The sequence below is a fragment of the Tenrec ecaudatus genome, unplaced genomic scaffold (assembly GCF_050624435.1).
Source record: "Tenrec ecaudatus isolate mTenEca1 unplaced genomic scaffold, mTenEca1.hap1 Scaffold_548, whole genome shotgun sequence".
NCBI lineage: Eukaryota > Metazoa > Chordata > Mammalia > Afrosoricida > Tenrecidae > Tenrec > Tenrec ecaudatus.
In genome coordinates, this window is record NW_027459459.1 from 384,655 (window position 1) to 456,743 (window position 72,089).

Genomic DNA, 72,089 nt, shown 5'->3' on the forward strand with positions numbered 1-72,089 from the left:
GCGCCCCAGGCCTGGGGCTCCCAAAACCTAAGGACTGGGCGCCCCGGCCAGGGGCTCCCAAAGCCTAAGGGCTGGGGCGCCCCAGGCCTGGGGCTCCCTAAACCTAAGGGCGGGGGCGCCCCAGGACTGGGGCACCCTAAGCCGAAGGGCTGGGTGCTCCTAGGACTGGGGCTCCCAAAGCATAAGGGCTGGGGTGCCACAGGCCTGGAGCTCCCAAAGCCTAAGGGCTGGGTCGACCCAGACCTGGCGCCCAAAGCCTAAGGGATGGGGCGCCCCAGGCCTGGGGCTCCCAAAGCCTAAGGGTTGGGGCGCCCCAGGCCTTGGGCTTCCTAAGACAAAGGGCTGTGGCGCCCCAGGCCAGAGGTTCCCTAAGCCTAAGGGAAGAGGCGCCCCAGGCCTAGGGCTCCCAAAACCTAAGGGCTGGGACGCCCCAGGCCTGGGGCTTCGAAGCCTAAGGGCTGGGGCGCCCCACCCCAGGTGATCCCTAAGCCTAAGGGCTGGGGCGTACCAGGCCTGGGACTCCCAAAGCCTAAGGTCTGGGGCGCCTAGGTCTGGGACTTCCAAAGCCTAAGGGCTGTGGCCCCCCGAGCCTGGGGCTCTCTAAGCCTAAGGGCAGGGACGCCCCAGGCCTGGGGCTCCCTAAGCCGAAGAGCTGGGTCCTCCCAGGCCTGGGGCTCCATAAGCCTAAGGGCTGGGGCGCCCCAGGCCTGTGGCTCCAAAAGCCTAAGAGTTGGGCGCCCCAAGCCTGGGGCTCCCAAAGCCTAAGGGCTGGGCGCCCCAGGCCAGGGGCTCCCATATCCTATGGGTTGGGGCATCCCAGCCTGGGGCTCCAAAAGCCTAAGGGCTGGGGCGCCCAAGGCCAGGGGCTCCCTAAGACTAAGGGCTGGGACGTACCAGGACTGGGGCTCCATAAGCCTAAGGGCTGGGGCGACCCAGGCCTGGGGCTCCCTAAGCCTAAGGGCTGGGGCACCCGAGGCCTGGGGCTCCCTAAGCCAAGGGCAGGGGCGCCCCAGGCCTGGGGCTCCCAAAGCCTAAGTGCTGGGGCGCCCCAGGTCAGGGGCTCCCTAAGCCAAAGGGCTGGGGCGTACCAGGCCTGTGGCTTCCAAAGCCTAAGGGCTGGGGTGCCCCAGGCCTGGGACTCCCTAAGCCTAAGGGCAGGGACGCCCCAGGCCTGGGGCTCCCTAAGCCGAAGAGCTGGGTCCCCCCAGGTCTGGGGCTCCCTAAGCCTAAGGACTGGGGCGCCCCAGGCTGTGGCTCCCAGAGCCTACGAGCTGGGGCGCCCCAGGCCTGTGGCTCCCAGAGCCTACGAGCTGGGGCGCCCCAGGCCTGTGGCTCCCAGAGCCTACGAGCTGGGGCGCCCCAGGCCTGTGGCTCCAAAAGCCTAAGAGTTGGGGCGTCCCAAGCCTGGGGATCCCAAAGCCTAAGGGCTGGGCGCCCCAGGCCTGGGGCTCCCAAATCCTATGGGCTGGGGCGTCCCAGCCTGGGGCTCCCAAATCCTACGGGCTGGGGCACCCCAGGCCTGGGGCTCCCAAAGCCTAAGGGCTGGGGCACCCCAGACCTGGGGCTTCCAAAGCATAAGGGCTGGTGTGCCCCAGGCCTGGGGCTCCCAAAGCCTAAGGGCGGGGACAGCCCAGGCCTGGGGCTCCCAAATCCTAAGGGCTGGGATGCCCCTGGCCTGGGCCTCCCAAAGCCTAAGGGCTGGGGCACCCCAGGCCAGGGGCTCCCTAAGCCTAAGGGCTGGGCCCTACCAGGCCTGGGGCTCCCAAAGCCTAAGGACTGGGGCGCCCCAGGCCTGGGACTCCCAAAGCCTAATGGCTGGGGTGCCCCAGGACTGGGGCTCCCAAAGCCTAAGGGCTGCGGCGCCCCAGGCCTGGGGCTCACAAAGCCTAAGGGCAGTTGCCCCCCAGGTCTGGGGCTCCCAAAGCCTAAATCCTGGGACACCCCAGACCAGGGGCTCCCTAAGCCTAAGGGCTGGGGCATACCGGGCCTGGGGCTCCCAAAGCCTAAGGGCTGGGGCGCCCCAGGCCAGGGACTCCCAAAGCCTAAGGGCTGGGGCGCCCCAGGCCTCGGGCTTCCTAAGCCTAAGGCCTGGGGCGCTCCACGGCTCGGGCTCCCTAAGCCTAAGGGCTGGGGCATACCAGGCCTGGGGCTCCCAAATCCTAAGGGCGGGTGTGCCCCAGGCCTGGGGCTCACAACGCCTAAGGGCTGGGGCGCCCCAGGCCTGGGGCTCCCAAAACCTAAGGGCAGGGGCGCCCCTGGCCTGGGGCTCCCAAAGTCTAAAGGCTGGGGCGCCACGGGCCAGGGGCTCCCTAAGCCTAAGGGCTGGGCCGTACCAGGCCTGGGGCTCCAAAAACCTAAGGGTTGGGGAGCCCCATGCCTGAGTCTCCCAAAGCCTAAGGCCTGGGGCGCCCCAGGCCAGGGGCTCCCTAAGCCTAAGGGCTGGGGCGTACCAGGCCTGGGGCTCTCAAAGCCTGAGGGCTGGGGCACCCCAGGCCTGGGACTCCCAAAGCCTAAGGGCTGGGTCACCCCAGGCCTGGGGCTCCCAAAGCCTAAGGGCGGGGGCGCCCCAGGCCTGGGGCTCCTAAAGCCTAAGGGCGGGAGCGCCCCAGGCCTGGGGCTCCCAAAGCCTAAGGGCAGGGGCGCCCCAGGCCTGGGCTCCCAAAACCTAAGGGCTGGGGTGCCCCAGGCCTGGGCCTCCCAAAGCCTAAGGGCTGGGGCACCCCAGGCCTGGGGCTCCCAAAGCCTAAGGGCTGGGGCGCCCCAGGCCTGGGGCTTCCTACGCCTAAGGGCTGGGGCATACCAGGCCTGGGGCTCCCAAAGCCTAAGTGCTGGGGCGCCCCAGGCCTGGGACTCCCAAAGCCTAAGGGCTGGGGTGCCCCAGGCCTGGGCCTCCCAAAGCCTAAGGGCTGGGGCACCCCAGGCCTGGGGCTCCCAAAGCCTAAGGGCGGGGGCGCCCCAGGCCTGGGTCTCCCAAAGCCTAAGGGCGGGGGCACCCCAGGCCTGGGGCTCCCAAAGCCTAAGAGCTGGGGCGCCCCAGGCCTGGGACTCCCAAAGCCTAAGGGCTGGGGCGCCCTAGGCCTGGCTCGCCCTAAGCCTAACGGCTGGGGCGCCCCAGGCCTGGAGCTCCCTAAGCCGAATGGCTGGGTGCCCCCAGGCCTGGGGCTCCCTAATCCTAAGGGCTGGGACGCCCCAGGCCTGGGGCTCCCTAAGCCGAAGAGCTGGGCTCCCCAGGCCTGGGGCTCCCAAAGCCTAAGGGCTGGGGCGCCCCAGGCCTTGGGCTCCCAAAGCCTAAGGGCTGGGTCGCCCCAGGCCTGGGGCTCCCTAAGCCGAAGGGCTGGGTGCCCCCAGGCCTGGGGCTCTCTAAGCCTAAGGGCTTGGGCGTCCCAGGATGGGGCTCCCTAAGCCTAAGGGCTGGGGCGCCCCAGGCCTGGCGCTCCCTAAGACTATGGGCTGGAGTGCCCCAGGCCTGGATCTCCCTAGGCCTTAGGGCTGGGCGCCCAACCACAGGATCGCTATGAGTCGGTATTGACTGGAATGCAGTGAGAATGGTGTCAGAGATGGGTCAAAGGAATATGGCATGGCAACCCTAAGTGTCTGCTACAGAACCATAAAGTGCCTGGGATAGATGAGTTTATTGTGCTTGGCCTTTTAAAACCATCAAACGCGCAACAGTTAGAAAGACAAACATACCAAGTGTCATTGGAGATCCGGGGAAAGCAGAGAAACACTGCTAATGATGCAGGTTTGCTGCACAGCATTCTGGCAGAGCTTAGTGAAAGTCCATTGAATGGACCCTAGGACCTAGTGAGCCCCTCCTGGGTGTACAACCAAAGAAGCTCAGTCACTGAGTTGACTTTCATTCCTCGTGACCATATCAAACAAAGCTGAAATGAACCATGATGTTTTCAAGGCTTCTATTGGGAAGAAGACAGCCGTGCCTTTATCCCACAGTGTGTGGAAGACGGCTTCAAACTACTGACCTTTGGGTTAGCAGCCAAGCACTTAATATCTCCCCCATCAAAGCTCTCTCCTGGATGTAGAAAAACAAACAAAACCCCAGTTGATTCTTCCTCATTAGCAACCCTACAAGGCACAGTAGAATTGCTGCTTTAGGTTTACAAAACTAAATTCTTACGAGAGTAGACAGCCTCTCTTTGCTCCATGGAATAGCTGGTGGGTTGGAACTGCTCACCTTGGGGTTAGCAGCCCAACGCATAATTCCTGGGTATATAGGCCAAGCTTTTTATCCAATTCACAGGGCCCTTGGGGCATTTTTACAAGAATGGTCACCACACTGATACCTGCAGTAGAGAAGAGTTGGAGCCGAATTGGATGCCAATCAACAGACAACTGAAGAAGGAAACAAAAGAAAGATGATGATTGCTCATGACCAAGTGGCACACAGCAGCACATGCAATTGATATGCAGCATGGCAATAACTCTTAATGACATTGCAAGGAGTTGAAAAGGTCAGAAACTGAATGAGATTTATATTGCAGTACCATTCATGGAAGCTGAAAGCCCGTTCACCAAGCAGCATGGTCTAGTGCACATGGCTGTATGCCTATAAGGACACACACACACCAAGCACCCAGCAGGGGGTATTAGTCTGAAGAGGGGAATGGAAGTGATGTGAATGTGGAAAAGGAGGGACAAAACACAAGCAGGGCCTGACATTGATCAGGGTTCACGGTGTGCTATAAAGTAGGCATGATTAATCACTTCCCTGTACCAGAAGGCTGAGCTAGATTTTTAAAGCAAATCGAGTGCCTGGAACACAATGGTTGTTAGCTGCTGTTGAGTCAGCCTCCAGTCCAACTCACTGTGACAACCAGCTCCCAGTGACTCCATGGGCAATATTCTCCCTGGTCCTGCACCATCTCTTTGGTTGTGCATCAGATTGTGATTCACAGGGGTTTTCGTTAACTGGTTTTCAGAAGTAGAATGCCAGGCTCTTCTTCATCGCTCATCTTAGTCTGGACACATCACAGAAACAGGTTCAGTCTCATAGCCGCACCCAACCAAGCTTCCCCATTTCAGTATCATAGCAACACAGAATCAGTTCAGTACCTCAGCAATAACCAAGCATCCCCCTGACAAATAAGTGTTGGATGCACATGAGTTTCATTGTCTTGGACTCAAACCCAGATCTCCCACATGGAAAAGGAGAATTCTACAACTGAACCACCAATTTACCCTCAGAATATAATATGTATCCAGTAAATGGTTATTAAGAATGTGGCTGCCAGGAAAATCCAGCAATTTCCTGCCAATGCTTAACACTAATATCTTCCCCCACACACTAGAAGGCTGCAGAGGAATGACTTTCTCCATGCCAGCCCTGGTATCTAGACAAGGGACCCAAACACTGAGCCACTGAGCCCCAGCAGGCTGGGGAGCAATGTCAAATTGGATGAGGTCAATCCTGGTTGAGTTAGTTTCCCTAAGCTCGCAGGGCAGTTTAGCATGTCCACAGCTGTGTTCTGAATAGCCATGCGATTACCACCGAGAGAAATTCTACATGTTTTCACACCCCATGCTAGTCGTTGCAGCCATCATTGAGTACAGTTCATGCTCATCACTATCTAGAACTCACGGTGACGCTGTGGGTGAGCCATTGGGCAGGTAACCTCAAGGTTGGCAGTTCAAAGGCACCAGTTGTTCTCTGAGAGGAAGGTGAGACGATCTGCTCCTGTCAAGATTTAGCCTGAGGAATTTTATATAGGGTCACAGTGAGTCAGGATCAACTCAATGGTGTGGGTTTGGTTTATTAGACCCACCATCAGATCATATTTAATGTATTTATTAACATGTATATTTGCCACAAATCCAATGTCTTTTATTTTTATCACTGCATTTCAATACAATTTGTGCCTTTGTGATTCTGTATTTCATTGGAGGTATTGGGAATATTATTCTGGGGAGTGGGCAGGTGTTCCATAGCCTTTCCTAAATGCCAAAAGAATCCATGGGGTTGCAATGGTTAAGACCCTCTAATAGAGTTTATCAAAGAGCCCTGGAGGCACAATGGTTAAGTGCTCAGCTGCTATCCAAAAGGTTGAAGGTTTGAACCCACCAGTGGCTCTGTTCTTGGAAGAAAAACCAGGCAACTCATTCTTGTAAAGATTACAGCATAGAGAAGCCTAGAGCAGTGGTTCTCAAACTTCCTAATGCCACAACCCTTTCATACAGTTCCTCATGTTGTGGTGACCTCCACAACCATAAAAATATTCTCATTGCTGCTTCATAACTGTAACTTTGTTACAGTCACCCTGTGCAAGGGTCCCACAGGTTGAGAACCATTGGTCTAGAGAGCTCTGCACTGATGCATTGAGTCACTATGAGTTGGACTGGACTAGAAGGTTCCTAACAAAAACACCAACAATCCTTTTTTACCATGACCTTGTTAACTCAAAAAGATTAATAAGCAAATTCACAAATGAGGACATCCAGTTGCCCCTCCAAACTGGAGAAGCATAAGTTAAATGGTGACCCTGACCCCACGGTGTCCTCCAGCTGGTGCCATGATGCCTTTATTCCTTCTGCCTCTCAGTTCTGTGGAGAAGGGGAAAGGGAGGGAAAGAAAAAGAAAGAAATGAAAAGATAATTTTCCCAGCTTCTTCACATCACTGAATTGAACTTTACTTTTAGTAAAATTATTATGAAATGGAAATGGTGCTTTCACTATTTTGCTTTTAGGTGATATTCAGAGACATGGTGCTGGTCATTATTTGAGCCGGGGAGGTTAGTGTGCAGATTTTCTGAATATGGTTGAGCCAGCATGCCCCCTTCCAGGCCTAGCATTTCCCTGGGCTATGAGAAGTTATAGACAGTCTACCCTCTTCTTCCTCTGACTTCGCTGCAAACCATGGACACACTGGTTCTGACTTGACCTGGCTCCAGTACAGAAAAAAATATCCTCCTTGCATAATTGTAGTGCTTGCATTGGAAGGCACCCAGAGACAAATCTCTCATCTGGTGGCATAATGGGTTATGTGTTGGGCTATTAACTGCAAGGTCAGCAGTTGGAATTCACCAGTCGCTCCTTTGGAGAAAGATGAGTCTTTCTTCTCCCATAAAGAGTTATAGCCTTAGATGAGTATAAAAACTCAAAATGCATTGGCAGAGATTCCACAGAGAATAAGCCTCCATTAAATCCCCTGGGACCATTCACCAAGGATGGGATTAAACCCTGCTCACCGTCAGTACATCAGAAAGTGTATTGTTGCAGATATGATTAGGTTAAAAATTAACATCTTATCATTTGTCTTTACTCTTAACACATTTTTCATTTGTTCTTTTTTAATTTTCTGCTTTCCTTTTTATTGAAAAAAGTAACTAATATCACTAAACAAGTAGAGAATTTGTTAAATGAAAATCTAATCGGTTATGTAAACTTTCACTGAAAACATAACACACTTTTATTTTTACAAAGAGTTATAGCCTTGGAAACCCAGGAAGCCGGAGTATTTTCTCTCGATTGGATTGTTATGCACCCAATGGCAATGAGTGTTGTTGGATTTTGTTTCTTTATTGTTTTCTGTAGCTATGGTGGGGTATAGGGTTTATGTGTTGGGCTGCTGAACGCAATGTCTGAAATGGCAAATTTGAAATCCCCAGCCACTCCAAGGGAGAAAGATGAGGCTTTCTACTCCCCTAAAGAGTTCCAGTCTCAGAGCAGCCAGTCCACAAAAAGAACAACATGGCTGGCCCCACTATGAGACATGATGCCCCTCAGTGACCAAGGGTGATACAGGGGACAGCACTGGAGACACAGTGTGCGAATTGCACCTAACCTGATTCCACCACACCGAGGCAAAATGTGGTGGAGTGCAGTGGAACAGCAAGGGAATGGAGTGGCAAGGTCCCCAGGGAATGCTGAAAGTGGACTTTGGGGCCAGGTTGTGGTGCCTCAACAGACTGGATTGGAAAACACTCCTAAGGTCCAACAAATCATCCTTGAACTAACTACAAGCTCTTCTTTCTTGATGTGTTTTGTTTTGTTCTTTGTCAGTGGTTTGTTTTTGTTGTTTTGTTGTCTGGTTCTATACTGTTGCTTTGTTTTCCTCTGTCTTGTTTTTGTGCATGGTAGTGGCTCCACAGGTCTCTCTAAATAAGACAGGCTGGATGAACTATCTGGAAGAAAAACAACAGGACCGACAGTTCCGGGGGCACTTGGGATAGGGGGAGGTGCGGGGGGGTAAGGAAGTGGTGTTAACAAACACAGGGACAAGGGAACAACATGGGACTCAAAATGGTAGTGAGGGGAAGTGGCAGGCCTGGTATGGAATGATCAAGGGTAAGGTTACGTAAAGAAGAGGTATAGCTGTAACCCAGGTGGGGACGGAGCATAGTAGTGGGAGAGGAGGAAAGTCAAGGGAGATGGAGGAAAGAGCTAGGAGTCAAAGTGCATTTATAGAAGTCTAGACAAAGACATGTACATGCAAATATAAATATCATACAGTTTCCTTTGTAGTGGTAGACCCCCAATCATAAAATTATATTCTTTGCTACTTCGTAACTCTCATTTTGTTACAAGTTATGGATAGTGCCACCCTGTAAAGGGTTCGTCTAAGTCCCAAAGGGGTCACGACCCACATGGTGAGAACCGCTGCTCTAAATTTAGAGGAGTTTCTCATAAGGTCTATTTCACCATACTGTTAGAAGCTCAAGTGCATTTGTTGTTGTTGTTAGGTGCCGTCGAGTGGGTATGTCTCATAGCAACTCTACGCACAATATAATGAAACGCCGCCCTGTCCTGTGACATCCTCACAGTGGTTCTATGCTTGCGCTCATTGTTGCAATCACTGTGCTAATGCATCTTGTTGGGGACCGCCTCCCTTTTCCTGCCCTTTCATACCAAGATTTGGGACTTCCTCTAGAGCAGTGGTTCTCAACTTTCCTTATGCCGTGATATTTTCATATCGATTCTCATTTAGTGGTGACCCCCCCAACCATAAAAATGATTTCATTGCAGCTTCATAACTGTAATTTTGTTACTGTTATGAGTCACGACACCCCTGTGAAATTTTCATTCCATACCCACAAAGGGGTCGCGACACACAGGTGAAGATCCCCTGCTCTAAACTAAGAGGAGATTCTCTTAAGATAGAATTCAGCATACTGGTAGATGCACAAGTTCTGTTGTTATTGGTGTTAGGTACCATCGAGTGGGTTTTGGCTCATAGTAACTCTATGCACAATATAATGAAATGCTTTCCCATCCTATGCCATCCTCACAGTGGTTCTTTTGCCTGTGCTCATTGTTGCAGCCACTGTGCTAATCCAACTTTTGGGTAGCTGCCTCTTTTCTGTGGCCTTTCAACTGTACCAAGACTTGTGTCTTCCTCTAGGGCAGTGGTTGTCAAATTTCCTAATGCCATGACCCTTTCACACAGTTCCTCATGTAGTGGTGACCCCCATCATAACATTATTGTTACTTCGTAACTGTAATTTTCCTACAGTTATGAATCATTTCACACCTGTGAAAGGGTCATTCGATCGCCAAAAGTGGTCGCAAACCACAGGATAAAAACCGCTGGTCTAAACTAAGAGGAGTTTCTCTTAATATCTACTTCACCCTATTGTCAGAAGCACAAATCCTATAGTTATTGTTAGATTCTGTTGTGTAGCTTTCGACGCCTAGCAACTCTAAGCACAATATGATGGAAAGGTTTCCTCTCCTGCGCCATCCTCCCAGTGGTTCTTTTGCTTGTGCGGATTGTTGCAGCCACTGTTGTATTCCACCGTGCTGTGGGCTGCCTCTTTTTGCTGCCCTTCTACTGAACCTAGATGTATGTCTCCCTCTAGGGCAGTGGTTCCCAACCTTCCTAATGCCATGACTCTTTCACACCATTTCTCATGTACTAGTGACCCCCCCCAATCATAAAATTATTTTCCTTGTTACACCATAACTATAAATTTGCTATTGTTATGAATCAGGTCACCCATGTGAAATGCTCATTGTTCCCTCCTAAGACGTTGTGACCCACAGTTAGAGAACTATTACTCTACACTAAGAGTTTCTTTTAAAGTCTTCTTCAGCATATTGTTAGAGGCACAAATCCTGTTGTTTGGTGCCTTCGAATGGGTTTAGGCTCATGCCAACTCTATGCACCATGTAATGAAATGCTTTCCCGTCCTGTGCCTTCCATACAGTGGTTCCTTTGCTCACACTCATTTTTGCAGCCACTGTGCTAATCCATCTTGTTGGGCACTGCCTCTCTTTTCCTGCCCTTCTGTACCGAGATATGTGTCTTCCTCTAGAGCAGTGGTTCTCAACTTTCCAAATGCCACAACCACTTTACACCATTCCTCATGTAGTGGTGACATCCAACCATAAAATATTTGCATTGCTACATCATCATTGTAATTTTGCTTCTGTTATGGATCAGGCCACCCATGTGAAAGGTTCGTTAGTCTCCTCAAAGGCGTCTCGACACACAGTTGGAGAACCAATGGTCTAAACGAATAGGAGTTTCTCGTAAGGTCTACTTCAGAATATTCTTAGAAGCCCAAGTTCTTTTTATTATTGTTTGGTGCCTTTGAGTGTGTGTTGGCTCATAGCAACTGTATGCACAATATAATGAAACTCGGCCCCATCTCGTGCCATCTCACTGTGGTCCTTTGCTTGCGCTCACTGCTGCATCTATTCCATCTTGTAGGGGCTGCCTGACTTTTGCAGCCCTTCTGCTGTACCAACATTTGTGTCTTCCTCTAGGACAATGTTTCTCATACATCCTAATTCTGCGGCCCTTTCGTACAGTTCCCAATGTAGTGGTGGACCCCAAACATAAAATTATAAAATTATATTCATTGATATTTCATAACTGTACTTTTGCTACTGTTATGAATCAGGCCATCACTGTGAAGGGGTGTTTCGAAACACCCCCCACCTGAAAGTGTTCACGACCCAATGTTGAGAACCCTGCTGTAAACTAAAAAGAGTTGCTCTTAAGATTTACTTCAGCATATTGTTAAACACACAAGCCCTGTTGTTATTGTTGTTAAGTTCCGCGGAGGGGGTTTTGGCTCATCGCATCTCTATGCACAATATCATGAAATGCTTCCCAGACCTGTGCCATCCTGACAGTGGTTGTTTGCTAGTGCTCATTGTTGGAGCCATATTGGGGGGGGGCTGGCTATTTTTTGTTGCCCTTCTGCTCTACCAAGATTTATGTCTTCCTTTAGGGCAGTGGTTCTCAACCTTCCTAATGCCACAACATTTTCATACCGTTCCTCATATAGTGCTGACTGCCAAATCATAAAATTATTTTCATTGCAACTTTGTAACTCTAATTTTTCTACTGTTATGACTGGGTGACCACTATGAAAGGTTCATTCATCCCCCAACAGGGCTCGTGACCCAAAAGTTGAGAACCGCTGCACTAAACTAATAGAAGTTTCTCTTAAGGTCTATTTCAGCACATTATAAGAAACACAAGTCCTGTTGTTTTGTTGTCAGGTGCAGTCGAGTGGGTTCTGACTCATAGCAACTCTATGCTCCATATAATGTAACGCTGCCCCATCTTATGCCATCCTCACAGTGTTCCCTTAGCTTGAGCTCATTGCTGCAGCCACTATGCTATTCCATCTATTTGGGGGCTGACTCTATATTGTGGCCCTTCAACTGTATCAAGACTTGTGTCTTCCTGTAGGACTGTGGTTTTCAGCAATCCTAATGCCACGACCCTTTCATACAGTGCCTCGTGTAGTAATGACCCCCCAACCAAAAAAATTATACTGTTGCTACTTCATAACTGTAATTTTGCTACTGTTACGTATCGGCCCACGCCTATGGGAGGGTCATTTGAACACCCCCAAAGGATTTACCACTCACAAGTTGAGAACGGCTGCTCTAAACTAAGAGCAGTTTCTCTCAAGGTTTAGTTGAGCATACTGTTAGATGTATGATTCCTCCTGTTATTGATGTTCGGGCTGTGGAGAGGTTTTCGGCTCATAGCAACCCTGTGCACAATATAATACAGGCCTGCCCAGACTTGCATCATCCTCACAGTGGTTCTTTGCTTGCGCTCATTGTTGCAGCCACCGTGCAAATCCGTCTTGTAGGGACTTCCTCTCTTCTGCTGCCCTTCTACTGTATTTGCGTCTTCCTCTAGGACAGTGTTTCTCACCTTTCCTATTTCTATGACCTTTCCATACACTTCCCAATGTGTAGTGGTGGTCCCCAAAGCATTAAGGTTTTTTTCTACTGTTTTTCCATAACTGTAATTTTGCAAGTCTTATGAATCTAGTCACCCTGTGAAAGGGTTGTTAACCAACCAAAGTGGTCACAAATCACAGGTTGAGAACCGCTGTTCTAAATTAAGAGCAGTTTCTCCTGTGGTCTAGCTCAGTATATTATTACACGCACGAGTGCTGTTCTTATTGTTGTTAGGGGCTGTCGAGTGGGTTTGGCTCATAGTTGGCTCATAACAACTCTATGCACAGTATCATGAAACACTGTTCCATCCTCTAATACCCTCACACTTTTCTTTTGCTTTCGCTCATTGTTGCAGTCTCTGTGCTAATCCATCTTTTGGGGGACTGCCTCTCATTTGCTGACCTTCTACTCTACCCAGATTTGTGTCTTCCTCTAGGGCAGTGGTTCTCAAACTTCCTAATGCACGACTCTCTCACACCATTCCTCATGTATTGGTGACCCCCCCAATCATAAAATTACTTTCCTTGTTACTTTATAACTAAAATTATGCTACTGTTATGAATCAGGCCACCATGTGATATAGTCATTCTCTCCCCCACCCCCCAAAAGGCATCACGACCCACAGTTTGAGAACTGCTATTCTACACTAAGAGGAGTTTCTTTTTAAGGTATGTTTCAGCATATTGTTAGAAGCACAAATCCTGTTCTTGTTTTTGGCTGCCTTCGAGTGGGTTTTGGCTCATACGAACTCTATGCACAATGGAATGAAACGTTGTCCTGCCCTGTGGATCCTCACAGTGGTTCTTCTGTTTGCGCTCATTGTTGCGGCCACTGTGGTAATCCATCTTGTTAGGGACTACCTCTCTTTTCCTGCCCTTCCGTACCAAGATTTGTGTCTTCCTCAAGAATAGTGGTTCTCAACTTTCTGAATGCCACTACTATTTCATACCAGTCATCATTTAGTGGTGACACCCCAACCATAAAATATTTTCATTGCTACATCATAACTGTAATTTCGCTTCTGTTATGGATCAGGCCACCCATGTGAAAGGTTCATTAGTCTTCTAAAGGCACTGTGACACAGTTTGAGAACCACTGGTCTAAACTAAGGGGAGTTTCTCTTAAGGTCTACTTCAGCATATTCATAGAAGCACAGTCCTGTTGTTTTTGTTTGGTGCCTTTGAGTGTGTGCTGGCTCATAGCAACTCTATACACAAGATAATGAAACGTGACCCCGTCTCGTGCCAACCTCACAGTGGTTATTTTGCTTGTTGTCATTGTTGCAGCCATGGGCTAATCCAACTTTTGGGGGGCTCCCTCTCTTTTGCTGCCCCTCTACTGCCCTTTCATTCATTTTCTCAGGTAGTGATGAACCCCCAATCATAAAATTATTTTCATTGCTACTTCGTAACTTTAATTTTGCTACAGTTATGAATCAGGCCTCCACTGTGAAAGGGTCATTTGACCCCCCCAAAGGGCTAGCGACCCACAGGTTGAGAACCACTGCTCTATACTAAGAGGAGTTTCTCTTAGGATCTACAGCACCATATTGTGAAAAGCATGAGTCCTACAGTGATTGTTGTTAGGTGTTGCCCAGTGGGTTTCAACTCTCAGCAACTCTACTCACAAGATAATGAAACGCTGCCCCGTCCTGTGCCATCCTCACAGTGGTTTCTTGTCTGCACTCATTGTTGCAGCCACTGCGCTAATCTATCATCTGGGGGTCTGCCTCTCATTTTCTGCCTTTCTGCTCTGCCAAGATTTCTGTCTTGCTCGAGGACAGTGGCTCTCAACCTTCCTATAATGCCACAGGCCTTTTATACCACTCCTCATGTAGTGGGTACAATCCCAGTCATAAATTTATCTTCATTGCTACTTCATAACTGTAATGAAGCTACTGCTATGAATTGGGCGACCCCTGTGCAAGGGTAGTTCATCACCCTAATGGAATCGTGACCCACAGGTTGAGAATTTCTGCTCCAAACTATGAAGAATGTCTCTTAAGATATATTTCAGCACATTGTTAGAAGCAAAAGTCCTGTGGTTATTGTATTTAGGTGCCTTCAAGTGGGTTTTGGCTCATAGCAACTCTATGCAAAATATAACGAAACGCTCCCCCATCCTGTGCATTCCTCACAGTGGTTCTTTGCTTGCGCTGGTTGTTTCAGCCACTGAGCTATTCCAACTTGGAGGGGCTGCCTCTCCTTTGCTGCCCTTCTACTCTACCAACATTTGTGTCTTCCTCTCGGACAGTGGTTCTCAATCTTCCTAATTCCACGACCCTTTCATGCAGTTCCCAATATAGTGGTGGACCCCCAGTCATACAAAATTTTCGCTGATATTTCATTACTGTAATTTTGCTAATCTTATGAATCAGGCAACCCTTGTGAAAGGGTCATTCAACCCACTCACTCCCCAAAAGGGTTCGTGATTCATAGGTTGAGAACCCTGCTCTAAACTAAGAGGATTTCTCTTAAGATCTACATCAGCATATTGTTAGAAGCTCAAGTCCTTTTTGTGTTGCTGTTAGTTGCCATCGAGTGGGTTTTGACTCTCAGCAACTCTATGCACAAGATAATGAAACGCTGCCCCGTCCTGTGCCGTCCTCACAGTGGTTTGTTGATGGCACTCATTGTTGCAGCCACTGAGCTATTCCATCTTGTAGGGTCTGCCTCTCACTTGCTGCCCTTCTGCAGTACCACGTTTTGTGTATTCCTCTTGGGCAGTGTTTCTGAACCTTCTTAATGGCATGGCTCCTTTATACAATTCTTAATGTTTTGGTGATCCTCCAACAGTAATTTTTTTAATTGTTACTCCATTACTGTGATTTTTCTACTGTTATGAATTGGGCAACACCTGTGAGAGGCTCGTCTGAAACCCCATAGGGGTCGCGACCCACAAGTTAAGAACCACTACTCTAAATTTAGAGGAGTTTCTCTTAAGATCTTGTTCAGCATATTGTTAGAAGTACACGTCCTGTAGTTATTGTCGTTAAGTTCCGTCGAGTGGGTTTTGACTCTTAGCAACTCTATGCACAATATAATGAAACGCTGCCCTGTCCTGTGCCACCCTCACCGTGCTTGTGTGCTTGGCCTCAGTGTTGCAGCCACTGTGCTAATCCAACTTGTTGGAGACTGCCGCTCTCTTCCTTCCCATCTGTACCAAATTTGTGTCTTGCCCTAGAGAAGTGGTTCTTAACCTTCCTAATGCCACTACCCTTTCATATCGATTCTCATTTAGTGGGGACCAGCAACCATAAAATTATTTTCATTGGTACTTTGTCACTGTAATTGTACTACAGTTATGAATTGGGCCACCCCTGTGAAAGGGTCATTCTACCCTCCCAAGGGGCGCGACCCACAGGTTGAGAACTGCTGCTCTAAAGTTAAAGGACTTTCTCTTAAGTCCTACTTCACCATATTGTTAGAAGCACAAGTCCTGTAGTTATTTTTGTTGAGTGCTGTTGAGTGGGTTTCTGGTCACAAGAACTCTATGCACAATATAATGAAATGCTGCCCAGTCCAATGCCATGCTCAGAGTTGTTCATTTGCTTGTGCTCATTGTTGCAGCCACTGGGTTAATCAATCTTGTAGGGGCTGCCTCTCCTTTGCTGCCCTTCTACTCTACCAAGAATTCTGTCTTCCTCTAGGGAAGTGGTTCTCAACCTTCCTAATGCCACGACTCTTTCATACCATTCCTCATGTAGTGGTGACTGCCAAATCATGAAATTATTTTCATTGCTACATCATAACTCTAATTTTTCCACTTTAATGAACGGCCCACTGCCATGAAAGGGTCATTCGTTCCCCAAAAGGGGTCACAACCCTCAGTTTGAGGACCGCTGCGCTAAACTAATAGGAGATTCTCTTAAGGTCTACTTAGGTACATTGTTAGAAAAACAAGTCCTATTTTTTTCTTGTGGATTTTGACACATAGCAACTCTATGTCAATATAATGAAACACTGTCCCGTCTTGTGCCATCCTTGCAGTGTTTCTTTGGCTTGTGTTTATTGTTGCAGCCACTGTGCTATCCCATCTATATTGGGGCTGACTCTATTTTGTTGCCCTTCAACTGTATCAAGAATTGAGTCTTCCTCTTGGACAGTGGTTTTCAACATTCTTACTCACGACCCTTTCATCCAGTTCCTCATGTAGTCATGACCAACCAACCATAAAATTATTTTTGTTGCTACATCATAGCTGTAATTTTGCTACTGCTATAATTAAGGCCACCCCATGAAAGGGCTGTTTGACCCCCAAAGTAGACACGACCCACAGGTCGAGAGCCGCTGCTCTAAACGAAGGGGAGATTCTCTTAAGGTCTTCTTCAGCATATTGTTAGAAGCACAAGTCCTGTTGTTATTGTTGTTGGGTGCAGTCGAGTGGGTTTGGCTCATAGCCACTCTCTGCACATTATAATGAAACTCTGGGGGTCTTAAAGGCTTGAAGGCAAACAGGCTGAAATCTAGCTCAGAAGCAACAAAGCCCACAGAGAAGAAGCACACAAGCCTAAGTGAACACGAGGTGTTGAAGGGATCAGGTAGCAGACACCAAAGAACAAAAACCATTATTGTGTGATCACCTTCCCCACATAAACGCTGAAGATGAATGTGTGCATAAGTAAGTGTGGTGAAGAAGGCTGATGGTGCCCGGCTATCAAGCGATATAGCGTCCCGGGTCTTAAAGGCTTGAAAGTAAACAAGCAGGCCCAGAAGCAACAAAGCCCACATGGAAGCATCACACCAACATGTGTGATCATGAAGTGCTGAGGGGACCAGTTTTCAAGCAACAAAGGCGGGAGTGGGGATTATATCATCGTGAATGAGGGGAGTGCATGACGGGGGACCAATGCCCACCTGTAGACAACTGGACATCCCTTGTGGAGGGGTAGTGGGAAGGAGATGAGTCACTCAGGGTTCAGTGTAGCAATAATGAAACCCACAACCTTCCTCTAGTTATTAAACACTTCCTCCCCCCACCTCTCATGATCCCAATTCTACCTTGCAAACCTGGTTAGACCAGAAGATACACAGCGGTACAGATGGGAACTGGAAACACAGGGAATCCAGGACAGATGAACCCCCCAGGACCAGCAGTGAGAGTGGCGATACTGGGAGGGAAGTGGGTGTAGAAATGGGAAACCGATCACAAAGATCTACATATAACTTCCTCCCTGGGAGATGGGCAACAGAAAATTGGGTGAAGGGAGACGCCGCGCAGTGTAAGATAAGAGGAAATAATAATTTATAAATTATTAAGGGTTCATGAAGGAAGAGGAGCAGGGTGAGAGGGGGAGAGGGGAAAGGGGAAATGAGCTGATTCCAGGAACCCAAGAGGAAAGCAAATTTTGAGAATGATGAAGGCAACGAATGTATAAGTGTGCTTTACACAATTGGTGTATGTATGGATTGTGATGAGTTGTATGAGCCCCAATAAAATGATTTTAAAAAAGAAAAAGAAAGAAATGTCTATAAATGAATGAAGGCAACATATGTACAAAATGCCTGATGCAATCAATATGGATTGCAACAAAAGTTGTAAGAGTCTCCAATAAACGATTTTTAATAAAAATGTATATATAATAAATATTTTCCTAACTTATATAAATGATTAATAAGAATAAAATTAAGCAGCCTGGGGTTTTTTATAGGAAAAAATAATGATAAAAGAACAAATGAGAGATTCAGCAGGAAGCAATGGATAGGAAAATATTATAAGGAAAGTTTTCTCTTATATGGAATGTACATTCTCTTACATGACAACAATCAGAATATGCCGTAAGAACCTCAGACCAAATACTAGAATAAAATAGAGGAAAAAAATTCCCAACCCTTCAATAAAATGCTATATGCTTTCGATGATTTTCACAAAAGGTCAAATTCTTTAACAAAATATTTTGTTCATTGAAATTTTTAATTATGCATAAATTTATGTCTACTTGCATTACATCTCATAAAAAGGCATAAGAATTGTTTTTTCACTATCTAAAACTAAATAGAAGATAGTGAAGGTGAAAAAATAGCTTTCGTGAATGTTGCTTTGAAATACAAATGGCATTGTCCTTAGAAATTATAATGATTTAATTTTTAAAAATCATTTTATTAGGGGCACATACAACTCTTATCAAAATCCATACATACATCAGTTGTGTAAAGCACATCCGTACATTCATTGCCCTCATCATTCTCAAAACATTTGCTCTCCACTTAAGGCCCTGGCATCATGTCCTCATTTTTCTCCGCCCTCCCTGTTCCCCCCTCACTCATGAACCCTTGATTATTTGTCAGATCTTACATATTTTGTCTCCCTTCACCCACTTTTCCGTTGTCCATCCCCCAGGGAGGAAGTTATACGTAGATCCTTGTAACTGAGGTCTCAGAGCAGCTGGGTGTGATGCAGGGGAAGCTCTGGAAGCAGCTGCAGACACTGCGGGAGTTGGCAGCCCAACAGTGAGGGTCACTGCATCCGTGGGTACCAGAAACCTGGCTGGGGTTGCTTATTCCCCTAGATGCTACCCCTGCCTTGAAGAGAACCGTGACAGAGGCCATGTTGACATTGTCAGGAAAAGATGAGTCCTTCACTGTTTCCTCTTCCCACAAACTTTTGAGGAGAGCCTGCAGGGCAGGGGCTCAGCTCCCTGGCTCCAGTCAAATGCCCTTCCCCACAGCCACACCCTCGCCAGCCCCAACTCCCCATGCCCTGGGTTTGCTTCTTGAATCCAGAGGAGCAGCCTGGGCAAAGACCATGAAGAACCTTGTCCTTCAGGCAGCCCCTTTGATTGGGTCCCTTGACCTCCAGAGTGTGGACACATGTACACTAACTGTTGGGGGACTCAGGCTGTCACCACAGGGGCCAGGATCTGAAGAGGATGCTGGCACTGCAGGGCTTCCTGAGGGAAGCCGAGGACTTGCAGAGCTGGCTGAGCAGCCAGCAGCAGGTGGCCAGAGGAGAGAGGACTATGAGCACACCCTAGTGAGGAAGGGGCTAGGGGCAAGGAAGGTGCCCTGGAGCCGAATGAAGACGGGTAGTGGAGGGGGGCTGCATGCACAAGGGGCTGATGGGGAACATCAGTCTGGACTGAGGACAGCTGTGGCTTCCTATTCCCCTCTCTGCGTAGAGGGGCAAGTTCTGTGGCTGTTCAGTCCTGCCCTGCCCAGTCACTCACTGAGGTGTCTCACAGCCCACCAGCCAGGGCCCCCTGTGACCCCTCTCCTCTCTTCTCAGCTCCTCTTAACCAAGTTTGCAATGTTTCTGCACCAAGTGAAGATGGGTGGCCACCAGGGGGCAGCCTGCCCCACTAGCGGAGAGCCTGCTGGAGTGGCGGCCCAGCACTGCCCCCAGGGCCCAGCAGTGGTGACAGGACCTACAGTGAGTACCAGCAACCTGGAGCAGGGGTGAGTTTGGGAGGAGGTGCTGGGCATGGGATGAAGAGGCTTCCAGGGAGACCCTTGCTGTGCTGCGGCTCTGCCAAACCACTGTCTCTGGAGAGGACCCGAGTTCAGGGAACCCAGGGCAGCCCCTGCTGTCTGCGGCCTGTGGAGTAGGCAAAGCTGGGTCGGTTCATCAGGGAGCCTGGTCACAAAGCCCACTTAGCAGGGTCACTTTCCCAAGCCACGGGCTCACTGCACCTGCAGGGGCGTTCTGGGAAGAGTTGAGCTGGGCTGAGGATGCCCTGCACAGCCCCAGGCTGACCCAGGTCACAGTACAAGCTACTGCGTTTCCAGCCCAGATGGAGCTTAGGCGAGATCCCAATTTGCCCATGATCCTAGCCCAGAGGCTGGCCCAGAGTTCAGGGGCCCGGCATTTGCTGCATGCAAGAACCATGGAGGGGTGCAGCTTCTACCTTTGAAGGGTGTGCAGTCTCCTCCAAACACACAGCATGCCTGGGTGGCACACAACGTGGCTACCTGCCGTGTGCTGGGCTTTAGAATGACCCCACCTGCTGACTCATGGGGATCCTCCAGAGGGTTTGCAAGTCAGTAAATCTTTCCAGGAGCAGGGAACCTCTTATTTATCCTGAGGAGCAGTTAGTGGGACTGAACCAGGCAACAGCCCAACACTTCCCAAGCAGGCCTCCTAGAGCATCGTTAGAGCAAGGGGTAAACTGCTAGTGATAATGGGCTCCTGGGAGGAGAGTTTGCAGAAAGGCCTAAAGCGCCGAGCAAGATCTCAGGACGGTGGCCCGTTGGGAGCTTAGGACAAATTCTAAACCCAGCCAGGAAGCTGATGGGTTGACCAGACAGAAGCTGAGGGGGAGGAATGAGCATGCTGGGATAACTGCTGACCCCCGCCTGGGGGCAGGGCTGCCTGGTTGGAGCTGTGGGAGCTGACTCAGGCCAGACCCCACCTGCTCTGAGACGCTGAGGCCACCCTCAAAGTTCACAGCCAACTGTCTCACGTGCTCGTCCGTATCCAGGTGGGTGCCTGGGGGAGGGGGTGGCTTCTGCAAGTGCTGCCACCCCAGGCCCAGAGTCCCACACTCAATGCTCAGGCCCTTGGCCACCATGCTATCTCAGGAGAAAGCCACAAGCCTCCCAGATGCTGTGTCCCACTGGGTGGAGGCCCCCCTGAGGAGACATGGATCGCACCAATGAATCACACAATCTGCCTCTGACAACTTGAGGCCTCCTCACCCCCCACTATCATCACCCCAGTGCCGCTTCCCACTCTGGACTAGAGTGAATAGGTATTAGCAAGAGATAAAACTCACGACACATGGAACCCAGGAACAGGAATGGGAATAGAGATACCAAAAGGGTAGGGGGAAGGGAGGTAGAGGATGGGAGGAACGGGAACCGATAGCAATGAATGACATATAACCACACACCCCTCGCAGGGAGAGGAGCAACAGAAACCTGAGGATAAAAGAGACAATGGTCGATGTGAGATATGAAAATAATAACAATCTATAATCTACCAAGGAACCATGATTGGGGGAGGAGGAAAAAAAGAGGAGCTGATCCCAAGGGCTCAATAGAAAGTAAATGTCTAGAAAAGAATGATGGCAATATACGTATGACTATGTCAGATACAATTGGTGTATGGATTGTAACAAGAGTTGTAAGAGCCCCCAATAAAATAAATAAATTTAAATTTAAAAAAAAACACCAAAAACCTCCATCTGCACAGTGAGGCAGTGAAGGGACAAGAGTCCTGAGTCCCTCGGCTCTCACACAAGGCCACCAAAGGCTACCTCTAAGTGGGGGTCTGGAAAAGTTGTGGATGGGTGGGCAAAGCTATCAAGCGGCCCATGAGGGACTTCATTGGCCCTGGAGAACTGGGTGGGAAGGAGGGGTGGCGGGCAGAGCTGAGGCCGAGTAGACACTTGGTAAGGCTGTGGGATTGAGCGGCAGAGACATGGAGGTTTGGACATGAGTGTTGGTGGACTCAGGCCGGCTGTGACGCTGCCTCGGTACCAGGTCCCCTCACCCCGTGCTCTCCCGTGCTCTCCCAGGCTCCAGGTGCAAGACTATGCCTCCTGGGCAGCCAGTGTGCAGTGAGATTTGCAGGTGGTGGAGGAGCCCCAAGACCCCGGCAGTGGAGCCCAAAGCTTCAGTGTCCACCAAGAGCTGCGGGCCAAGCTGGAGGCCCAGAAGGAGCTGCACCAGTGCGCCACCCAGCGGGGACAGCAGGTGCTCCAGGCTACAGGGCCGTCCGCCGTGGAGGTCGGCTCCCCTTTCTGGCCCTCCCCCAGCCCACTGGACCACCGCACCCTGGCCCCACAGGGCCAAGCACCTTTCTTTTCTATTTTTTTAATCATTTTATTGGGGGCTCGTGCAATTCTTATCACAATTCATACATACATGCATTGTGTCAAGAACATATGTACAGGCTCTTCCTCTAACTGTAGCGGCCTGAGGTGACCTGCTAAAATGGTTCGCTACTCATTTGATCCAGAAAACCCTACAAAATCCTGAAAATACAGAGGGTCGAATCTCCGGGTCCACTTCAAAAACACCCGTGAAACTGCCCGGGCCATCAAAGGCATGCACATCTGGAAAGCCACCAAATACTTGAAAGACGTCACTCTGCATAAGCAGTGTGTGCCTTTCCGACGGGACAATGATGGTGTTGGTAGATGTGCCCAGGCCAAACAGTGGGGTGGGACCCAGAGTTGGTAGCCCAAAAAGAGTGCTGAATTTTTGGTTCACATGCTTAAAAATGCAGAAAGTCATGCTGAACTTAAGGGTTTAGATGTGGATTCTCAGGTCATCGAGCACATCCAGGTGAACAAAGCCCCCAAGATGCACCACCGGACTTACAGAGCTCTTGGCTAGATTAATCCACACAGGAGCTCCCCCTGCCACATTGAAATGATCCTGACTGAGAAGGAACAAATCGTTCCCAAGCCAGAAGAGGAGGTTGCACTGAAGAAAAAGATTTCCCAGAAGAAACTGAAGAAGCAAAAACTCATGGCTTGGGAATAAATTAAGCTTAAATAATAAAAGGTTTTTTTTTTTTTAAAGAACATATGTACATTTGTTGCCACCATCATTCTCAAAACATTTGCCTTCTACTTGAGCCCTTAATATCTGCTGTTCATTTTCCCCCTCCCTCCCCATTCCCCCCTACCTCACGAAACCTTCATCATTCATAAATTAATATTATTTTATCATATGTTGCACTGTCCAAAGTCTCCCCCTTCCTTCTTCTCTGCTGTCCCTCCCCCAGGGAGGAGGCTATTTGTAGATTCTTGTAATCAATTTCCCCTTTCCACCCCACATTCTCTCCACCCTCCAGGCATCGCCACTCTCACCACTGGTCCTGAAGGAGTCATCTGTCCTGCGTTCCCTGTGTTTCCAGTTCCTATCTGTACCTATGTACACCCTCTTATCTAGCCAGATTTGTAAGGTAGAATTGGGATCATGAGAGTGGGGGGAGGAAGCATTTTAGAACTAGAGGAAAGTTATATGTTTCATCGTTGCTACTCTGCACCCTGACTGGCTCATCTCCTCCCTACAACCCTTCAGTAAAGGGTGTCCGGTTGGCTACCAATGGGCTTTGAGTCTCCACTCTGCACTCACCCACATTTTCAATGATATGATTTTTTGTTCTTTGATTCTTGATACCTCATGATCCCTTCGACAGCTCGTGGTCACACAGGCTGGTGTGTTTCTTCCATGTGGGCTTTGTTGCTTCTGAACTAGGTGGCCACTTGTTTATCTTTGAGCCTTAAAGATCCCAGATGCTATATCTTTTGACAGCCAGGCACCATCAGCTTTCTTCACCACATTTGCTTATGCACACGTTTGTCTTCACAGATCGTATCAGGAAGGTGGGCACCCACTGATACGATGTTTAGTTCTTTGATGTCTGATAACTGGTCCCTTCTACACCTCGTGGTCAGCTAGGCTGGTGGTCTTCTTCCATGTGGGCTTTGATACTTCTCAGCTAGATGGCCGCTTATTTATCTTCAAGCCTTTAACACCCCAGACGCTATATCTTTTGATAGCCGGGCACCGTCAACTTCCTTCACCACATTTGCTTATGCACACATTTTTCTTCAGCAATCGTGTCGGGAAGGTGTGAATCCTGGAATGCCAATTTAATAGAACAACGTGCTCTTGCATTGAGTAAGTGCTTGAGTGGAGGCCCAATGTCCATCTGCTGCCTTAGTACTAAACCTATAAATATATGCACATAGATCTGTTTTCCTACACTCATATAAATATATTTACATATGTACATTACAGTCTTTGGACCTCTATAAATACCCTTTGTCACCTAGTTCTCTCCTCTATTTCCTTTTACTTTCCTCTTGTCCCACTATCATGCTCAGCCTTCATTTGGGTTTCAGTAATTTCTCTCGGTTACCTTGCCCTTGCTGAATCCCTACCAGACCACTCACACCCTCCTTGCTACTGATTTTGGATAACTTATTGCTCCCCTGTCCCTGGGTTGGTCAGCACTACCCCTTTGCCCCCTTCTCTCCCACTCCCCTATTCCCCCGGAACTATTGGTCCCCTTGTTTTCTCCTCCAAACTATTCATGCAGTCTATCGTATCTAGATAGGTCTGTAGAGATAATAATATGCACCAAAAATCAAGTCATTGCAAGATAGGCAATGAGTGAGAACACAGCAATGACAACAAAAAGGAAACCAATTACCCATAGAAGAATAAATTAATTTTGGAAGGCAAATGCTTTGAAAATGATGAGGGCAAAGAATGTACAGATGTTCTTTATACAACTGATGTAAGTATGGATTGTGATAAGAGTTGTATGAGTCCCTAATAAAATGCTTTTTTAAGAATAAAATAAAAGAAAAAAATTTTAAAGAAAGAAAAACCTATTCATAGATGAAGGTCTGATTTTTAATCTCTAGGTGTGTCCTTCAGTCAGGTCCAATGGGGTACCATGCTTTGGCCCCAGAGTCTGTCCTTTGTACTACCTCAGGGGCTCCCTGATCTGCTCCCACGGTTGCTCTGCCACACACTTTTAGAGGTTTGCCTCAGTGTCATAGGATCAGTCTGGGCCAGTTCTAACCCTGAGTCTCCAGTGTTGTCCCACTTAGGGCCCTGGGCCATCAATGGACGGTGTGTCTCATAGTGGGATCAGCCACATTGTCCACTCTGTCCATTGGCTGTTCAGAGCCGGGATATCGTCCTCCAGGCTTGATGGGCCAGGATGTGCTCCACTCTCTCTTCCTCCCCCTTCTTTGCTCCCATTTGCTCTGATCAAGCATGCCCCTCTCTCCTAGATGCAGCTTCAGTGCTGTCCTCTGAAGTAAATTCTTCTTGGGGCAGGGGCAGTTGTCCACATAGCTGGTATGGGAGTCCAGCCCTCAGGCCCCTCCACTGGCTCCCCACTCCGTGCGGGCACACTGCATTCATCTGGCACTGGCTTTATATCTGGTTCCTCTTTCCCTGTGGAAACACAAACAATACCCTCCCCTTGGGTGGAACAGTCAGGCACCTTTTCTCTGGAGCTTCCCTCAGCACCACCTTCGGTTGTGTCCATGCCCATGCCCAGGTCCAGGAAAGGCTATGCGCCATGCAGGATGCTTGGGAGCAGGTCTTTCAGGCCTGGGAACGGAAGCAAGGGAGACGGCAGGCCATGCACCGCAAGCAGCTCTTCCTCAGACATTGTGGCATCTGGACAAGATCCTGCAGGCCCAGGAGACAGCTCCCCTCACCACACACAGACACACTGACCCCAGGAACTCCAGTCCTCCTGTAGTACCACCCCAATCCCCCTTGCTTCCTGGATCACTGGCTGCTATTCTGATACGGAGCTAGATAGTGTGTCTTCCCAAGTGGCCAAGGGGACACCTGAGCCTCAGGTCACTCAGGGCCATCTCCTCCCCACACCTGGCCCCGGCCAGCCAATCCCTACACGGTTTGGTTGGAAATTGATGGGGCTCCTCCCCACCTCGTCAGAAGTTGGCATGTTCCTAATGGCCCCCAGGTTGGAGTGCTCTTCTTCCTCAGGTTCCTTCCCCTCCTGCTCAGCACCCACCTCCCCACCCCAGCCGCAGGCCCCTTGATGCACCCCCAGAGAGCCCAGGCTGTAAACCAAGGTTCTGGCAGATGTTGCTGTCTAGGGTTCCCTTTGAACCACCATCTGTGCCCCCGATCCCCCCCCCCACACCTCTGTGTCACCTCCATGGCTGCCCCAGGTCTCCCAGGAAGCCAGTGCCCTGGAGGGCTCTGTGGAAGAGGTGGAGCGGTTGATCCAGAAGCATGGCACCTTCCAGAGGTGCTGAGCACACAGGACAGGGAGGTGATGGCCGGGACAGTCATGGGCGTGACCCTGAAAAGGCCGGGGTATCCAGACTGTTGGGGGTACACGGGTGAGGTGTGTATGCACACCGAACCTGTGCTGGTGGGTGAGGGATTACCAAGGAGCCAGGGGCTCCAATCCAGGGCTGGTGACCAAGCCGAGGTTCCCATGCACCCAGAAGTGCATGGGGATGGGTTAGGCCACACTCTGGGGACCACAGAGGGCATTTGGATCTGCCCATATCACATGGCCCCTGCTTCCTTCTGCCCAGGAGCCTGGCCAACCCTCAACTGCAGAGCTGTTAGTGAGAGTTAGAGACTTATAGTGAGGGCTATGGGCTGTGAGCCAGCCCCAGCAGGGGTACACTCGGTACTCAGGGCTGGTTCCACCTCCCACCTCCCACCTCCCACTACGCAGGAGGCTGCGCTGAGAGAGCAGACCAGGGTGCTGCCAGGCCCCTGGGTTCAGGGCCTGCTGGACACGATACGAGAGCGGCCGGCTTGAGTGGAAGCCCTGGGAGAAGGTCAGCGACACAAGCTTCACACCTCTCTGATTACTGCTGGCTTTCTCATGGCTGCTAGCCATGTCAGAGGGCACCCCACCTGAACCCCATTTTACCTTTACAAGTGACCTTCAGCCCCACTAGGGGCCAAGGGGCGGCCTGCGGTGGAACGGGATGTGGAGAGTTTAATGGCTTTTCCAGGGGCAAAGCTAGGACTGGAGCCCAGGGCCCTTGATTCTCAGACCCGTGTGGACACCTGTCATCCTGATGGGCAGAGTAGACAGGGCCCCAGGGGTGGGTGAGGGGCACCCTCCACATGAGAACCCACCCATGGCCCCTGCCCAGCCACTTCCTAGATCTGAATACTAATGGGCCTGGGCCCTGTCATCTTGGGTGAAAGAAAAATTATTGTGCTGTCCCTGAGCCTGGTCAGCATTTCACTCCTTGGCACAGCCCGAGGGGTAGACGGGGTCACCGCTTGGGGCCAAGGCAGTATGAACATCAGGGCACTCATGTCCCCACCATCACACAGGACGGCGACTGGATCCAGGGGTGGGGCCAGCAGCTGGAATAGCCTGTCCCTCTTGGGGACCACAAAGAGAAGCTGATGCGGTTTCAGAAACACCTGGCTTATGAGACAGAGACCCCATGGAAGGGAGGCAGGAAGGGAATTGACAGGAAGACCTGGGACCCCTGCTAGGTACTGGTTTTCCATCCAGCAGCCTTGTCCCCAACACCCGCAGTGTCACTGTGCAGACACTAATCAGACTCTGTCACCTGCCCGAGGCCAAGGCCAAGACCAGCCAGGAAGAAAGGATCGAAGAGAACCCTGGGCAGAAGGGCAGAGGCCAAGCCTGTAATGTGCCCATCCTCCACAGGGTGCCCTTGCTAGAGTCCTGGACCTTGGGAAGGATCTGGAGAGCATGGAGAGGCTGCTGCACAGACACGAGGCCTTGGAGCAGGAGATGGGCCTCCTCCAAGTTCAGGGGCAGGTATGCCACTGGGTCTAGCATCGGGGCCAGGCCAGGGGACCTCTTCTGTGGGACCCTGCAGAGGAAGAGCTGAGCCAGTATACTCCCATGCCAGGGGCCTCTTGAGCACAACCTGATCCCCTTCCTCAGCCTCCAGACATCCCCCATATCCCGGAGCAGAAGGCAGCCCTCCTCTGCCAGAGAAGCCTGGGGTCAGCCCGCAGCCTCGGCCACAGGTGCCAACAGTTTATGGACAGCTGGCAACAGCTCCAGAGCAGAGCCCAGAAGTGGTATGGACACCCTTTGGGTCCATTTCTTCACTCCTGGCCCCCTTCAGCAATCAAGTCCCATGCATCTCCTTGACTCCTTGTTTTAGGGTACAAAAGAGACCATCAGGACAAACAATGTAAAGAAAACATCGATCAAGTCTTAAAAGAGACCACGACCACACAATGACACAGACACATCATACGTGAAACAAATCCAGGGAGACTCATATGTGTGTAAGAAAGAGGTCTACTGGCGATATCTAAAACAGATGGAAATAGAGTTACCATATGACCCAGCAACCCCCCCCCCCCCACCTTACTGGGCAAGAAACAAACCAAGGTCAGACATCTGTGCTCCAAAGTTCATTGGCACAGTTCACAATTGCAAGGAATTGGAAACAACCCAAATTTCCATCACCTGACAATTGGATTAAAAAGCTGGGGTACCTCTACCAGCGGGGATCAACGATGTAATGTCACACCGGAAGTTCTCGGCGCCCCAGCATGGGTCTCTGGGCTTCCTGCCTCGGAAGCGCCGCAGCTGGCACGGCGGGAAGGTGAAGAGCTTCCCCAAGGATGACGCCTCCAAGCCGGTCCACCTGACGGCCTTCCTGGGCTACAAGGCCAGCATGACCCACATTGTGCGCGAGGTCGACAGGCCAGGCTCCAAGGTGAACAAGAAGGAAGTGGTGGAGGCCGTGACCATCATGGAGACCCCTCCCATGGTGGTGGTGGGCATCGTGGGCTATGTGGAGACACCTCGCGGCCTCCGGACCTTCAAGACGGTCTTTGCGGAACACATCAGTGACGACGAGTGCAAGCGGCGGTTCTACAAGAACTGGCACTAGTCGAAGAAGAAGGCTTTCACCAAGTACTGCAAGAAGTGGCAGGATGACAAGGGTAAGAAGCAGCTCGAGAAAGACTTTAGCAGCATGAAGAAGTCCTGCCCGGTCATGCGCGCCATCACCCACACCCAGACGCGCCTGCTCCCTCTGCGCCAGGAGAAGGCGCACCTGACGGAGATGCAGGTGAACGGGGGCTCCGTGGCTGAGAAGCTGGACTGGGCCCAAGAGAAGCTGGTGCCAGTGAACCAGGTGTTCGGCCAGGATGAAATGATCGACATCACGGGGGTGACCAAGGGCAAAGGCTACAAAGGGGTCACCAGTCGTTGGTACACCAAGAAGCTGCCCCGAAAGATCCACCGAGGGTTGCGCAAGGTGGCTTGTATCGGGGCCTGGCATCCCGCCCGTGTGGCCTTCTCGATGGCCCGCGCTGGGCAGAAAGGCTACCACCACTGCACAGAGATCAACAAGAAGATCTATAAGATTGGCCAGGGCTACCTCGTCAAGGACGGCAAGCTTATCAAGAACAACGCCTCCACCGACTACGATCTCTCTGACAAGAGCATCAACCCCCTGGGCGACTTTGTCCACTATGGGGAAGTGATCAATGATTTTGTCATGCTGAAGGGCGGCATGGTGGGCACCAAGAAGCGAGTGCTGACTCTGCACAAGTCCCTGCTGTTGCAGACCAAGCGCCGTGCCCTGGAGAAGATCGACCTCAAGTTCATCGACACCACCTCCAAGTTGGGCCATGGCCGTTTCCAGACCGTGGAAGAGAAAAAAGCTTTCATGGGACCACTCAAGAAAGACCGGATTGCCAAGGAGGAAGGCGCATAACAGATGGTACAGCTGGTGGGATCAGAATAATGACTTCTTTTTCAGTGGGGGAAAAAAACTGTGGTACATACATACAATGGAGTACTACGCATCGCTAAAAAGTAGTGATGAAAGTTTGAAGCACATCACTGCATGGGAAGAACTGGAGGAAAGCATGCTAAGCGAAGTAAACCAAGCACAAAAGGACAAGTACACATTGAGTCCACGGAGGTAAGCTTTAAAAAAAATGCAAAAGGGACATAGGGGAAAAGCTACTGTATGAACATTCCTGGGGTGAGGACCAGGTAATATGGCAGGGACCAGACCAAATTCAGGGATACACATGGTAGACAGATAAAAAAGAGGCGGGGAAAGGAAAAGTAATAATAATAATAAATAAATGGGTAGCGGGGTCACAGGGCACTAACCCGCCCAAGGGTGCCACCGTGAACCCGTATATCTCCGATCTGCCTGCCTCTGTGCCTTTGCCTGTGCTCACCCTTTCTCTACTTGGCTCGGTCCTACACCTGTTCTTTTGTGTCTGGCTTATGTCATTACCAGCAGCCCTGCTGGCGTAGTGGTTACGAATTGGACTGTGATCTGCAAGACCGGCAGTGCAAGTCCACCAGCTGCGCCTTGCGAGAAAGACGAAGCTTTCTATGTCTGTAAAAGAGTTACCATCCCCGGAACCCGTGGGGGCAGTTCCACTCTGCCCATTAGGGTTACCATGAGTCAGAGTTGACTGGATGGCAGTGAGTTGGGAATTTTATTTATTTCATTCCCAGCATGTCTTTTCAAGGTTCATTTGTGACCTGACATTTATCCCCCTATTTTAATGAAAGGACACCACTCCATTCTAGAACTCGAACTCACTGACTTGGTCCATCCATCTGTCCACGGACTCAAAGGCGGCTTCCACCTTTGGCTGTCGTAACTATAATGCAGTGATGTCCATAATTTAAAAGAAAACGTTTTGACATGATGTTTTTAGGGGACACAGTGAGACCAGAGCATTTGTCCCTGCCGGTGAAGGGACTGGAGGTCAATCCTTTTTTTTCCATTCTTTTTTAAGTGTCTCTATTCCCATCTACAAAAGATGGACCCCACTCAGGACTGTATATGGTTTCTCTCCTTGAAATAAAAAAAATCCATTGTTGTGCCCATTACATAGAGGGGGAACGAAGCTTACAAGCTAGTGCCAAAACCAACACCCACAAGGCTGGTGGCTGGAGGAGGTCTGTGTGCCCACTGTGGCTGGAGGAGGGACAGAGGGGCCTACAGGGGGGCCACTGGGCCTCAGAGACCTTCAAGGCGAGGCTACAGGAACTGCAGCAGCTCTGGGGCGAGCTGAGGGCCAACTGTAGGAGGAAAGAGACCACGCTCCAGGAGGCCTGCAAGGTGGGACTGTGCACGCCCTGGGCCAGGTTGGATGGGACCCCAGGTTGCCCAGTGCCCACTGCTCACCCCACGTCCTGCCCCAGGCCCTGCATACGGGGGGGCATCTGGGAGCTGGAGAGCTGGCTGCATACTGTGGAGGGGGAGCTGCGAGTCCCTGGCAGTGGATAGGACCTTCCTGGGGTGGATGAGCTCCAACTGGGGGCAAACAAGACTCGTTTCAAACACCAGCTCTGTCTCCTCTAAGGGCCCGTGTACAACTGCGACAACACAACAGTGGGTCCTGCTGGGTCCCCATTAGCATCTGGGAGGAAGGCTATTTATTACAGGGAATCCTACCTTTGTCCCTTGGTGTTAATTGCAGACTCACTGGGTGACGGATTGTATCTGGCACTGACACGCACCACATTTGCCGCAGCAAACACCAACACTTTGTCAAACTCCGTTTGGTATTGCTCCATCCCTCCATTATTCTCCCTAATGACAAAAATAATTAACACATTCATATAAAAGCACAGGATGAGGAAAGCTTTAATTTATGCATCTAGTTCAGGGTCATCCCTCTTATCAATATATGACAATCTAATGAGGCTTAATTAAAAAGTAGCAGTGAAGCAATTTAGGAAACTGAGGGATTGTCACGAGTCCTGGTTGTGACAGCATGTTCTGTGCACCATGGAAGATAACAGATTTGTCTTCTGTGGTATCTCATATCCATCATCCCCAAACTACCTGCTCTTAGGGGTAGAGAGAGCGAGCTTGTCTATGAAAAAAGTGCCTGGGTTTGGTAGCTGCTCACAGGATGGCAGGTGTAATGTATTATGAGAACTTAACAAGGCTCTGAGAAGATGGCTATTGGAAGGTCTGGCTGGAGGGCAAGGTCATGGCCCTGAAGGATTCAGGATCTAGAAGTCAAGTCAGAACTGGATGCCAGAGACTTTCTCAATCCAGCCCTCTTTGCCCCTCCCCTAAGGCCAATACATTTCTAAGGGTTATGGATTCTACTTCAGAATCTTTCTCAAACCCAGGGCCCTCTTCACCATTATTGTCTAGACCTGGTCACCTCTTGCCTTATAAATAAAAATATGGGTTTATTGTAAGTCTGGGTCTGTTAGGTTTGTCGGGTGGGAAATGTCTCGGGCCTTGGCTACACACTGGAAAGAAATTCACACCAAAGCCTGGTTGGTAATCCGAGTGGGTTTATATACATGAGAGGAGAAGGTTCCGGCGTTACACTAAACTGAACACGGGCACCCTCATCACACTGCACACCCAGCCCTGCTGAGTGGAAGGCAGAGAAGCAGCTGAAGGGAAGGGGCGGTGGTCTCCAGATTCCAGCCTTTTAAGGGCTTTCAGCTGGGAGGCGTCAATTAAGCTCTCCTGGCTTGGGCTTAGCCCGCATTGGCTTCCAAACTCCCGTAGGGGGCCCCCTAAGCATGGAGAGGAACAACCCCTTGTCTTGCTACCTAACCGGTCTACATTCCTGCATGGCTACATTGAGATGGAACTAGCCCCTTTAGACAGCCTGTGTGGTTCACCAGGAGACACGGGCCCCAGTGTTCCCTGTGACCACCTTAAACCTTAAACTACTGTTGGAGTTTATATTACCTGTGTGGGTCTGTGGGCATGGGACGTTTCCATGCCAGAGACCTGAAGTTACACAAATAGGCATCCAGAACAGAACTCATACAGGCTCTAATAAGATGCTCAGATGCTTCTCGCTAGGATGAGAATTTAACGAAGTGTATGAGCAGTTCAGATCTTGTAAGGGAGAACAGGTCAGTAGGGTATCCAGAGAAGAGAGCAAAGGTCAGGGGAAAGGGAGGGGGCCCACAGTCATCTGTGCTCTGTGTTTGGCCACATGACAAGAAACCGGGTCTCCTTGCAAAAGAAAGCAGAACAGCAAGTCCCTCAGAACTACGACATTTTTAAACATGACCTATACAACACTCGGCTCTGGGAGGCGCCTTGGAAAACCATAAAAGCCCTAAAAGAGGGGCAAGGAGGAAGCCCAAGTCTTTGATTTTCCCTGCTGTGCTTTCAGTGTTGAAATGTCTGTGCACGGAGCCTTTGAAATTTCAGAATCAGAGAGTGGATTCACAAGCCAAGCTCCTGCTTTATTCTTCAATGCATTTTGGCCCAGCTTCTCCTTGGTGAGACATGTAACAGAAATTCTGGACTTAGGAGCCACTTGGTCCTTGGACACTAGGAGATTTCAGTGGAATCTGAAACAGGGCTCTAACCACCAGCTGGACTGGCCTAGGAAGCCCAAGTATTCAGTCTCCCAAACACCAACCTCCCGTTGCTCTTCATCTGCCTGCACCTTGTTCAGCTTTAGTTGTCCGTGGAAGCGTTTGGCACCCATCTGATGCTTCGGAACCCAGAAAGGAGGAAAGGTAAAACTGGGATTCAAATGAAACAGACTTAAGCAGGACCATAGCCAAGATGTGTCCAGGGCTCCTCGCAGCATTTGTCACCTTCATTTCCCTCATCGGACTCAGACGTGGCAAGGTTCAGAAACAAGCTTTACCAGAAAGAACAGCTGTGAACCCAGCCTGCTTCCAAGTGAGAAAAAGCCCTTTACACATGAGTTCCTGAGGTCAGCCCAGCCCTGTGCGTCCCCACCCCTCCCAGAGTCCCTGGCTCTCTGGCGAAGCATTAAAGCAAGTGGAAGCAGAGATTTGCTCAGAATAAAAAAATCGTTTTTCACAATAGCACGGCACGTTCTGGATGGCAATCACGGCTGAACAAACCATATCCGTCCTCCAGTCATAATGTTGGCGCCTAAGTGACCACGCACATACATTGTGTGGCGAGACTCAGAGCCTATTCCATTTGTGGTCAATTGTTTCCTCCCTCTCCTTACTTTGCACTTAGGAGACATGCTCTCTGGAGGTGGTTGAGGCTTGTCTTGTCACCAATAATCATCTCCTACACCTTCCTTTACAGTCACTAATTTGATGTGTTCACTCAAAGAAATGCCAATAATATGAGGTTTCAGAGGAGAGCTCCTAGAGCTCCCCCAGACAACAAGGAGGCCGAGTGTCACCGTCATTATCCTGAGCTGGGAGGGGGCACAAGTGTTCCGGAAGCTGGGGATCCGTCACTGCCTGCCCACCGCACAGACAGAGCAGGTGCTGGTTATAATTGCTTCTAGACGTCCTGCCATGCTGAGTTGAAAGTCAAACCCGTAAACGCTGCCAGACTACAATAAAACTGGAGTACACAGACATTTCTGTATCATTGCTGGGTGAAAATATACTGAGTGGAGTTGGATGAGATGGCAGCAAGTGCCTAAGGAGTGGATGCTGTGGGAACACCAACAAGATGAGTCGCCGTTTTCTCTTCTCGTCTGCTCCGCCCCCCCCTATATTTCAGGACCAAAAGACATGACAAATATGTAAGGAAACAAGTTTGTTCATTTTTAGAGGAGTCTCCCACCCCACCCCACCCCACCCCCATCCCTTCTGGCCTCCTTTGAGCAAGTCAGTAGAATTTTTTTTTTTTAAACCTGGCTTCTACTATGGCACTTTCCGGAGTTGCTATGTGGCTGTGTTTAAAAGTCGCCTTTGGGATCCAGAGCACAATCCTTGTCACAAAGGCATTCTCCCAGTCCCAAATAGCAATGCGACCTCATTTCAGAAGGTTGTTCTTGTTTCTGTAGACCCAGAAAGGAGTTCAAGCTGTTGATCTTGACCGTGGTTGTCGAGTCAGCCTCTCATGGGCACCTCATGGGAAGCGGAGCAAACTATGCCAGTCTGTGCTATCACCAGGGCTGGGAGGGGAAGCCAACCGTGGCGGGCCATAGGTCGATGTGTGGATGGAGATAATCAGGTCTTTCGTCCTTATTCTATTTCAGTCTGGAAACATCACTGAAGCCTGCTCAGTGTCATAGCAACACACAAACTTTCACTGACAGTCTGGGGCACATTGGCTGCAAATCGAACCCGGGTCTTTCCGGTGAAAGACAATGAGAGATCTACCACTGAAGCACCATGGCCCTCACCTCAAACCAGGGCAGTCATTTCCCACAGATCTACCAGAGTTCAAACCAGACCACAATGCAGGATGACTGAGATTGCCACCAGAATCTGATACTGATGCAGAAGAAAACCTAACTACCATTTTATTGACTCCCACTCATACCGGCCCAATAGGACAAAGAACTGCCCCTTTGGGGTTTTGAGACTTTAAATCCTTACAGTAGCGGTTCTCAACCTGTGGGTCGCGACCCCTCTGGGGATGAAATAACCCTTTCACAGGGGTCAACCAATTCATAATAATACCAAAATTGCAGTTATGAAGTAGCAATGAAAATAATTTTATGGTTGCAGGTGTCCACAACATGAAATGTATTAAAGGGTGGGGGCATTATGAAGGTTGAGAACCACTGCCTTACAGAAATAGACAACCTCATATTTCTCCCACGGACGGGCTAGTCAGTTCAAACCCCCGACCTTGCGATTAGCAGCTTAATGCACAGTCCACTACACCACCTGGGCTCCTAATGCTATAATAAGAGATACTATTGTTAGATCTCTCCTGGGAGAGATATACTCAGGCCTTGGCTTCGCACGAGAAAGAATTCACTTCGAAGCCTGGATTGTGATCCAAGTGAGTTTTTTGAGAGAAGAAGTTTCAGGTTTACACAGGCACCTCAGGGCCCCTCACGGGGCACAGCCTACCTAGAAGCTGCTGGAGAGAAAGTCACTCAGTGGGCTCCGGGATCCTGCCTTTTTTCTTTTTTAAAAAATCGTTTTATTAGGGGCTCATACAACTCTTATCACAATCCATATATACATCAATTATGTAAAGCACATTTGTACATTCATTGCCCTCGTTATTCTCAAAACATTTGCTCTCCACTTAAGCCCCTGGCATCAAGTCCTCATTTTTCCCCTCCCTCCCCGCTACCCCATCCATCAAGAAACCTTGATAATTTGTGAGTGGTGATACTGAGAGGGTTGTGGGAGGGTGGATTGGAAAGAGGGAACTGATTACAAGTATCTACATGTGACCTCCTCCCTGGGGGACGGACAACAGAAAAGTGGGCGAAGGGAGACATCGGAGCGGTCAAGATCCTGCCTTTTCAATTCCTCCATAGGGAGGCATGGTTGACGGTCATGGTCAACCCCAATGGCTGGATTGAATTCACCTGGCCCAGATGGGCCAATCCAGGTGAAATGCCCACCTAGGTGTACCACACCTTCCTGGCCGGAAGTTTGAACCTGAGCATATGTAATGGATGACCCAGTCCCTATGCTAAACCACCTAATAGTATTTGCAAGATGCCAAGCACCGTTCTAAGCTTTTTGTGTATAATAATTCAATTATTCCACTTAACAAGCCTATGTGTGGACTCTATTCTGGCCTCATTTTACAGATGAAAAATCAGTGGCACAGGATGATAAAGTCATGAGCCTAGGACCACACAGTGAGGAAGTGGGAAGGAGATATTTGGACCCAGGCTGCAGAGCCCATGCCTTGGGTGCCTACAGCTGCCATGTAGGACACAGAAAAGCATGGAGCAGACTCGGCGTAAGACATTAGGGAGTTGGGAGGAATGTAGCATGAATGTATGTGCTATGACTTCATGAGAGTAGCTGCTACTCAGATCCAGAAGAGAATACAAGCCTTTTGCAAAAATTATTTTTGCCAAGAGAGGGTGGAAAACTGCATCTTGTGCGAAATCCCCCCAACCTGCACATATGCATAGCTATTTCAGAAGGTTCCAAACAATGTGTGCTGTGCGGCAAACCAAACTGAGCTCAGGGGGAGCTGGTCTGTGGGTTATGTTTGCCAGAAAGTGAGCAGTTTGAACTCACCAGCCACCACTGCAAGGGAGAAAGAGGAGGCTTTCTGCTCCCATGGACTTACAGCCTTCGAAGTGGCAGGGAGCATTTCCATGCGTCCTATGATTAGGATCTCAGAGGGTGAGGGTGGAGTTGGTTGAGACCTGTCTTCAGGGCATTTCCCAGAAGGGCTTCCTGCAGTGGCTCTGCCTTCAAGAATGTCTGATGACCTTGAGGGCAGCAAAGTCCTAAACACACTCGGGCAGTGGTTCTCAACCTTCCTAATACAGGTCCTCTTGTTGTGGTGATGCCCCCCTCCCCCAACCATTAAATGATTTTCTTGCTACTTCATTACTGTAATTTTGCTACAGTTATGAATTGGGTGAGCCCTGTGAAAGGGTCATATGACTCCCAAAGGGGTCGCAACCCACAGGTTGAGAACCACTGCACTAAGGGTTCCCCTCCCAGGCAGCCCTACCAGTGTCTGGTGTGCATAGTTCTGTGAGGTGAGAGAAATGGACTTAGTGTCTGCTTCTGGTGACAGTTGATGTGGGTGGGCTTTCTCCCTATGTCAAATCCCTCTCGAGCCATTTGTCACCACAACAGAGGGAGCCATGCACAAAAAAGCAAGAAGAGGATGCAGTACAGCAGGACAGCAAGCGGAACAATGATTGAATAAGCACAATTCACTTCAATCATGAATCGGGTGCCCTTGAGATGTGAGGAAGACCCCAGTCTAGTGACATTAGATCAGGTTTAGGGATTGAGTGAAGGGACCCCTCTTGGCTCCCCTCAGCCCCTATTTTGCTTTCCCATTGACCCTGACCCTTGCATCGTGATTGGTCCTTATTCCAGCATGATGGTTGGTTTCATAACCACGGCATATGGGAATGTGTTAGTCGATAGGTTATACAGGCACAGCCTCTGGAATGGGTAAGTGAGGAGGCGATATGGGCTCGCTCATATAGACCTCTAGTTGTCCTTGACATGACTGGTAGAATGGATCATGTGAAGTGATTTGAGATTGGCGGTGAGATCTGATAGGTCATGCAGACTTCTAGCTGATCCTGGCAGTACCCTATTTTAAGGAAACAGAATGTTTGGCGTTTAAGTCGTATTTGAGCTTAAATTTTGAGCAATAGGCTGTGGCTCACAGTTAGAGTCTATGTGGAGACCCTACATCCATTTTGAGGGGCCACAGATTCAGCCACCATTGAGTTCTTTCCTACTCTGACTGGCAGTGGAAAGTTTGTCCCTCAGGCAGTGTGCTTGCGTCCACTCCCAGGGCCAGACTCAACGATATACGGTAGTGTGCACATCGTAATGAAGGTCCCGCTCATGCTCTCACAGGCCCTCCTGAAACTCCATGAATTGATCTGTCTTCAGTCACAATTTTGTGACACAGTTGTTTGTTTTCTATGTCTTATTTAAATTTTCAGGAGCCCAGGTGGTAATGCTGGATAGTGTTGGACTATTAAGAGCAAGGTCGCTGGTTTAAAGCCACTAGTCATTCCACAGGAAAAAGATGAGTTTATTGCTCCCTGTAAAGGTAGCAACTTCAGGATCCCTACACAGAGTCACTATGAGTCAGAGTCAGCAGGACAGAATGGGTGTCATTTTATTTAAGTAACTGTGGCTGTGGGTCCTTCTGACACCATTGTGGCCTCATGCGGATGCTCTCCTTCATCCAGAACAGCGGTTTGGGCCTTTTTCTTGTGAAAAACTTAGCAAAGGAGTTCCTAATAAAATATAGTTGAATTGGGAGTCTTTTCCCTCTAAAAACAAAGTAAATACATAAATAGAAACGAGACTATGGTACTAATAACCAGTTGGAGAGTTGAGAGAGCTGAACTCTCAATCCTGATAGAAACCCATTGTGACTGAGCACCTGCTCAAGGTCATACACAGCCTATGAGGTTGAGCCTATGTGTTGGGGAGTGATTGTGTACATAAAGTTAACAATTTATCTTTCTAAAGATTTTGTCTAAAACTTACTTTAAATAATAAGTTTTCCCCTGGGCTAGGTAAAGTTCAGGGAGTTTAACCCCCTAGGATCAACCCCCTCTCAGCATTCATCATGTTAGGCCAGAGGAGGCAAATCACACCCACTACCCTGGGAGCACTGCTTCCAAAAGCACATTGCCTGTGCCGGGGCAGAGGGGAGGTACCCGGACCAGAAATGCTGACAGAGTGGAACCAGAGAGCTCAGCCCCCAGCTTCCCGAGGGAGCAGATGTGATGGTTCACTTCTGGATGAATATGTTTAAGCAAAGGCCAAGGGCATGACTTGGGCAGCACAAAAAGCAGATGTGTTGTTTACTGCATTCCAGAAGTTCACACACTCTCCGGAGGCTCCTTGGCTGAATGGCAGGAAGTCATTGGTGGCTTCCACCTTCAATCCCAAAAGGTCACTGCCGTCCAGTGGATTCCAACCACAGTGACCCTATATGGAGTGTTCAAGACTGTAAATCTTCATGGGAGCCAGCAGTCTCATTGTCCCCCTTGGGACAGGGAGCTAGCAGCCCGTTTGGCCACCAGGGCTCCTTCCTCTCTAATTCTGGATCCAGTCCCTCCGAATATCCTGCCCTGCCCTTGTCTAGGCTTCTTAAATGCGTTCCACGCAGCTTATGTTAGTCTGGGTGCATTCGAGAAACAAATCCACAGAAACACATATGTATAAGAGAGTTGTATGTAAAGGGTGAGTGCACATCAAGAAAACATGCTCGTATGTGCTTATGCACCCGCTTTGTCGGGGTACGCTGATGTGCTTTTTCCATGTGGGCTTTGTTGTTTCTTAGCTAGATGGCCCCCTGTTTATCTTCCAGCCTTTAAGACCCCAGAAGCTATATCCTTTGATAGCCGGGCACCATGGTGCTTAACTACTACACCACCAGGGTTCATTAGCATGTGACTTATCTCCTGTCATTCACACTAGATGCTCAAAATAGCAGGAGAAAAGGTTTCTCCTTTGTGGCCACACCAGGTACTGACAGAACCAAGAACAGAGACACAGTTATATATCTTGACTATCATTTGCATATTATATGCCAGGAATCCCTAGGAAGTGTCTTGGAATTGTTCTACTCTGGTTCAAATTTCACACACCCTCCCAGTTTCCATACTGACTCTGCCAAACCCCTAGTAACTGATTTGCACCTCCTATCAACTTGGGGAAAAGACCCTATGCCAGATATAGAAGTGGACATACTTGGTACCCAGAAAACCTGTTCTGTGTTTTGAGGGCGGCTCAGCAAACACCCTATGTCAGACATAGAAGTGGACACACTTGGTACCCAGAAAACCTGTTCAGTGTTTTGAGGGCGGCTCAGCAAACAAAATGGGCACAGTGATTAAGCATTCAGCTGCTAACACAACGGTCAACTCTGTAGTGGTTCTGAAAGAGAAGGACATGGTAGTTGGCCCCACAAAAGAGTTACAAACTTGGAAACCATATGGGTATTTGTATAAGGTCGCTATGTGTTCCAATTGAGATGATTGTCATAGGTTGGGTTTGGTTTAACCCGTCTTACTGAGGAGATTCCTTCTTTACACGCGATCAGTTACTTTAGAGGAAAAAGACATGCCTGTCCCAGAACAATCCAAGGACTGGTAAAGGCAACACCCACAAAGACACTCCCTCTGCCTGCCTAACTCTAAAATGCTGCCCATAAAACACTCTGCCTGGTAATATGTGGGCAGCACACTGGGTAGGTGCAGCAAATGTGTGTTGAATGTATGAGGCCATTTCATAGTTTGGTTGCACGATCAGGGTGTCTGTCATAAAGCCCATCTCTTTGACTCCACCTCTCAGCAGAGATGAACATAAGCTTCCCATTTTTTTCTCGGCAATGTCCTTGTCAAATAAAAGTTCCTTGTAGATCAGTAACTTGCCACAGAGCAAAAGATATGGGAAGAGGCTCATCTTTCTCCTGGCTATGAAATAGAATGGCAAGCCCCTCCCTTCAACACACACACACACACACGCACGCACGCACACACACCCGTGCACACACACCCCTGCCTTACAACTACATTTGGTTGATTAGCAAACAAAGCTCTACAACCCAACTATGTGTTTTTCTTCTCCAGAGGAATGACGGACTTACATACCCTGCATTGTCTTTTTTTAATGGAATTGCCCCAGTTCTCCTCACCTTTCCTTAGATAGTGCAGTGAACTATTAGATGACTGCAGGTATTGAAAACTAGTACTGATTTCCAGTTTGTGTCACCTTTGGCTTTGAGCACCCTCCACTTCTCTAGTAAGCTTTCCATTGCTTTGGGGAAATGTTCTCTCTCTGAATTTATTATGTGAGGGGGGTAGGGTAATAATCAATGTGCCTATGGAGGACTACCCTTCATGACCTAAACTCATTAAGGGGCAGTGCCTGATGGAGCATCAGGTTGGAGGAAGGCTTATTAACAACCTGCATTATACAGATGACACAATTTTGCTGAAAATGAGAAGGACTTGATTCACTTGCTGATGAAGATGAAGGATTAAAGCCTTCAGTTTGGATTATGACTCAATGTAAAGAAAGCCCAGACCCTCACAACTGGACCTATTGATAACATCATGATAAATGGAGGAAAGATCAAAATTGTCAAGGATTTTGTCTTGCTTGAATCCACAATCAATTCTCATGGAAGCAGCAGAGAAGAGAACAAATGATACATTTCACTAGTCAAATCTGCTACACGAGACCTCTTTAAAGTGTTGAAAAGCAAGACATTACTTTGAGGACTGGGGCGGGTTGACCCAGGCCATGGTATTTTCAACTGTCTCATATTCATGTGAAAGTTGAACACTGAATAAGGAAGACCAAAGAAGAATAGATATATTTGATTAATAGTGATGTAAAAGAGTAATGAATGTACCATGGACTGCCAAAAGAACAAACCCATCTAACTTGGATGAAGTACAGCCAGCATGTTCCTCAGGGCAAGGATAAGGAGACTTCGCCTTAACTTTGACATGTTGTACGGAGTGATCAGTCCCTGGAGCAGGACATCGTGTTCTGGAAAGTAGAGGGACAATGGAAAAGAGGAAGGCCCTCAACAAATGGGATTGACACAGTGGCTGCAACAATGAGCTCAAACTTAAGAACAACTGTGAGAATGGTACAATACCGGGCAGTGTATGATTATGTTGTATGTATGGTCACAATGAATCCAAACCCTCCCTATGACACTGAACAACAACAACAACAACCTGACTGAATCCTCTGGGAGGACTCTTGAATGTGAGAAAAATGGAACGAAGCCAGCGGAAGGATTGGAGGATGTCTTAAGTTCCTGTCTTAATCTCCTTAACCAAAAATTATCCAACAAGTCAGTAACCTTAAAACACTTTTCCCCCTGCTTTGGAGCTTACAGGTTCAAATTGGGGTGCGACTCTAGGTCAGGGTCCTTATTTGTGGATACCAGAAAGTTCCTTGGCATTCCTCGCTATCTTTCTCCCCGTACTGTGTGTTACTGGGTCTATCCTGGCCTTTAACTCAGAAGTGTTTAGGTTTAGGCTCAAGCCTATTCTCATATGGCCTCATTTTTTTTAACATTTTATTAGGGGCTCATACAACTCTTATCACAATCCATACATATACATACATCAATTGTATAAAGCACATCTGCACATTCCCTGCCCCAGTCATTTTCAAAGCATTTGCTCTCCACTTAAGCCCTTTGCATCAGGTCCTCTTTTTTTTTCCCTCTCCCTCCCCGCTCCCCCCCTCCCTCATGTACCCTTGGTAATTTATACATTGTTATTTTGTCATATCTTGCCCTATACCGAGTCTCCCTTCCCCGCCTGCTCTGCTGTCCATCTCCCACGGAGGAGGTCACATGTGGATCCTCATAATCAGTTCCCCCTTTCCAACCCACTCACCCTCCACTCTCCCAGCATCGCCCCTCTGACTCACCCATCTCCTCTTCTAAACCCCTCTATGAGGGGATCTCCAGTGGCCATACGGCTTCATTTATATTACAAAAGAACTCGCTTCTTTTCAAACAGGATCATGTCCACCAAGGTTCAAATGTCTCACATATTTTGAGGGGGCTACAGATCAATCCATAATGGTTCTTTTGGGTAGCTGTAACAAATGGCTACCAATCGAGTGACTTAAACAGCAGGCATCTGTTCTCTCACTTTTCTGAAGGGCAAAGGGTTAAAATTAAGGTGTGGGCAAGATTCATTCCTTCTGAGAGCTCTGAAGGAGAATCAAAGTAGCCTCTCTCTGCTTCTGGTCACTGCTGCTAATCCTTGATATTTCTTGGCTTAAAGATGCACTGATCCAATCTCTGCCAGTGTCTTCACATGGGGTCTCTTTGTGCCCAGTCCTCTTCTTATAAGAACACACCAATCAGTGCATGTAGCATCCATCTGAAATCTAAACCCAGAAAGATGGAGCTCTTGAAATCCTTAACTAAGCACATCTGCCAAGACCTCCTCTCCAAGTAAGGCCATAGCCTCAGGTTCCATGTGAACATGAATGGGTGTGTGTGAATGTGATTTAATGTACTACAGAGGGCACGCTTTGGCCTCAGGAGGAGTGTTTCGCCAGTACCTGCTTCACAGCCCTGAGATTGCCCAGGCATTTGCCACATTTTCTTGTCTTCCCACCATTTATCCACCATTAGGCCTTTTTCCCTAAGTTAGTCAAGTGTCAGTTTCTGTCACTTGTGATCATGACCCTCCCTCCCGCCCAGGTCACAAATTTAAACTGATACAGGCAGTTTCTTTAATGAGCACTATGTTATCCTGACTAGCAAGCATTGCTAAGGAGGGAGGATGAATCAGCGAGAACCCGCTTGCTTCATCTAGCTTCGGGGAAGTCCACAGAGGATTGATCCCTGAGCCACTAACGAATTTTGCAACTGTCACAGAACAATGCAAATAAGTAAGATCCACATCTGCTGAACACCATCATGAGGTCAAACTGTGTGTAAATAAATGCCTGTTTCAAGGAGTGAGTAAATCCAAAGGTAAGGAGTGACAGGGCTTTGTTGGCATAAACCCAGCAAGGCATTATGGGTCGGATATTAATGAACTCATGCTCCTGGGCCTCACAGAGCCCCAGCTCAACTGCTTCAGCTTGTTGACAAACAAGCACCACCCGGAGAGAGCACTACCATTTTGATGAACAGGGTTGGTTGGGGATGATGCTTCCTAACTTGCATTTTAATACAAATTTGATGCTTCATCTGAGCAATGTGGAAAGTGCATTCAGATAAAAGAGAGGGACAAACATCAAGTGACCAGAGGATGAAACTTCTATCTAATCTGTGCCCACTGGAATTGCTTCGTGGGAAGGTATTTTTTGGTGGTGTGGGGTTGATCCCCTACCCTGCTCCAAGCCTTCCTCCTCATGCCCACCCCCACCCCAGCATACATCCTACTGGGAGAATGTCTCTGAATAATGAAGTTTTAATAAATGAAGCTTTAATGAGCCTGATAGTCTGCCTTAGACCCCTTCAAACTGTAGTCTTTCATTTGTATTCTTCCATCCTTTTGGAAGAAATGAACCTGATGGCAGGTAGTATGTTTCCTTTCCAGGATGAGCTGATAGAGCCTCTCGCTGCTACAGTGGGAGGTGAAACATTAAAAGGCCCTCTGTGGCCATGAGACATGCCCACTCTCCAAGAGACACTGGGCAGGTTTGCTGAAGCTCCTCAGAATAGACTAGTGGCCCTGGTCCACCCATCTCAACCAACCCAGTCCTCATTTGCACTGCATGCCCTCTCTGAGCTCCAACTGCATGCTTCATTTGAGGATGACAAAGCCTCTATTGTCTGAGAAGATGCGCAGACATATGAACTAATCAATGCTCCCCCTGTCCCCGGGGAGTGTGAAATTCTCCCGTTATGACCCACCAGCTTCCCTGGAAATTCCTGTCTTAACTCAGGCACTTAATATCATTGGCGTCTCTGCTTCCTTCCTTCTTGCACAGCCCCCAGGCATTAACTGTCATCCTTCCTCTCCCTAAAATATACTTTGAATCTATTCACTTCATGCCATCCTTACTGCCCCAAGGTGTGTCTTGCATTGACTATGAAACTAGATTCTGTATCCATTTTCCAGGGCTGTCAAAACAAAGCATCGTAAATCAGGTGGCTTTTAAGAACAGTCCACCACCTGTCTATCAGTTCGTGGTGCAGTGGTAGCAAGAGGGTTGCTGTGAAATTGGAAGCCGTGCCACCAATATGACAATCCCCAGAAGGGTCAGCAATGATGGGCAGGCTTCAGTGGAACCTTGAACCCTGTGGTGCTCAACCTTCCTTTAATATAATTCCTCATGTTGTGGTGACCACCAACCATAAAATCATTTCCCTTGCTACTTCATAACTGTAATTTTGCTACTGCCATGAATCGGGAGACTCGTGTTAAAAGGTCACTGGACCCCAAAAGGGGTCACAACCCACAGATTGAGAACCACTGCTCTAGCCTAAGGCAGACTAGGAAGAAAGACCTGGTGATCTACTTCCAAATATTAACAAATGAAAGCCTTATGGGTCACAACAAAATATGGTCCTATAGAGTGCTGGAAGATGAGCCACTGACCTGCACACAACAGCTACAAAAATGGACTCAAACACACCAACAAAGGCCTGCTGAACTCCAAAGTCCTAAAAAACCCACTGCCCTCAAGTCCCTGCCAACTCATAGCGGCCCTATAGGAGAGGGGCGATCTGTGTATTAGTCTGGGTATGCTAGAGAAAACTCGAGGGAGACTCATGTGTATGACAGAGAGTTGGTGGTTTTTAAAAATCATTTCCCTATTATTTAATCATTATATTAGGGATTCATACAACTCTTATCACAATCCATCCATTCATCCATTATAAAGCACATTTATACATTCATTGCCCTCATCATTGTCAAACATTTGATCTCCACATAAGCCCCTGGCACCTGCTCCTCATTTTTCTCCTCCCTCCCCACACCCCCCTCCTTATGAACCCTTGATAATTTTATTGGGGGCTCATACAACTCTTATCACAGTCATTCCATCCATCCATCCATCCATCCATCCATCCATCCACCCATTGTGTGTCAAGTACATTTGTACATGTGTTGCCCTCATCATTCTCAAAACATTTGCTTTCTACTTGAGCCCTTGGTATCACCTCCTCATTTCCCCTCTTCCATCCTCCCCCTCCCTCCCTCATAAATCCTTGATAATATACAAATTATTTTGTCATCTCTTACATGTCAAACATCTCACTTCCCCCACTTTTCTGTTGTCCATCCCCCAGGGCAGAGGTTTTATGTAGATTCTTGTAATCGGTTCACCCTTTCTACCCCACCTTCCCTCCACCCTCCTGGTATTGCCACTCTCACCACTGGTCCTGAAGGGATCATCTGTCGTGGATTCCCTGTGTTTCCAGCTCCTGTCTGTACCAGAGTACATGTTCTGGTCTAATTCTACCTTATAAATCCAGAGAGATAGTTTTATATCAAACAGTAATTGTACATTAAGCAAACATCCCAGCCCAGTGCAGATCAAATCCATAAGTCTTATATTAGCCCATATGTCTGATACCAATCTATAAATTCCTTTTCAGACCCATAAAACATATGCAGTGATGCTGAATGCAGGATAATCACAGGCCAATGGGTGGAAAGTCTTGTGGATCCAGTGGCATTGTAAGCATCTCAGTGCTGGCAGCGATCTCTCTGAGGCTTCTTTGGCTTCAGAGGTCTGGTCGCATCCATTTGGCTTGCCTTCTGCAATGTCTCCCAAGGAGTAGCAGAGAGAGAGAGAGAGAGAGGTGTCTTCCACCTCCAAGGAGGAAGTACCAGATTTCTCAGAGTTCTCAGGAGAAGGCTATGCCCACATAAAAATCTCACTGACTATCTCCAGATTGGCAGCCTACACTCCACGCCTACACTCCTAATCCTTAACTTGACACAAGATTAGGTGACTACCACAGGCTCCTAATCCATAACAAGCCCATTTATTTTTTCCCTGCATACCGACACCAATCCAATACCCAAAGCTTTACCCAATGGGTAGAGATCTACTTCTAAAACATGAATATAGAAAAATCGCTTTTGCTTGAAGGCTCTCAAGGAAATGCTCACTGAAAACTCCATTCCTATTATCTCACCTCCCCCAAATTAGGCTTCTTCTGGGCTTTCAGTCACACCAAGATCTCTACTGCCCCAAAGTGCCAAGTTCAAAGTTCCAGTTAATCTCCCTGATCCTGAATTTTAAGAACTGTGTGTGTGGGAGGGAAGGGGTTGGGCTGTTTGTTGAACTGCTGGGTTTTGGAGCCATTTGTTATGCAACCTCATTTTGTCGATGACTGGTTAATTAATGCAGCATTCATTTGCCCTTCTTCCACGCACAGCACATGGCTTGTATCTTTGGGATCACTCTTCCACCATGCTCCATCTCCATGCTTCTGCTGGCATTGACCCAATCTGTCAGCTCCAGGCCTGGGTAGTCAGGGCATGACTTTCCTCTGTCCAAAGGGACTGGGTCAGACTCAGTATGAGACTCATGCTAGGTTAATGATATCTAACCCTAAAAAATGCCCCAGAAACAATTGCCCCATTGCCAATGAGTCCATTTTGAATCATAAAAGGTCCCTGTGGGGTTTCTCAGACTGTAAATATTTATGTGAGCAGAAAGTTCCATCTTTTTCCCTATGAGGTAGCTGGTAGGGTAGCACTGCCAACCTTGCAGTTAGCAATCCAATGCTTACCTGATAGTACCACCAATGATTAGAAAGGGAATGAGCCTCTCTCTAATAGAATTCCTGAGCTTCTAGATAAAACTACAGCTGTCATCAGGAAGCCTGCGTGAAACTCAAAAGGAAACAGCACTGAAAGGAAAAGGTTCAAACTCTGATGGTATCAACTGAGTGCCAGAACCCACCTATTCCTGATGCTCTGTCCCCAGACTTAAAAATTCCATGAACCTACCCATTAATTTCTTCTCCTGCTCCTTCCCTTCTCACGCCCCAAGGTACTTTGACTTAGTTTTGAAGGCACTCACAACTTCACGGGTTCTGCCTTGCACAGGTGTCTGCTTGCTTCCAGTTCAGTCCTGACATTGTCCCTATCTTTAGCCATGTTAGGCTTGCGTCCTAGAGCTTTCCTTTGCTTGTCTCCCCATTGCTCTTGTCCTATGTAGTCTGTGGCTTTATCTTTAAGTCTAAGTCCTGCCCTTCCGCTTTCGTAGAAATCTGTCTCTGTATCTTGGCTCGTGGCAGGTTGTGTCCTTCAAAGATGACTGTCCTAATGTTGCACATCGCACATTCTCTTGTTACAAGATGAGTTTGTGTTCCCTTTTCCAGAAACAGGGCCTGCTTTACCTCTTCCTTGCATCTTGGCAGGCCTTTGACTATGGCAGAAGTGTTGCTCTGTGACTTCCACCTGGTCGTATTGGGTTGTTCACCATTGGGACCCTGTCAGGATGTTGCAAGGAAGACCAGGCCAAATGAAAATGTCACATATAGGGTTCTTCTTGAGCTCCAACCAATAGAAGTATCAGTCGTGTGAGGGAGTGAGTCTTAAGAGAGCTGCAGCCTCTGTCCTTTGAGCTACCCCAGCTAATGCTTGATGAAGTCAAAACTAGTGTCCTCACTGAGCTCTGCCCAGATTGCAGATTTGTGAGCAAAATTGATATTATCATTACTTTAAGATGTTATTTGTGGGGATACTTTCTGTTAGCAGCAGATCATCAGAATATTGCCTAATCAGACTGCATTGCCAGTTTTTCTCTCTCTCTCCATAGATAGATAGATAGATAGATAGATAGATAGATAGATAGATAGATAGATAGATATCCTCCACTCATCTGTCAGTTGGTTGTACTATAATGGTTTGTGTATTGTTATGATGTTGGAAGCTCTGTTCCCAGGATTTCAAATACCAGCAGGATTGCCCATGGTGGACAGGTTTCAGTGAACCTTCTAAACTAAGACAGACAAGGAAGAGGGGCCTGACAGTCCACTTCCAAAAATTACTGAAAGAAAACCTTATGGAGCACAAGAGAACACTGACTGACTAATGTGTTTTGGACACACTATCAGTGGACAATTACTTCAACATTCAGGAATGTGTGACAATGGTGCAAGATCAGACAGCACTCCATTCCATTTCATATAAGGTCTCCATGGATCACAGTAGACTTGATGGCACTCTCTATATGTTTGTCTTCAGTGACTTCCCATAGGGCTGCTCTGCCTGGCAGCCTCTATTCTTCATGCTTCCAAATGGGGAGCACAACAGGTCCATAGTCACTGATATTCCCCTCAATCCCCAGGTCAAGTAAGGAGGCATGAAACTAACTATGTTGTTCTCTCTGCCTTGTCAATCTTCGTTTTACCCTCCTCCAACAGGGCTAGAGGGGTAAATACTTACCTTGCAGTCTAGAAGAGAATTTCTTCCACACCAAAATCTTCTCCTTCTTCAAAAGGCACATACATGCTTTTCTCCTTGTTTTGAATTAAAATGGCAGATGGGATGGTAGGAAAGAAAATGAACTAGTCTAACAGAATGGCCAAACAGATTTACCTTCCACATAAGAATGCAAATAACTGCTCAATCTTGTTAAAGAGTCATGATATGATGAGCTCCATCAAAGCAGAGTAGAACACCACGGAGGTCAGACCAGAAAGACCATATTGAGTTGATATTGTATGAGAGATTCTAGTTGTTAATTATACTTTTCATAACAGACAGATGGCAGGTATAGAAGCCCAGACTTAAAATATCTTTATCTAATTGCCTGCCTAAATATATATTTGCAATATGGTCTTCAAAGGGAATACTTTCTTTACCTTAAATACCATTTCTTTTCCCCCTCTTTTATGTAATTTTATTGAAGTATCATTGATGTACAATAAACCATAGTGTGTTTTGCTCTTTGAGGTTTTTAAAAAGAATCATTTTATTGGGGGCTCCTACAACTCTTATCACAATCTATACATACATCCACTGTGTACATTTGTTGCCATCATCATTCTCAAAACATTTGCTTTCTACTTGAGCCCTTGGTATTAGCTCCTCATTTCCCCTCCTTCCCCCTTCCCCCTCATGGACCCTTGATAATTTATAAATTATTATTCTGTCCTATCTTACACTTTCCGACATCTACCTTCACCCACTTTTTTGTTGCCCCTCCCTCATGGAGGAGGTTATATGTAGATCCTTGTAATCAGATCCCTCTTTCTACCCCACCTTTCCTCCATCCTCCTGTTATTGCTACTCTCAGCACTGGTCCTGAAGGGGTCATCTGTCCTGGTTTCCCTGTGTTTCCAGTTCCTATATGGACCAGTGTATATTCTCTGGTCTAGCCAGGTTTGTAAGGTAGAATTGGGATCATGATAGTGGGCGCGGTAGAATTTAGGAACGAGAGGAAAGTTATATGTTTCATCGTTGCTACACTGCATCCTGACTGGCTCATCTCCTCCCAGCGACCCTTCTGTAAGGGGTTGTCCAGTTGCCTACAGATAGATCTTGGATCCCCTAACTGTACCCCCCACCCTCATTCACAATGATATGATTTTTTTGTTCTTTGATGCCTGATCCCTTCTACATCTTGTGATCACACAGGCTGGTGTGCTTCTTTCATGTGCACTTTATTGGTTCTGAGTTAGATGGCCACTTGTTAACCTTCTAGTCTTTAAAACCCTAGACTCTTTATCTTTTGATACCTAGGCTCCATAAGCTTTCTTCACCTCATTTGTTTATACACCCACCTTTTGTCTTGAGAGATTGTGTCGGGAAGGTGACCATCATGGAATACCAGTTGCTTAAATTCCATATCTATAGGCTTAAGTCTTATCCACAGGAAGCCTATTTTTATTTTATCCCTTGAACAAAATCTTGCAATAATTTTCTCTTTTTGGGTAAGTACATCCTCAATCACTTATCCTTTAACATTTACAAGAATTTATCTGTAACCAACCCCATTTACATTGTCTCATTCATGCTATTTCCACAATAATTGCTAATAACCCTATTTTTTAGAATCGGAAGAAAGCATCAGCATCAATATCCCATTGCCACTGAGTTGATTTCAACTCATGGGTACCCTATAGGACAGAATAGTATTGCCTCATAGGTTTCCAAGTCTGAAAAAAAAATCTCTTTATTGTGAGATGGGTGAAGCTTTACAGAATACATCCGTTTTCCATGTGACAGTTCACACATATTTTGCTTCATGATATTGACTGCAGTCTGCTCAACGTAATATCACTTATTGCACTTCCTCCTTGTATTTCCTGTTTCCATTCCCCCTTCTTTCCTGACCCTTCTGAACTTTATCTTTGAATAAATTATATCCTTTTGATTCAAATAGTTGATTAGTGTTACTTTTTACCTTATAGATCTACCTATTGTTTGGCTGAAGATTGAGCCAAGGGAGTGAGTTCAGTTCCAGATCTGAAGGTGCCTAAGGACAACAGTCTTGTGGGTTCCAAGAATCTCTCTCTGAGCAATACCCCTGAACTTTTAAAATAAGTTTAAACTTTGTTGCATATATTTCTCCTTTCTATCCCAAAATTCCAAAGCAAACTCATTATCATTGTGTTGAAGCTGACTCATAGAGACCCTACAAGATAGAATAGAACTTCACCCTTTCATTTTCCAAGGCTTAAATTTTTACCAGAGCAGACAAACTCATATATCTCACATGGACCAACTGATAGGTTAGAACCACTTACTTTGTGGTTAGGAGCTCAATGAGGAGTCCACTCTGCCATTAGAGCTCGTTAAGAATGCTATCCAGGATTCCCTAATGCTATCCCTCTCAGATCAGTTGGTAGTGGTAATAAATGTAAATCTTAAGGGGGTCAGACTGCCACATTGTAACTCTTCCTTGGGGAAGATGGGGGGTTTGAACTGCTGATTGATTAGCCCTTAAGTGCTTAATTACTGCCTCACCAGGGTTCTCCTTAACATCAGAACAGTGGACACTTATTGGTTTATCTTGCTGGTCTCTGTTCCCTAAAAATTGCACTTCATCCACAGGGTTTTCTTCCACAACACACAGCTGCTAGCGTTTTTGGTTTTTTTCTCCACATGACTTCACCTTCCTGGTCAAAGCTGATTTGTCCAGTGCTAAACACACAATGAAAACATAGCCATATTTGCACACTACACAATTTGAAGTGAGACAGCAAGCTATTTGTTGAGTTTTTTGAATGACAGAAGTCTAAAAGGAAGTGTTATGATACAGGAAACAGTGAGTTTTGATGTCCAGGATCTATGCTGGGGACCCAGTTGGCACTCCGAATGACTATTCAAAGTGATGGTATGAATCCTCCTCTTCCATGACCTACACATATAATAGATATAACCACTAAGTCCATGATTTGACAAATGTCTTGTGTGATTGAGTTTTGGTTCCCCATAGGATTAGATCCTGAGACAAAGGTTTTAATTAAGCCATTTTTTGGGGGAGATATCAATAAGGAAATGGGAAATAGAAAAGGGAAAGAAGGCAGCCAATGAAAAGTACATTATGAAACAATTTAAAATTGTGAGCAACTGGAGGTTAATCTTACTGGAGACACTGTAGAAAATCTACTAGTTATTCTGCCCAGAATGTGAGGGAGTGTGGCTATTTGTCCAACAACTCCTATGGGTTATTGGTTAAGGGTTACTCCAGGAAGCAAGAATTAACTCCACAACCTCCTAAGCCATGCATGCTTAGGTACAGTGGTCTACAGAAACTAGAGAAAGCAAGAAGAGAGATGTGCTGGCCATTCGGAATTAGGCTAGCATGCCAAGTTGTCAGACATGTCAGGTTCTTGAACTATCATAACTTGAAAGTCACCATGATCCTGTGAGATATACCACTGGTATTTCAAACACAAGCATAGTTACCTGTGGTGGAAAATTTTCAGAAAAGCTTACAAGCTAAATAGACTAGAAAGAATAACCTGCCAATCTACATCTGAAAAAAATAGTGGTGTTTGTGGAGCGCATTGATAGCAGTGGAATATTGTTTCATATAGTGCAGGATGATGAACCCCTCAAGTTGGAAGACACTCAAAATATAATTGGGGAAGAGCTGTCTCCTCAAAGTAGAGTTGACCTTAGTGATATAAAGTTTTCAGGACCTATATTTGTTGATGTGGCAATGACTCAAAATGAGAAGAAACAGCAGTACTGCAATAACCACTAACAAGAAGATGGGATGCATGAAATATGGATCTAGAGAAATTGGAAGCCATGAAAAAATGGAACACATAAAGATCAAAAACTCTAGGTGTTATTGAACTGAAATAGACTGGTATTGGCCATTTTGAATGTCACAATAATATGGTTTACATACCAGAGTAACAAATTTGAAAGGAATGGATGACTTTCATGTTAAAAAAGAGAATGTTTCAACATCGATTCCAATGTTCACCATTGTTAGGTGTAGGATATATTACACCTACAAGGATGAATAATTAATAAAGTTATTATTCAAATTGACACACCAACCACTAATGCTAACAATAAAGCCATTGAGGATTTTTACCAACCTTTTCAGTCTGAAATTGATGAAACATGCAATCAAGATTGCTGATGACTTGAATGCAAAATTTGGAAACTAAGGAGGAGGATCACTAGTTAGAAAATATGGCCATGGGGATGGAAGCCACATGGGAGATCTCATGATAGAATTTTCCAATAAGGGTGGCTTATTGATTGAAGATTTATTTTTCAGGGATGTAAACAGTAACCATAGACATGGATCATGTATATTGGATAGAAATACACAGGAATTAAATCAACTATATCTGTTGAAATAAACTACTATACATACTCGAGTACAACCCAAGGCAACTAATTTTACCCACCAAAGCTGGGGTGCTTTTTCAGCATAAAAAATGTGCTGAAAAAAACTAGGCTTATACTCAAGTATTTACGGTATAAAGAAGTTTAATATCATCAGTCACGAGACTGGAGACCAACTGTGGAAAAAACCATCAATGGCAAATTCAACTCGAATTCAAATAAAATTAAAACAAGTCCCCAAGAGTCAAAGTATGAATTTGAGTATATCTCATCTAAATTAGAGGATACTTCAAGAAGAAAGTTGACACATTGAACACAAATCACCTGAGATGATACGAGTTCTGCAATAATATCAAGAACATCATAAATAAAGAAATTCAAAGATAATTAAAAAGATAGAAACTAAAGAAAAGACAAAACGGATGTCACCTTGAATGTGGAGTAGCTGAAGCCAATGAAAGAAATGATGAAGTACGAAAAAGAGAGAGAGAAATATAGAAATAGTTGATGAAGTAAAGACGCTGAATAAAGAAGCTGAACATAAAATTTCAAAGGGGAATTCAAAAAGATGGAATAAAGAATTATATTAAAAGGTGCAAAGACCTGGAATTAGGACAGCAAAAATGAAAAGCATGTGCATTTCACTAGGTGAAAAAATTGAAGAGATTCAAAATACAAAATTACACAGATAGCATCAAAAGAAGATGAAAGGGATTCACTGACCACATGAAGCCCAGGCTCCACAGCGCTGAGTCCAGAAGACCAAGATAGCATAGGGTTCTCACTGCAGATTACTCTGAAAGTGCTCACAGTAGTAGGCCCTGGATCAACTGGGGAAAATGTAGAACTCAAAATAAGAAGACTAACATTAGGATATGACCTCACCTCCATGGCTCAACTTTCAGCCCCCAAATAGGAGACCTATACTGTCAACGATGTACAATTCAGAGCCCAGCATTTGTCAGGGAGTTACTCAGAAGGCAGGAAGGAATGGGAACGAAAGACCAATGGAAACGGCAAAAAAAGGGAGGGAATAGAAAAAGTAGTATTGCATTGTAGGTATTGCAATCAATATCATAAAACATTGCATGAATTGTAAGGAAAATCAATATACTCTGTAGATTTTCCCTCACATCACAATCAAAACAGTGTAAAAAGAAAATAAGTCATATGACCGAGTACACTGGTAGATCTTGCTGAAGACCAATTTCCAGTGTTAAAAGATGTAACTTTGAGGAATAAGGCACAGCTGAGCCCTAGTGGTATAGTGGTTACAAACATAATGCGTCAGAACCAACCCAGTTGGGTTGCTCAACACAAGATCAACAGTTCTGCTCCCATACAAAGTTCCAGTACTGGAAACCCACAGGGATATCTCTCCCCTGTCCTATAGAGTTGCTAAGGGTTGGAATCAGCTTGATGGCAGTGAACTGGATGTAAGCCAGGCTGACTAGAGACACAAATCAAGTGCCACTCATATATGTGCAATAAATAGTTTTCTATCAAGAAGTCACTGTAGTATTTCTATTTCAAGGAAATATCCCAGGCCAGTCCAACTCAAGTCCATAAGTCCAACACTAGCCCATAAGTTCCTTTCCAACTTACACAGTTATATGCAATGATGCAGAATGCAGGGATGTCAAAGGCCAGTGATTGCAATGTCGTGTGGACCCAAGGTCGATGGAAGCATGGCAAGACTCTGGCAGCTCTCAACGTGGGCAGGAAGCAGTCAGGTGAATGCAAAAAGAAGGGGAGGTTCCCAGGGCCCTCCTTATGAGAAGGCCATGGCCACAAAGAGGCACTATCAGGCTATGGTGTGATTGACAGATTGGATACCAACCTTACACTTTTACATATCTTCAAACTGACATAAAATTATATAACTATCATACTATGGCATTTTCAATCACTTCATATGTACTTGAAAATGGACAATAATTATGAAAGATAAAACAAAAGTTGATGTCTTTGAATTATGATGCTGGTGAAGAATACTGAATATTCCATGGACTTTCAGAAGGAACAAATCTTTCTTGGCGGAAGTAGAGCCAGAATGCTTCCTAGACGTGAGAATGGCAAGACTCCATATCACATACTTTGGACATGTTAACAGCTGAGCATAGTCCCTAGAGAAGGATATCATACTTGGTAAAGTGGAGTGGTGAAAAAAAGAAGAAGGTCCTCAATGGGATGAATTGACATACTGGCTGCAAAAACGGTCTCCAACATTAACTGTGAGGAAACAGGCTGTGGGTGCTATGAGTTAGAGCCAAATTAACAGTGTCTAACAATGACAACTCCCCTCCCGCGCCCCATCTGTCAATTTGCTGCACTGTGGTAGCTTGTGTTTTGCTGTGATGCTGGGAGTTAGTCCACTAGTACTTCAAATACCAGGCAGGATCACCCACGGTGAACAGATTTCAACACAGCTTCCAGACTAAGAACTGACAGGACGACAAAACAATCAGTCCACTTCTGAGGGATTCACCATTGAAAACTTTATGCATAGCAGTAAAATATTGTCTGATATAATGCCAGAAAATGAGCCCCTCAGATTGCAAAACAATCAAAATATCACCGAGAAAGAGAGCTTCCTCAAAGTAGAGTCCACCTTAATGATAACTCAAACCCTCACAACAGGAGCTGTAGATAACATCATAATAAATGGAGAAAATATTGAAGTTATCAAGGATTTCGTCTTGCTTAGATTCACAACTAATGCTCATGGAAACAACAATCAAGAAACCAAATAACATATTGCATTAGGCAAATCTACTGCACATAACAACTTTAAAGTACTGAAGATCAAGAATTTCATGTAGGATTAAGTTGCGCCTGGCCCAAGGCATGGTATTTTCCGCCACATCTTATGCATGTGAAATTTGAACATTGAATGAGAACGACTGAAGGAGAACTGGTGCATTTGAATAAAGGTACTGACAAAAAAATACTGAAAGTACCATGGGTGGAGAGAAGAACAAACAAATCTGTCTGAGAAGAAGTGCAGCTAAATGTTCCTTGGCAGATAGGATGGCGAGACTTCATCTCCTGTACTTTGCAGATATTATCAGGACAGACCAGTCCCTGGAGGACATCATACACATTACAGTGGAGGGGTTGCAAAAAGAGGAAGACACCCGATCAAATGGATCGAGACAATTCCTACAACAATGGGCTTTAACATAACAAAAATTTTGAGTATGGGGCAGGACCAGGCAATGTTTCATTCTGTTGTGTAGGCATTATTATGAGACAGAACTGACATGAAGGCATCTAGCAACAAAGTGTACTAAAGCTTCTGGCACCTTCATTTGCTGATGGATTATAATTCAAAATGAGAAAAATCATTGCAACCATTCATTAATAATCAGAACATGAAACGTGCAAAATAAGAATCTAGGAAAATTGGAAATCATAAAAAACGGAATCTGACCTATAAAGATCAATATCCTAGGCATTGGTGAGTTGAAATAGTCCCTTTGAATCTTAAAATGATAAGAATGACTACGCTGACAATGACAAATTCAAAAGAATGTCTCTTTCATCCTCAAAAAGAACATTTCTAGATCTATCTTGAAGTGCAATGCTGCCTGTGACAGAATAATATCTATCTTCATACACAAGGAAGGCCGGTTAATAGAACCATTATTCAAATTTTCATACAAACCACTAAAGCCAATGAAGAATTGTACCAACTTCTTTAGTCTGAAATTGATCACACATGTACTGAAAATGCATTAATAATTGTTGACAATTGGAATGCACACATGGAAACAAAAAGGAAGGAAGAGTAATTAGAAACTATGGCTTTGGGGATCGAAAAGAAGCTGAAGACTGCATGAAAGAATTCTGCTAGAGCAATAACTTCCTCATTGCAAACACCTTTATTCAACAACAGGAGCGGCATATATACATGTGGAATACACAGGAATGGAATTGACTAAATCTGTGGCAAGACATGATAGAGAAACTCAATATCATTGAGACAAAATAAGACCAGGGGTTAACTATGTAACAGACTATCAATTACTAATATGCAAGTTCAAGTCAAACCTGAAGAAAATTAAAGTAAGAACGCAAAAGAGCCCAAATACAGCCTATATTATATCTGTGGTCGGCTGGGGTTTCTAGGGAAACAAACCAGTGATATTGATACATGTAGAAGAAGGAAATTCATATCAATAAAGAATTTTACATTAAGAAGTCCACACAACAAGAAACCCCAGTCCAACTCCAGCCCATAAATCAGATGCAAACTAGAGGCCCTTCCAGACTCATGAAGCTGGTGGAGGAATAGCCCAAGAAACAGGAAAACCACAGGTTGGTGGAGGCAGAGTTGGGAGAATCCAAAGTGAACAGGCAGTTGGCAGGCCACAGACAGCTCTTAGGGTCAGCAGGTCTCATGGTGATTGCCATCCCAAGAAGCCAAACGTAGGGTCCAGGGTCTTTTCATCAGGAAGAAAAAGAGTGAGCCCATTCTCCACAGTCTACTTATAGCTATGAAATAGGTCACACCCCCAAGGAGACTGTGACCTGCACCTTCTGAAGATCCTGGTCAAGCTATATTGACACCAAACCTTACTATCACAATATCTCACCTGAATTTAGAGCCTATCTCAAGAACGGTTTGGACATATTGAACATTAATGATCAGCTACCAGAAGACTTGTGAAATAGCATCAAGGTCATCAATCTTTTTTTTTGTCATGTCATTTGTGGCTATTTATTTATTTATCATAAATCATTTTATTGGGGGCTCCTCAAAAAGATCATTATAATACAGTAAAGAAAGAAAATACTACAGTGGATATCAGAGGAGACTGTGAAACTTGCTCTTGAACCTAAAGCAGCTAAAGCAAATGGAAGAAATGATGAAATAAAAGAGTTGAACAGAAAAATTTGAAAGGCCAGCTTGAGAAGATAAAGTAAAGAATTATATTGTAACGTGTAAAGACCTGGAATTAGGAAAGCAAAAGGAATGAATACAGTCAGCATATCATAAATTGAAAGAACAGAAGAAAAAAATCCAATTCTTGGATTAAAATGTTCAAGGATTATTTATCAAACTATTGAATGATGCAGGGAGAATCCAAAGAATATGGAAGGAGTATACAGAGTCTCTGTACCCAAGAATTAGTTGAGGTTCTACTAGTTCAAAAGGCCAAGAGGAAGTTGAAGCTGCAATGTAAGCATTAGTGCAAAGCAAGAAAGGGATAGGAATGGAAATATTTCAACACGCTCATGCAGTGATAGTCCATGTCAAGAAATTTGGAAGATAGCTATCTGGCCAACCAACTAGAAGTGATTAATATTTCTGTCCATTCTAAAGAAATATGACGCAACAAAATCTGCAAATTAATTTAAAGTAACATTAATATGACATGCAAGTACAATTTTATTGAAGATAACTTTAAAAGTAGTTATAGCAATATGTCAACAGGAAGCTGCCAGAAATCCAGGCTGTATTAAAAGAGGGCATGAGGCAAGGTATATCAATGCTGATTTCAGATGGACCTTGGCTGAAAGCAGAGGATACAAGGAAAATGCTTACTTATGTACTATTGACTATGCAGAGGATTTTACTGTGTATCATAACAAACTTTGGGTAGCATATGAATACATATGAGAACAATGGGAATTCCCGTACATTTAATTGTGCTCCTGTGGTACCTGTACATAAACCAACAGGAAGTGGTTCGAATAGAACAAGGGGATAGTGCGTGGTTTAAAATCAGGAGAGTGTGTGTTGTGGTTATATCCTTTCACCATATGTGTTAGACAGGGTTCTCTAGAGAAACAAAAACAGGACATTTATGATTTGATAGATAGATAGAACACGAAGGAATATAACAGCTAATTAGTCCACATAGCAGTACAGAGGACTCAGTTTAACTCACTTCCATGCAACAGTAAATATGGCAGTACAGCCAGGCAGCAAACTGCAGAACTAGGTAAGGCAGCCACACACTGGTCTGGTCACCAGAGAGCAACTGAGAGATAGGTGTGGCTTGCTGAGCCATTTATCTCTTTGCCCACTAATCAAACTGCAAACTTATTAATCCCACATGTGCTTATTGGCCAGGTTGGCACTATAAACCTACCTATCTATCACAATATACTTATTCAAATAATCTGAGAAGCTGCTCTGTATGAAGAAGTTGAGGCATCTGGATTGGAGGAAGAATCATTAACAACCTGTGTTATGCAGATGACCCAATCTTGCTGGCTGAAAGTCAATAGGCCTTGAAGTACTTACTGATAAAGCTCATATAGTACACCTTCAGTATATATTAGTCTTCAACACTAAGAATACAAATGTCTTCTCAACTTGACAAATATAAACCCACAACATCATTACAAATAGAGAAATGTAGCTAAACTCTATTTTACTTGGACCCACAATCAATACTCACAGAAGCAGCAGTCAATAAATCAACGTATTTCATTGGAAAAATCTGTTGTAAAAGACCTCTTTAAAATGTGAAAGAGCAAATGCTTTACTCTGGGGATTAGCAAGTTATGCCTGCTTTTAGCCTTGATATTTTTAATCACCTTAGATGCATGTGAAAGGAGTCTTAATTTCAGTGTCTGGTATGGGTTGAATGACTAAGAGCAAGTTTGGTGGTTCAACCCACTTGCTGCTCCACAGAAGAAAGAGGAAGCTATTTGACCCTGTAAAGATTTACAGCCTTGGAAACCCTATATGGTCACTATGAATAAGAATAGACTTGATGGTAATGTGTGACATATGCATGTGAAAGATGGACCATAAATAAGGAAGACTGAAGAAAATATGATGCCTTTAAAATATGATGTTGCAAATAATATTGAATATACCATGAATGCCCAGCAGAACAAAGAGGTCTGTCCCGGAAGAAGTACAGCCAGAATGTATTTTAGAAGTGAGGATGGTAAAACTCCATTTCATATACATTGAACATTGTATCAGGAGAAATTAGTCCCTAGAAAAGGACAAAATACTTGGTAGAGCATCATCAAAAAACAGGTAAACCCTGAATGAGATGGATCAACACAGTGGCTGTAACAATAGGCTAAACTATGACCATTGTGAGGATGTCACAGGACTAGAAAGGCTTTTATTCTATTGTGCATAGGGTCACTATAAGTGGCAGTGCGTGAGTTTTTGTTGATTAACAACACTGGGATATGAGCAATGTCCCCATGGCATATGCTAAACTGTCACCATGCTGGACACAGTTGATCTTTGTGGCTTTAGAGGGTAATTATTTAGAGGGTTATGATAACACTGAATTTTTTTCTGTGTATTCAAACTATTCCATCCTAAGGTTCCACAGATCTATCCAAACCAAGCTCACTGCCATGGAATCAATGCTAACTCATATCGACCCTACAGGACATGGGTAAAATTGTACCTGTGAGGTTCTGAGACTGTACCTCTTTACAGAGTAGAGTCCCATCTTTCTCCCAAAGAGCAGCCGGTGATTTCAAAATACCGACCGTGCAATTAGCAGCCCAATGTGTAACCAAGAACTATTCAGGGAAGCTAGAGGGAGAGCATGAAAAGAAATGAGTAGTTGAGGTGGTTGGATGCACATCCATCCCTTTGTTCTACTCTCTATGACTTTTTCTGAGTTCATTCAAAATGTAAATTGAGACACAAAATAGAATTCTACCCAACCCTGCTATATGCCTAAACAGTATCCATTTTTCTCATTCTTACTACTAATAGAAGCTCAATTTTGTTTAGGGTGATAATGTACCTACTTAAATCGCTCACTCCTAGGCTCCCTTGCAGCTATGCATAAGCATTTGACCCAGTTTGGGCCAAATATGTGTAGGTGAAAGATACTGAGTAGGACTCCAAAGAAAGTTTTTGTTGTTGTTTAAGGCAAAACACTTGTCTGGCATAACCCATTTCATTTTTGTCCTTGGCTCTTCTGCTGTCATGCTCCCTAGTCAGAATATTGAAAGATGGGAGAGTCACATAGGTTACATGAGTTTGGCAGACCAAAAAGTATGCATTCTCCTATATCCAAGATGAGTCCCTGAGCAAATACGCCAGACCTAGGCTACCTATTTCAAGACTTACTATTGTATAAGACAAACCCCTGTGTGGTGTAAAGGGTTAACACAATTCACTGCTACGACAAAGATGCCTTGGAAGAAAAACCTGGCAATCTACATTTAAAAATTCAGCCCTTGAAAACCTCATGCAGCACAGTTCTACCCTGAATCATATGGGGTAACTGTAAATCAGAATCAATTCAGTGGCAACTGGTTTGGTATTTTTGGTGTTAATATAAGAAAAATTAAGCTTTTGTGATTAGACCACTAGAGTCGGTTTGTTTTTTCCCATGTAGCCAGATGCAATTTGGACTGATAGAGAAATAATTAAAAGAATGTAGAGTTAAGTAAGCGTAATGATTATGGAACTAATCATTTAGCAATGGGCTGCTAACCACAAGGTCAGTAGTTCAAATGCACCAGTCACTCAGGGGGAGAAAAGTGAAGCTCTCTGCTTCTGTAAAGATTTACAGTCTTGGAAGCCCTATATGGGGTTGCTATAAGTTGTAATCAACTTGATAGCATTGTATTTGTTTGAGTTTGGTGACTAGTATGTAAGCTTTGAGGGGGTAGTAATAGATACTTTGAATACTATTCTTAGCACTATAGGTATTATGTCTTTTGCAAATGGGTAAACGAACAAAAGCGATATTCATTTTGTGTTTTCTGTAGTTTGCCTTATTCTTCCAAGAAGATTCCTCAAGTGTTAAGACCCAGTCTTCTCTGGCATACTTGGATAAAAGAATAACTGATAGACACAGACTTGAACCCTGGCCTGTGTGATCTTGGGTGTGTCACTGTTTTTCAATCCATTTCTCATCTGTGAACTGGGGATTACACACGTAGCCCACAGGGTTGTTTTGGAGATTCAGAGTAATGTGTGTGTCTTGGATTGAGTGCCCTTGCATGCCGAGATTATTCCTCAGGCCTGGGTGCAGGGAGTCTATTTGAGATCTGATGGCAGGGAGTGGGAATAGGAAAGCAGACGCAAGACTGAGTTAGGGGGAGAAGCAATCACAATGGGAACGGGGTGTTGAGGCTTTTAATGTAGGATACAGGGGCTTGATTCCCCCAGGACTTCTGAGCAACATGGGTTCTGTCCTAGAATTGTCTACCAGAAACAGGAGGCTGGGCTCTTCTTCGCCTGTAGTGGTGTTGAGCATTCCTCCTAGTAAGGTGACCTCTCCTACCTTCCTGGGTTTGGCTTTCCATGCCTTTGAAAAGGCTTCCAGGCAGAAGGACATGGAGAGCTGCGTGCTGCACAGTTGTGATAAGACACCATTTCAGCAGGAGCCTGCACTTACATAGAGCCGTTCGCCACTGCTATGATGGATATCAGGAGGAGCCCTGGAAGTGCAGTGGTTACAAGTTGGTTTGCTAACTTCAAGGTCAGCAGTTCAAAACTACTAGCTCCAAGGAAGAAAGATGGGGTTTTCTACTCCAATAAAGAGTTGTAGTGTTTGAAACTCGCAGGGTGCAATTGTACACTGCCCCACAGGATCGCTATGAGTCGGTATTGACTGGAAGGCAGTGAGATGGTGTCAGAGATGGGTCAAAGGAATGTGGCATGGCAACCCTAAGAATCTGCTACAGAACCAGAAAGTGCCTGGGATAGATGAGTTTATTGTGCTTGACCTTTTAAAACCATCAAACGGGCAACAGTTAGAAAGACAAACATACCAAGTGTCATTGGAGATCCGGGGAAAGCAGAGAAACACTGCTAATGATGCAGGTTTGCTGCACATCAATCTGGCAGAGCTTAGTGAAAGCCCATTGAATGTACCCTAGGACCTAGTGAGCCCCTCCTGGGCGTACAACCAAAGAAGCGCAGTCACTGAGTTGACTTTCATTCCTCGTGACCCTATCAAACAAAGCTGAATGGTCCCATGATGTTTTCAAGGCTTCTATTGGGAAGTAGACAGCCATGCCTTTATCCCCCAGTGTGTGGAAGATGGCTTCAAACTACTGACCTTTGGGTTAGCAGCCAAGCACTTAATATCTCCCCCATCAAAGCTCTCTCCTGGATGTATAAAAACAAACAAAACCCCAGTTGATTCTTCCTCATTAGCAACCCTACAAGGCACAGTAGAATTAATGCTTTAGGTTTACAAAACTAAATTCTTATGACAGCAGACAGCCTCTCTTTGCTCCATGGAATAGCTGGTGGGTTGGAACTGATCACCTTGGGGTTAGCAGCCCAACGCATAATTCCTGGGTATATAGGCCAAGCTATTTATCCAATTCAAAGGGCCCTTGGGACATTTTTACAAGAAAGGTCACCATGCTGATGCCTGCAGTAGAGAAGAGTTGGAGCCGAATTGGATGCCAATCAACAGACAATTGAAGAAGGAAACAAAAGAAAGATGATGATTGCTCATGACCAAGTGGCACGCAGCAGCACATGCAATTGATATGCAGCATGGCAATAACTCTTAATGACATTGCAAGGAGTTGAAAAGGTCAGAAACTGAATGAGATTTATATTGCAGTACCATTCATGGAAGCTGAAAGCCCATTCACCAAGCAGCATGGTCTAGTGCACATGGCTGTATGCCTATAAGGACACACACACACCAAGCACCCAGCATGGGGTATTAGTCTGAAGAGGGGAATGGAAGTGTTGTGAATGTGGAAAAGGAGGGACAAAACACAAACAGGGCCTGACACTGATTAGGGTTCACGGTGTGCTATAAAGTAGGCATGATTAATCACTTCCCTGTACCAGAAGGGTGAGCTAGATTTTTAAAGCAAATCGAGTGCCTGGAACACAATGGTTGTTAGCTGCTGTTGAGTCAGCCTCCAGTCCAACTCACTGTGACAACCAGCTCCCAGTGACTCCATGGGCAATATTCTCCCTGGTCCTGCACCATCTCTGTGGTTGTGCATCAGATTGTGATTCACAGGGGTTTTCGTTAACTGGTTTTCAGAAGTAGAAAACCAGGCTCTTCTTCATCGCTCATCTTAGTCTGGACACATCACAGAAACAGGTTCAGTCTCATAGCCGCACCCAACCATGCTTCCCAATTTCAGTATCATAGCAACACAGAAATCAGTTCAGTACCACAGCAATAACCAAGCATCCCCCTGACAAATGAGTGTTGGATGCACCTGAGTTGCATTGTCTTGGACTCAAACCCAGATCTCCCACATGGAAAAGGAGAATTCTACAACTGAACCACCAATTTATCCTCAGAATATAATAAGTATCCAGTAAATGGTTATTAAGAATGTGGCTGCCAGGAAAATCCAGCAATTTCCTGCCAAGGCTTAACACTAATATCTTCCCCCACACACTAGGAGGCTGCAGAGGAATGACTTTCTCCATGCCAGCCCTGGTATCTAGACAAGGGACCCTAACACTGAGCCACTGAGCCCCAGCAGGCTGGGGAGCAATGTCAAATTGGATGAGGGACAATCCTGGTTGAGTTAGTTTCCCTAAGCTTGCAGGGCAGTTTAGCATGTCCACAGCTGTGTTCTGAATAGCCATGCGATTACCACCGAGAGAAATTCTACATGCTTTCACACCCCATGCTAGTCGTTGCAGCCATCGTTGAGTACAGTTCATGCTCATCACTATCTAGAACTCACGGTGACGCTGTGGGTGAGCCATTGGGCAGGTAACCTCAAGGTTGGCAGTTCAAAGACACCAGTTGTTCTCTGAGAGGAAGGTGAGATGATCTGCTCCTGTCAAGATTTAGCCTGAGGAATTTTATATAGGGTCACAGTGAGTCAGGATCAACTCAATGGTGTTGGTTTGGTTTAGTAGAGCCGCCATCAGATCATATTTAATGTATTTATTAACATGTATATTTGCCACAAATCCAATGTCTTTTATTTTTATCACTGCATTTCAATACAATTTGTGCCTTTGTGATTCTGTATTTCATTGGAGGTATTTGGAAATATTATTCTGGGGAGTGGGCAGGGGTTCCATAGCCTTTCCTAAATGCCAAAAGGATCCATGGGGTTGCAATGGTTAAGACCCTCTAATAGAGTTTATCAAAGAGCCCTGGAGGCACAATGGTTAAGTGCTCAGCTGCTATCCAAAAGGTTGAAGGTTTGAACCCACCAGTGGCTCTGTTCTTGGAAGAAAAACCAGGCAACTCATTCTTGTAAAGATTACAGCATAGAGAAGCCTAGAGCAGTGGTTCTCAAACTTCCTAATGCCACAACCTTTTCATACAGTTCCTCATGTTGTGGTGACCTCCACAACCATAAAAATATTCTCATTGCTGCTTCATAACTGTAATTTTGTTACAGTCACCCTGTGCAAGGGTCCCACAGGTTGAGAACCATTGGTCTAGAGAGCTCTGCACTGATGCATTGAGTCACTATGAGTTGGACTGGACTAGAAGGTTCCTAACAAAAACACCAACAATCCTTTTTTACCATGACCTTGTTAACTCAAAAAGATTAATAAGCAAATTCACAAATGAGGACATCCAGTTGCCCCTCCAAACTGGAGAAGCATGAGTTAAATGGTAACCCTGACCCCACGGTGTCCTCCAGCTGGTGCCATGCTGCCTTTATTCCTTCTGCCTGTCAGGTTTGTGGAGAAGAAGTGGAAAGGGAGGGAAAGAAAAAGAAAGAAATGAAAAGATAAATTCCCAGCTTCTTCACATCACTGAATTGAACTTTACTTTTAATAAAAGTATTGTGAAATGGAAATGGTGCTTTCACTATTTTGCTTTCAGGTGATATTCAGAGACATGGTGCTGGTCATTATTTGAGCCGGGGAGGTTAGTGTGCAGATTTTCTGAATATGGTTGAGCCAGCATGCCCCCTTCCAGGCCTAGCATTTCCCTGGGCTATGAGAAGTTATAGACAGTCTACCCTCTTCTTCCTCTGACTTCGCTGCAAACCATGGACACACTGGTTCTGACTTGACCTGGCTCCAGTACAGAAAATAATATCCTCCTTGAATAATTGTAGTGCTTGCATTGGAAGGCACCCAGAGACAAATCTCTCTTCTGGTGGCATAATGGGTTATGTGTTGGGCTACTAACTGCAAGGTCAGCAGTTAGAATTCACCAGTCGCTCCTTTGGAGAAAGATGAGGCTTTCTTCTCCCATAAAGAGTTATAGCCTTAGATGAGTATAAAAACTCAAAATGCATTGGCAGAGATTCCACAGAGAATAAGCCTCCATTAAATCCCCTGGGACTATTCACCAGGGATGGGATTAAACCCTGCTCACCGTCAGTACATCAGAAAGTGTATTGTTGCAGATATGATTAGGTTAAAAATTAACATCTTATCATTTGTCTTTACTCTTAACACGTTTTTCATTTGTTCTTTTTTTAATTTTCTGCTTACCTTTTTATTGAAAAAAGTAACTAATGTCACTAAACAAGTAGAGAATTTGTTAAATGAAAATCTAATCGGTTATGTAAACTTTCACTGAAAACATAACACACTTTTATTTTTACAAAGAGTTACAGCCTTAGAAACCCAGGAAGCCGGAGTATTTTCTCTCGATAGGATTGTTATGCACCCAATGGCAATGAGTGTTGTTGGATTTTGTTTCTTTATTGTTTTCTGTAGCTTTGGAGGGGTATAGGGGTTATGTGTTGGGCTGCTAAACGCAATGTCTGAAATGGCAAATTTGAAATCCCCAGCCACTCCAAGGGAGAAAGATGAGGCTTTCTACTCCCCTAAAGAGTTCCAGTCTCAGAGCATCCAGTCCACAAAAAGAACAACATGGCTGGGCCCACTATGAGACATGATGCCCCTCAGTGACCAAGGGTGATACAGGGGACAGCACTGGAGACACAGTGTGCGAATTGCACCTAACCTGATTCCACCACACCGAGGCAAAGTGTGGTGGGGTGCAGTGGAACATCAAGGGAATGGAGTGGCAAGGTCCCCAGGGAATGCTGAAAGTGGACTTTGGGACCAGGTTGTGGTGCCTCAACAGACTGGATTGGAAAACACTCCTAAGGTCCAACAAATCATCCTTGAACTAACTACAAGCTCTTCTTTCTTGATGTGTTTTGTTTTGTTCTTTGTCAGTGTTTTTGTTGTTTTGTTGTCTGGTTCTATACTGTTGCTTTGTTTTCCTCTGTCTTGTTTTCGTGCATGTTAGTGTCTCCACAGGTCTATCTAAATAAGAAAGGCTGGATGAACTATCTGCAGGAAAAACAACAGGACCGACAGTTCTGGGGGCACTTGGGATAGGTGGAGGTGCAGGGGGGTAAGGAAGTGGTGTTAACAAACACAGGGACAAGGGAACAACATGGGACTCAAAATGGTAGTGAGGCGAAGTGGCAGGCCTGGTAGGGAATGATCAAGGGTAAGGTTACGTAAAGAAAAGGTATAGCTGTAACCCAGGTGGGGATAGAGCATGGTAGTGGGAGAGGAGGAAAGTCAAGGGAGATGGAGGAAAGAGCTAGGAGTCAAAGTGCATTTATAGAGGTCTAGACAAAGACATGTGCATGCAAATATATATATATATATAGAAATAGATCTATGTGTCTATATTTATAGGTTTAGTATTAAGGTGGTGGCAGGACCTTGGACCTTTACTCAAGCACTACCTCAATGCATGAATACTTTCTTTTATTAAATTGACACTCTACAATGCTCATCCTTCCGACACAACTGCTGAAGCCAAAGCTGGTGAACAAGTAAATGTGGTGAAGAAAGCTGGTGGTGCCTGGTTATCAAAAGAGATACTGTCTGGGATCTTAAAGACTTGAAGATAAACAAGCGGCAATCTAGCTCAGAAGCAATAAAGCCCACATGGAAGAGCACACCAACCTGTGTGATCACGTGGTCCCAAAGGGATCAGTTATCAGGCATCAAAGAAAAAAAATCACAGCATTGGCTGCACACCTCCATGATATGATTGCCGAAGACAAACGGGTGCATAAACAAATGTGGCGAAGAAAGCTGATGGTGCCCGGCTATCAAAAGAGATAGTGTCTGGGGTCTTAAAGGCTTGAAGGTGAACAAGCGGCCATCTAGCTCAGAAGCAAAAAAGTCCACATGGAAGAAGCACACCAGCCTGTGCGATCACAAGGTGCCAAAGGGACCAGTATAAGGCATTATGCAAAAAATATATATATACCATATATATGGTATATATATATATATACATAATAGTGAATGAAGGGGGAAGTGCAGAGTGGCGACCCAAAGCCCATTTGCTGGCCACTAGAGATCCCCTCACAGAGGGGTTTAGGAGAAGAGATGGGTCAGTCAGGGGGGTGCGATGTAGTACCGATGAAAAACACAGCTTTCCCCCAGATCCTGGATGCTTCCTCCCACCAACTACCATGATCCGTATTCTACCTTGCAGGACTGGATAGGGCAGAGGTTGTATACTGGTACATATAGGAGCTGCAGGTACAGGGAATCCACGGTGGATGATACCTTCAGGACCAGGAGTGTGAGGGGCGATACTGAGAGAGTGGAGGGTGAGTGGGTTGGAAACGGGGAACAGATTACAAGGATCCACATGTAACCTCCTACCTGGGAGACAGACGGCAGAGAAGGGGGGGAGGGAGACTCCGGATAGGGCAAGATATGACAAAATAACAATCTGTGGATTATCAAGGGCTCATGAGGGAGTGGGGAGCGGAGGGAGGGTAAAAAAAAAGAGGACCTAATGCAAAGGGTTTAAGTGGAGAGCAAATGCTTTGAGAGTGATTAGGGCAAAGAATGTACAGATATGCTTTATACAATTGATGTATGTATATGTATGGATTGTAATAAGAGTTGTATGAGCCCCTAATAAAATGTTTTAAAAAAAAGAATTCCAGTCTCAGAAACTCACAGGTGCAGTTCTACCCTATCCTATAGAGTCGCCATGAGTCGGCATCAACTGGATGGCAGGAAGGACACATAACGATTCAGACCTGGGCTTAGTTTGGGTTCTCACTGAAGCAGACCCTGGCCAAAGACTTAAAGGCAATGAGCTTATTTAGGAAACTCTGAGCATGCAGGTAATGAAGTGGCTTTGTGAGCCAGTGGAGGGAAGGCCACTGATAACAAATAGATTTTGAATCCAATTACAAACCTGGGAACCTGCTGCTTAATCACTTAGGAAGTCTCCAGGGGTAGGTGTAGCACACGCCTCTCAGAGTTTTGCCATCCAAGGAGTGAGGGGCCTGGTCAGGGCTGTTCCCAGGGGCATATGTTCCTCAGCACATTCAGCCAGCACCATCAAAGGGATCTTCAGAGCTGGCCCTTGGTGACTGAGGCGAGTACACGGAATCAGGCATTTGGGAGTGAAGAGAAGGAGCACCGGGAGTGTCAGCTACAGATTGGAGACTGGAAGGTCAACTCGGTGCTCCTCAAGGGGACAGGCGCTCCCTTCTCTGGATCTCACTTTTAACATCGATACACAAAGGTCAATTCTGTGAGGGTCACAGACTGGGGACTCCCATGGCCAAATGACGACCTGTGTGGACTCTGGTTGGCCTGCTTTTTCACTGCCATCTAGAAGATTCCAATTCACAGTGACTCTGTAAGACCGAGCAGAACTGCCCCTGTGGGTTTTCGAGGCTGAAATTCTATATGGACTAGAAAGTATCATCTCTGCACAGCCCCCCATACTATCCCCCACCCCCCGCTGCCCCAGTGTGACTGGTGGTTTCAAATTACTGACCTTCTAGTTAGCTGCCGAAACATAACCCACCGTGCCATCAAGGCTCTTTGGCCTACCTGGCTTCTATCCAATGTTATTGAATCGCCTTTGAAAAAATCAGGAGGTTTTTCAGAAAACAGGAATTTTGACTTTCTCTAGAAAAATCGATCTGGCATCACTGGAACCTAAACTAGAGGATCCACAATTCCACGTGGCTCTGGGAATCTCAACATTTCTTCCTCCTGCTCAAAGTAAAATGGTTTAAGGGGACCTTTCACAGCTGGTGGGCTGGTCTCCTTTCTAGAAAGTTGCCTCTGTAAAGAAAATGCATCTTTCTTCCCTTTTACCTAGTTGGGGGTGGTGAGGGTAGCAGGAGCCATTGGGTTAAGAAAAAACAGTCCAGGTAGCTTCAGTCTGCCCTGCCAGGGCTTTAGAGTCCAAGCCTTTTTTGCTCCAGCTGACTGGCCTGCTGTTTCCAGGGCAGCCCCACCATCTGTTCCCAGATGCAGGGAGGGAGCTGACTTTCCTTCATCACACCTGCCCCAAACTCAGGCCCAGAACTACTGTCTGAACACAGAACAACTTTTGTCTGTGGCCAAATGTGGGACCCCAAATTTCTTCCCTCTTTCCCGATACTCCTTCAGTGACTTGATGACCTGGGCCAGGCTGAGATGAATTAGCTTGCTCCTCACAGCTGGCTGCTGGGTTCCAGTCAACTCCCAGAGGCCACTGGCTGTGCCCATCAGTAGAAGTGGGAGTTGAGAACCCTCAGATCTTGGCTGAGCAGCTCTGTCAGTCTGTAGCTGTTGACTGTAGCTGGTTCTGACAGCCAGTCTAGCTGGTGCTTTAAGTCATTTCAGTCGCTCCACGTCAGCTGTGATTAATCTAGTCTCGGTAGCCTCAGAGGGAGGGGAAAACAAAACACCTCAATGACTTTGAATCAGAGTGGGTTATCCTTTTTTAAAAGGCAGAAAGTCTGAATTGGAGGATATTTTGGGGGGTCTCTTTTATGCATTTCACATTTATGAAATAAGAAATAACAGTATTTGTTCCAGTAAGTGGATCAGAACCACCTAAGGGCCCACTCCTCCCACCAGGCCACGCCTCACTAAGAATAGAGGTCCATCACTTGTCTGGCATTTTGTGGTACTGTGGTGACTTTTGTTTTGTGTGATACTGGGAGCTATGTGATTGGCATTTCATATACCAGCAGGGTCACCCAAAGAGCTTCCAGACAAAGAACAGACAATGAAGAAGGAATTGGCTGCCCGCATGGGAAGAATGAGCCATTGAAAACCCTATGGATAGCAGCAACACTGTCAGTTACTAGACCCCCCATGAACAACAGAAGAACATTGTCAGAACGTGTGCCAGAAGATGAGCTCTTCAACTTGGAAAGTACTCAAAATACGGCTGAGGAAGAGGAAGAGCTGACTTTTCATAGGCAAGTAGACCATAATGATGCAAATCGAGTATAGCCATCAGGACCTTCATTTGCTGATGGGGCACAACTCAAAATGAGGAGAAACAGTTCATATCGTCATTAATAATTGAAACTTGGGATGTATGAAATATGAATCTAGGGACATTGGAAGTCATTAAAAATGAAATGGAATACATAAAGATTGATATTGTAAGCATTAGTTAGCTGAAATGGACTGATATTGACCATTTTGAAATAGAAAATCTTATGGTTTACTCTGCTGGAAATGACACAATCAAGAGAAACAACATTGCATTCATCATCAAAAGGACATTTTCAGATCTATTTTAATGTACAATGCTATCTTTGATAGGATGCTATCTAGCCCCCTTCAAGGAGAACCAATCAATACAACTATTGTTCAAATTTATGAACCAACCACCCAAAGCTGGTGATGCAGAAATTGAATAATTCTACCACCATATTCAGTCCCAAATTTGTCAGACTTGCTATCAAAATGCTATTGGAATGCAAAAGTTGAAAACAAAGAGGAAAGATCAGTAGTTGAAAAATATGGTCTTGGTGATAGAAACCAAGCTGGAGATCGCATGACAGAGTTTGCAAGACCAATAAATTGCTGATAGCATATACTATATTTTCCAACTTCTGTTCTTTCCTCTTTGGTTCCAACATTTGCACTCCAATCACCAATAATTAACACTTTATCTTGATTGTATGTTAGAATTTTGCATGATTAATGATTTCTTCAAACATTTGATCAACAACAAAAAAGGTGACCATAAATGTGGACTTCTCCA

The 72,089-nt window shown here is 46.2% G+C and overlaps 1 long non-coding RNA gene across 1 annotated transcript; it reads right to left on the minus strand.

The window, feature by feature from the left end:
• Positions 1–4,860: 4,860 nt before the first annotated feature.
• Positions 4,861–31,158, minus strand: LOC142436720 (uncharacterized). The gene is made up of 3 exons (XR_012782086.1): positions 31,020–31,158; positions 5,597–5,707; positions 4,861–4,976 (listed from the first exon to the last, which is right to left on the minus strand). It is a non-coding gene; the product is annotated as an uncharacterized LOC142436720 (long non-coding RNA).
• Positions 31,159–72,089: the final 40,931 nt, after the last annotated feature.